Source organism: Rhinoderma darwinii, unplaced genomic scaffold (assembly GCF_050947455.1).
Source record: "Rhinoderma darwinii isolate aRhiDar2 unplaced genomic scaffold, aRhiDar2.hap1 Scaffold_4233, whole genome shotgun sequence".
Lineage (NCBI taxonomy): Eukaryota > Metazoa > Chordata > Amphibia > Anura > Rhinodermatidae > Rhinoderma > Rhinoderma darwinii.
The window spans coordinates 1-68812 of NW_027463780.1; the positions used below are offsets into that span (position 1 = coordinate 1).

The 68812-nt window shown below is 40.9% G+C and overlaps 1 protein-coding gene across 2 annotated transcripts; it reads left to right on the forward strand.

The window, feature by feature from the left end:
• The first annotated feature begins 10204 nt into the window (after positions 1-10204).
• LOC142710333 (M-phase inducer phosphatase 2-like) lies at positions 10205-46184 on the forward strand. Of its 2 annotated transcripts, XM_075848548.1 has the most exons (17): positions 10205-10317; positions 10862-11031; positions 36143-36240; positions 36367-36418; positions 40177-40218; positions 40576-40609; positions 40915-41025; positions 41140-41241; positions 41363-41506; positions 41614-41688; positions 41806-41991; positions 42128-42223; positions 42371-42433; positions 42518-42616; positions 42705-42838; positions 43734-43845; positions 44094-46184. In XM_075848548.1, exons 2-17 carry the CDS (start codon positions 10862-10864, stop codon positions 44232-44234), a joined length of 1659 nt encoding a protein of 552 aa, XP_075704663.1. In that variant the 5' UTR covers positions 10205-10317; the 3' UTR covers positions 44235-46184. The 2 variants fall into 2 exon arrangements, with proteins under 2 accessions (XP_075704663.1, XP_075704662.1); XM_075848547.1 differs by lacking the exon at positions 10205-10317 and having other exon boundaries at positions 10856-11031.
• Positions 46185-68812: the final 22628 nt, after the last annotated feature.

Below are 68812 nucleotides of genomic sequence, written 5' to 3' on the forward strand. Positions count from 1 at the left end.
GTTGGGACAGGAACGTGCTTCCACAATTGTGATTGAGCGGATCCACAGGGCACTCCGCCCTATACCGAGAGCGGCGGGACCACCAAGAGATGTGATATGTGGTTTACTGAGCTTTGTGGATGCCTCGGCCATTTTACAGGCAAACAGAACACGGGCAGACGTGGTGCTAGATGGCGCGAAAATCCAGCTCTATCAAGACATCGCAGCATCTACACTAGCAAAACGCAGAATGATGCGACCTCTTCTTCTAAAATTGCAGGACATGCGACTCACATATAATTGGATGTACCCCTTTGGCTTAGCCATTCTGAAAAATGGTAAGCGACTCATCATTCACACGCCAGAGGACTTACAAGAAGCCTGGGACAAGCTGGGAATTGCTCCTATAGAGATACCTTCCTGGATGCCGGCACACACGGACCTTCATTTGCCGAACCTACCACAGATAACACCGTGGGCAACAGCCGGAAAGACGAGATCACCCAGACCTAAGAAGGGGCAAGGGAGAAATGAAGACGGAGACATCGCCTGAATATGGACTTCCATTCCTGCCCTACATGGACCTGATATAAGCTATTTGCTCTCTGTACATTAGGCATGGGAACAGTGAGTATGTCATAACTGGTATATAGAGTTCCCTTCATGTAATGCGATGCGATATATGAGAATATGTATGTTGCTGTAGTGGTCGTGGACCAGGTATCGGTTCAGGATTGATGATTCTCTGTACCCCCGACTCTGGGAAGAGACATGGCACCTCTAATGTAATACAGGATTTGTGTTGCATTATGATACTTGGTGCTATGCCTTCTGTGAGATATGTACAATTGGAGGCCCCAGGGCCTAAGGGTCAGGTATTCCCCATAGGGGGATTGACCCTTGGTCTCTGGCTGCACCCCCTTTCATCGTTGACGAGATGTTTTCCTTGTTTATATGTCCCCTATGTTACTCCTACCTCCACCCCGAACCCTACAGGACAGAGGAAAGGTTACCAAGGTTCACTAGGGTGCCATGCACACTAACACTTCATGGCTGTAACTAACATACTCACCTATAACGTTAGGGGCCTGAACCCCCCTAACAAACGAAATCAGGTCTTGACGCTACTTACAAGGGAGAAAGCTTCTATCGTTTTCTTACAAGAAACCCACTTTAAAGAGGGAAAGATACCGAGATTACCAACACAGTATTTTAATAAGTGGTACCGCTCTGGATCAAATAGCTCAGCAGCAAGAGGGGGGTCTATTGCGTTTCATAAAGACCTTCCATTTACATCAGCAGCACGACACAACACCGCTGATGGCAGAGCGCTGTTCTTAAAGGGATATATATGGAACTCTATGTACACATTTGCAAATTTATACGCTCCGAATAAATCACAGACGGGACGGTATGATAAGATATTAGACACTCTAACTGTTTTTGCGGAGGGACCTATAATTCTAGGTGGGGACCTGAATGTTACTTTAAACCCTCTCCAGGACTCCTCTACTAACAAATCTGCTTTAACGTTCGCGGCACTGGGGAGAATTAAGAGGACATTTCAGGGCCTTCAAGGAACAGTGTCATCACAAATTATTTTTTTATATGTTAAAGATGTTAGTGCTTTATTAAAAACGTTTATATTTATTTGTGTGTTTGTGTTTTACTTTTTCTTATTTTTACACTTTTTCTTCCCTATGGGGGCTGCCATTTTTTGTTCCATTTCTGTATGTGTCGATTAACGACACATACAGACATGGAATACGGCAGCCACAGTCCCATAGGGACTGCGAACGGCTCCCGTCCCATTCACTTGTGTGTACGGCGTCTGTGTGGGAACTGCGCATGCACCGCTCCCACACAGTCCAATTTGAAATTGGCGCCGTCCGGTGCCATTTTCCTGTGGACCGGAAGTCGCGGCCGGACAGTAATATTACTACTTCCGGTCGCGGCTTCCGGACTTGTGCACTTGGACCAGCGGCAGCAGACGGAGCGGACGGGCCGGAGGGAGCCGCGGCGGCAGGAGCAGGTAAGAGATTTCAATGTATGTTCGTGTTTGTGTGTGTTTACTACTGTATGTAAACCTACTACACTGTGTGTTAGCTCAAAAAATGGCGACACACAGTGTAGGAGGTTACACCGTTCAAACCCCTCGTTTATCCCGGCACTAGCCAGGATAAAGGAGGGGGGGATGCTGAGAGCTCACTAGAGCGAGGGCTTTTAACCCATTGTTGCAATGCTGCAATTTTGGGAATAGCTCCATCTAGTGACCAGAAATGGGAAATATTATAAATTAGAATTAATTTATAATATTTCCTGACTCGTGAAAAAAATAAAAAAAATTTGAACAATGTTTAATCACCCACACACTAAATGTTTAATTAAAAAAAAACAAAAAACATGTTTTTCTGGCAACACATTCCCTTTCAGTTGATAGATGCCTGGAGAGCGTTGCACCCCTCGACTCAAGACTTTACATTTTACTCTTTATCGCATAGGTTAGGTCTCACCAGGGACTCGACTATCTTTTCATTCATGAGAGTTTAATTCCAGCTCTAAAATCAGCTCAGATAGGTCCGATGACGGTTTCAGATCACTCACCAGTTAGCATGACCTTGCCTGTAGCGGGTATACCCATTAGAGAATGGTCATGGCGACTAAACGGCACTCTCCTAGATGGAGAAACACATGTATCCTACTTAACAGAACAATTGAAATTTTATTTCGATACTAACACATCTCCGGATGTCAAAGCTACATATATATGGGAAGCTCACAAAGCCTACATGAGGGGTCTCTTAATCTCCATGGGCTCCAGGGTCAAAAAAAGAAAGATCAAAACAAATTAGTTCCTTATTGACCAGAATTGCTGCACTGGAAAAAATTCACAAAAAATCAGCAGCCCAGGGCGCTCAGATGGAATTGCATAACCTGAGAGTGCAACTAAAAGATTTACTCAACCTGAAACTTGCCAAAAACGTAATGCACTATAGACAGAAAATATATGCCCATGGAGACAAAGGAGGTAGACTCATGACGGCTCGCATTAAAAAACGAAAAGAAAAATCTTTTATTACAAAAATGAGGGGAGCAGATGGAGCAATACACACCCCCACGTCCGATACAGCCAGAGAATTTAGGTCCTTCTACTCCTCCCTCTATAATATCAAGGAGGATGGAACTAGACCCCAACCGGATCAACCTGATCAGGAGGGAGCACGAATACTACATTTCATGGGATCTCTGCAGCTACCTACTCTTTCTACTGAAGAGGCCGACACACTCCTACACCCTATTACGGTAGAGGAAGTGAGGAGTGGAATCTCCTCCTTTCCACCAGGCAAAAGTCCGGCTCCGGACGGCTTCCCTCTCATATACTGCAAACAATTTCTAGACCTCTTGCTGCCACACCTAGCTCACATGTGCAACGCACTTTTAGAAGGCACCCCCTTTTCAAGACAATCCTTGGAAGCATTCATAACTATTATACCGAAGGAAGGGAAGGATGTCTCGCTATGTACTAGATACAGGCCGATATCCCTATTGAATGTCGACCTGAAGATATGGGCCAAACTCTTGGCGTTGCGCGTGAGGGCTCTGTTACCCAAACTTGTTAGTCCTGACCAGATGGGGTTTGTGAAGGAAAGAGAGGGAAGACATAATGCAATGAGACTGATAAACTTGATACACTACACCAAACATTCTAAACTGCCGTTGATACTTTTGGGTACTGATGCTGAGAAAGCGTTCGGCAGGGTGGCCTGGGATTTCATGAAACATGTCCTAGCAAAATTCCTATTTCCACCTCAATTCATAACGGCAATTTTCTCACTTTATACAGAACCACATGCAAGGGTACGGGTCAATGGAGTCTTGTCTCCGTCCTTCTCGATCACAAATGGTACTAGACAGGGATGCCCGTTGTCCCCCACTCTCTTTGTCTTGACCTTGGAGACCCTGCTGCAAAAAATTAGATCAGACTCTCTCATAAGAGGGATAAAAATAGGCAACCATACACATTTAGTGGCGGCTTTTGCAGATGACATTCTACTTATGGTCACTAACCCGCCACAAGCGCTGCCACGGCTACAACATATCTTTGCAGAGTATGGGGGGGGGGGTCTCAAATTTCAAGATTAATTACAACAAATCTGAAATACTCAACATTTCCCTTAAACCATCTCTGGCACAAGAACTGCAACGAGACTCACCCTTTCTATGGCCTCCCCACCATATCACATATCTAGGTATCCAAATTCCAAGTCAACTGCAAGATCTATATAAGCTTAACTACCAACCGCTCTTAAAGAAATTATCTACGCAACTCACTGCTTATCACATTCCCTTCCTCTCGTGGATGGGACGGAAAAACCTCTTACAGATGTACATACTCCCCATACTCTTGTATGTAATGACCATGGTACCTATATACTTGCCAAAGTCTTTCTTCACACTAGTAAGGCGTATGTTTTCCTCCTTTCTATGGAACCAACGCAGGCCCCGCTTGTCTTACAAATTATTGTCGGAAAAAAAAAATAGAGGCGGCTTGGGTTTACCGGACGTGGAGGTGTACTATAGGGCAATTCATCTGCAGAGATGGTTAGACCTGGTCTCGCCTGGAGAGATGGTTAGACCTGGTCTCGCCTGGAGAGATGGTTAGACCTGGTCTCGCCTGGAGAGATGGTTAGACCTGGTCTCGCCTGGAGAGATGGTTAGACCTGGTCTCGCCTGGTGAGATGGTTAGACCTGGTCTCGCCTGGAGAGATGGTTAGACCTGGTCTCGCCTGGAGAGATGGTTAGACCTGGTCTCGCCTGGAGAGATGGTTAGACCTGGTCTCGCCTGGAGAGATGGTTAGACCTGGTCTCGCCTGGAGAGATGGTTAGACCTGGTCTCGCCTGGAGAGATGGTTAGACCTGGTCTCGCCTGGAGAGATGGTTAGACCTGGTCTCGCCTGGAGAGATGGTTAGACCTGGTCTCGCCTGGAGAGATGGTTAGACCTGGTCTCGCCTGGAGAGATGGTTAGACCTGGTCTCGCCTGGAGAGATGGTTAGACCTGGTCTCGCCTGGAGAGATGGTTAGACCTGGTCTCGCCTGGAGAGATGGTTAGACCTGGTCTCGCCTGGAGAGATGGTTAGACCTGGTCTCGCCTGGAGAGATGGTTAGACCTGGTCTCGCCTGGAGAGATGGTTAGACCTGGTCTCGCCTGGAGAGATGGTTAGACCTGGTCTCGCCTGGAGAGATGGTTAGACCTGGTCTCGCCTGGAGAGATGGTTAGACCTGGTCTCGCCTGGAGAGATGGTTAGACCTGGTCTCGCCTGGAGAGATGGTTAGACCTGGTCTCGCCTGGAGAGATGGTTAGACCTGGTCTCGCCTGGAGAGATGGTTAGACCTGGTCTCGCCTGGAGAGATGGTTAGACCTGGTCTCGCCTGGAGAGATGGCCTGGTGTGTAGCGCCTGAGACAGCACATTTGGAAAGGGAATCTATGCGGGTGTTGTGGCTAGCGGGTCAGGGGGATTTAAAATCACTTAGTAACCCATTGCTGAAGGGAACACTCTCAGTTTGGAAAACACACAGAACTAGGAGCACACCCCCCTTGACATCCTTGCCGATTATGCCTGCCTCCCTGGTGCCTTACACTATAGAACATGGAGACCCCCCACCAGAGGATATTTGGGGTCTACTACGTGAAATCACCATTTCAGATTTGTTAGAAACCAACACGGTCCCCTCACCGGCTAAAATTAGATCATTGGTATCGCCAAACTCACTCAACTTCCTCCAACTGACCCACATACAACATATTTGCACGAAATTCCTCTCTTCTCACAAAAGCAACAGGGACCTAAGTGACTTAGAGAAACGACTCCTCACTAAGTCAGTGACTAAATGCAAACTATCGAAATTATATCCGATACTGCTGAATATGGACTCACCTGACACCCCCACCTTTATATTGTCCTGGGAAATGGAATTAAACAAGAAATTGACAGATCAGGAGCAGAAATGGATTCTGAGAAACGCGCATGGGTTCTCTAGGTGTGTCAAACTCCAGGAGAACCACTATGAACTGCTAACAAGGTGGTACAGGACGCCGCAACGCTTGTACCATCTAGGCCTATCACCCTCCAGAATGTGCTGGCGATGTCAGGGAGAGATAGGAACACGGTCCCACATTTGGTGGTATTGCCCGTTGGTCACAGAATTCTGGAAAGAAATATCCCTAAAAAAAACGCTGCGGCCGTTCGTGGCGGTTTTTTCCGTCTCTCATTGTCTCCCATGGGGTTTTTGTGGCGGAAAATGCCTCAAGATAGGCCATGACGCTTTTTTTTCCCCGTGAGCATTTTTTTCTGCTCGCAGGAAAAAAACGCCCCCGTCTCCCGTTGAAATCAATAGGAGGCATTTTCGGCCGTTTTTTTGCCCCGTTTTCAATGCGGTTTCCATGTCAAAAAACGAGACAAAAAACCTCTGTGTGAACACGGCCTAAGAATTGAGCTGCCAGAAAGTACAATCCAAAAAGCGGAACCTCCCCCGATCATTGGAGGGGATAAATAATGGCGTTTTATACGGAGCCTTTTCCTCCCCATATAAGAACATTGAACATTATAATAACAGGTGACCCCATTCCACATCCGTGTGAACACCCGTAAGGGGGCGTGGCTTGTTGTCAGCAGGTGTCAGGTATTTCACACCTCGGAGGCTCCGCCCGTCACTAGTCCTCACCGCGGGGGAGGGGCACCTGAAACCATTCATTTCTCCAGCTTTCCCAGAGTCCTGAACAGCAAATCCACCTACAAATGCAATATAATGGGAGACGGATGTTACTGGACAACTGGGAAGATCTACCATTGGGGAACGCAGGGTGACAACTATGACAGCCCCCCCATCACCTGTCACCCATCTTTCCCAGACTCCTGAATGGCAAAGCTACTTAGTCATGTAGTCACAGGTGAACAGCAGAAGTATCACCACATAATGAGGCAGAATTGACATTCAGGGCTCTGAGAAAGCTGGGTGACAACTATGACATGAGAGATGAGGGAGGAGATCACTGGGAGACGGGAATAAGTGTCAATTCTATTCTAAAGGGAATGGGCGACCAGTGCAGTGACTGGCACAGGGTAGGGGCATTGGTGTAGTGACTGGCACAGGGTAGAGGTATTGGTGTAGTGGTTGGCACAGGGTAGAGGCATTGGTGTAGTGACTGGCACAGGGTAGAGGTATTGGTGTAGTGGTTGGCACAGGGTAGGGGCATTAGTGTGGTGGTTGGCATAGGGTAGGGGCGTTGGTGTGGTTGGCACAGGGTAGGGGCATTGGTGCAGTGACTGGCGCAGGGTAGGGGTATTGGTGTAGTGGTTGGCACAGGGTAGGGGCATTGGTGTAGCGGTTGGCACAGGGTAGGGGCATTGGTGTAGTGACTGGCACAGGGTAGGGGCATTGGTGTAGCGGTTGGCACAGGGTAGGGGCATTGGTGTGGTGGTTGGCACAGGGTAGGGGCATTGGTGTGGTGGTTGGCACAGGGTAGGGGCATTGGTGTGGTGGTTGGCACAGGGTAGGGGCATTTGTGTGGTGACTGGCACAGGGTAGATGTATTAGTGTAGTGGTTGGCACAGGGTAGGGGCATTGGTGCAGTGGTTGGCGGCCTGATGATGAGGGTGCAGTTAATCATCCATGTTGGAGAAGACCAGGAGACTGTGCTGGGCGCCATTTTTCGCCCTCTCTTTCCAGTTCCCTTCCCCCGCACAGGACCATTATCAGGGATTGTTTATATTTGGCTCCGTCCTCCTCATACTTTGTGACCAGACAGATTGTCACCTCCTCCGGACTTTATATTAGGAAACTATTCCCTATGTGCCCCCCATAGTGCCCCCTCCCAACACTCTGAGCCCTGGTGAGGGGGCTCTAATCCTGGATGAAAGTAAATGGGACGTGTGAGGACAGATCTGCCCTGTGGTCCTTCCCGGGGGACACTCAGCAGCGAGGTGCAACCATCTGCAGAACACCCAATCCTGACCTGCAGAGCACACGCTCTATTCACTGCGGACTAGCAGAGTTGTAGGCCAGTCATGTCCATTGTGTAGTGCAGCAGTGTGAGCGTGGCAGGTGATCTCAGCTTTCACAGAGGTCGGTCTCGTTACAGTTGCGTTATTCCTACAGGAGTTAGCGCTGCGCGGTGACAAGGTCCCGTATTGTCCCCTCCTGATGTGGCGCTCTGACCTATATTCGTGGGCGCGTGTTCCCCTCGTGACCGCAAACATTAATAATCATCCGACAATTCCAGATGTTTACATTTTAAGCCTCCAAATATAAATAATTAATGATCCCTGTAACTGACAGCAAGCAGAGATCTTGAAATGCAAAGTCTGAAAGTTGTAAATGATGGGGATGTATTTACATAAGACAGGGCCGGCCCTTCAACAATAAAACAAACTGTGACATGAGTGACAACAAACGGGTCAGGTGACGGGGGCTGCGGACCCCATGGGCCTCGCATATCTGTGTCAGCGGGAGGAACCGTAACACTCCATCCATATCAATAGGGGGTCCGGTATCTGCTCAGCCCAAACCGGGGGGCACGGCCATCACTGAACTAAAACACCCCACCTATCCCCTGGGCAGTGTGTGACTGTTACTGTAATGGGGAAACTGTGTGACTGCCACTGTAATGGGGGCACGGTTATGGGGGCACTGTGTGGCTGTCACTGTTATGGGGGCACTGCGTGGCTGTCACTGTTATGGGGCACTGTGTGGCTGTCACTGTTATGGGGGCACTGTGTGGCAGTCACTGTTATGAGGGCACTGTGTGGCTGTCACTGTTATGGGGGCACTGTGTGGCTGTCACTGTTATGGGGCACTGTGGGGCAGTTACTGTTATGAGGGCACTGTGTGGCTGTCACTGTTATGAGGGCACTGTGTGGCTGTCACTGTTATGGGGGCACTGTGTGGCTGTCACTGTAATGGGGGCACGGTTATGGGGGCACTATGTGGCTGTTACTGTTATGGGGGCACTGTGTGGCTGTCACTGTTATGGGGGCACTGTGTGGCTGTCACTGTTATGGGGGCACTGTGTGGTTGTCACTGTTATGGGGACACTGTGTGGCAGTCACTGTTATGGGGGCACTGTGTGGCTGTCACTGTTATGGGGCACTGTGTGGATGTCACTGTTATGGGGGCACTGTGTGGCAGTCACTGTTATGGGGGCACTGTGTGGATGTCACTGTTATGGGGCACTGTGTGGCTGTCACTGTTATGGGGGCACTGTGTGGCTGTCACTGTTATGGGGGCACTGTGTGTCAGTCACTGTTATGAGGGCACTGTGGCTGTCACTGTTATGGGGCCACTGTGTGGCTGTCACTGTTATGGGGGCACTGTGTGGCAGTCACTGTTATGGGGGCACTGTGTGGATGTCACTGTTATGGGGGCACTGTGTGGCTGTCACTGTGTGGCTGTCACTGTTATGGGGGCACTGTGTGGCAGTCACTGTTATGGGGCACTATGTGGCTGTCACTGTTATGGGGGCACTATGTGGCTGTCACTGTTATGGGGGCACTATGTGGCTGTCACTGTTATGGGGGCACTGTGTGGCTGTCACTGTTATGGGGGCACTGTGTGGCTGTCACTGTTATGGGGGAACCATGGCTGTTTGTGTTATGGGGGCACTGTGTGGCTGTTTGTGTTATGGGGCACTGTGTGGCTGTCACTGTTATGGGGGCACTGTGTGGCTGTCACTGTTATGGGGGCACTGTGTGGCTGTCACTGTTATGGGGGCACTGTGTGGCTGTCACTGTTATGGCGGCACTATGTGGCTGTCACTGTTATGGGGGCACTGTGGCTGTCACTGTTATGGGGGCACTGTGGCTGTCACTGTTATGGGGGCACTATGTGGCTGTCACTGTTATGGGGGCACTGTGTGGCTGTCACTGTTATGGGGGAACCATGGCTGTTTGTGTTATGGGGGCACTGTGACTGTTTTTAACACTACTGATATCAATCTAATGTAATATACTATAATGATATTAGACTACAGTATGTTTTATCCCACACTGTAGTTTGACATAACATTATATTATATTACAGCTCATCATATCACACAATATACATATATGAACTTCTATTACACTACAGTAGATAACATGATATTATGTGACAGCCTATGACGTCAGTGCTGTGGTACATACAGTAGATGACCCCGCCCCCTCCTCCGCCCCGGGCCCGGTTATTGGTTGTCTCCCGGCCGCCTGTGTGTGTTATTATTCGAATATAAATATAGAGAGAAGGCGGCGGCGGCGGCAGGAGAAGAAGGAGAAGGAGGCCCGGGCGGCGGAGCAGCACACAGGTCAGCGCCACTGCAGAGCTCCGTGCAACCCCCGGCACCGTCCTGCACCCCCCCGCCGCTAACCAGCACCCTGCCTGCAACCCCCGGCACTATCCTGCACCCTGCCTGCAACCCCCGGCACCATCCTGCACCCTGCCTACAATACCTGGACGCTGTCCTGCACGCTCTGGATGCCATCTGACGCTCTTCTGCACGCTCTGGCCGCTATATGACGCTCTTCTGCATGCTCTGGATGCCATCTGACGCTCTTCTGCACGCTCTGGATGCCATCTGACGCTCTTCTGCATGCTCTGGATGCCATCTGACGCTCTTCTGCACGCTCTGGATGCCATCTGACGCTCTTCTGCACGCTCTGGATGCCATCTGACGCTCTTCTGCACGCTCTGGCCGCTATCTGACGCTCTTGAAGCCATCTCACGCTCTTGCCGCTGTCTGACGCTCTTCTGCATGCTATGGATGCCATCTGACGCTCTTCTGCACGCTCTGGCCGCTATCTGACGCTCTTCTGCACGACTTTTTGTGATTTTTGCTTTGCACAATGGAGATGGAGAAGCTGCTGAGTGAGTTCAGCTCCGGCCTCCCTGCTGCTGTCCTGTCCCGGCCCTCCACCCTGCTGCCCTGCGGCCGGAGCCTGCTGTACCCACACACCGGGGGGGTCCTGTCCCCGGTCACCAGCCTGGCCTTCACCATGAACCGGCTCACCGGCCTGGGGAGGTAAGAACACTGCTACATGTCTGTACAATGTGTATATATACTGGTGTATACTTGTCTATAGTGCTGTGTGTATATACTGGTGTATAGTGCTGTGTATATACTGGTGTATAGTGCTGTGTGTATATACTGGTGTATAGTGCTGTGTATATACTGGTGTATAGTGCTGTGTGTATATACTGGTGTATAGTGCTGTGTGTATATACTGGTGTATAGTGCTGTGTGTATATACTGGTGTATAGTGCTGTGTGTATATACTGGTGTATAGTGCTGTGTGTATATACTGGTGTATAGTGCTGTGTGTATATACTGGTGTATAGTGCTGTGTGTGTATATACTGGTGTATAGTGCTGTGTGTGTATATACTGGTGTATAGTGCTGTGTGTGTATATACTGGTGTATAGTGCTGTGTGTATATACTGGTGTATAGTGCTGTGTGTATATACTGGTGTATAGTGCTGTGTGTATATACTGGTGTATAGTGCTGTGTGTATATACTGGTGTATAGTGCTGTGTATATACTGGTGTATAGTGCTGTGTATATACTGGTGTATAGTGCTGTGTGTATATACTGGTGTATAGTGCTGTGTATATATACTGGTGTATAGTGCTGTGTGTATATACTGGTGTATAGTGCTGTGTGTATACTGGTGTATAGTGCTGTGTGTATATACTGGTGTATAGTGCTGTGTGTGTATATACTGGTGTATAGTGCTGTGTGTGTATATACTGGTGTATAGTGCTGTGTATATATACTGGTGTATAGTGTTGTGTGTGTATACTGGTGTATAGTGCTGTGTGTATATACTGGTGTATAGTGCTGTGTGTATATATATACTGGTGTATAGTGCTGTGTGTATATACTGGTGTATAGTGTTGTGTGTGTATACTGGTGTATAGTGCTGTGTGTATATACTGGTGTATAGTGCTGTGTATATACTGGTGTATAGTGTTGTGTGTGTATACTGGTGTATAGTGCTGTGTGTATATACTGGTGTATAGTGCTGTGTGTATATACTGGTGTATAGTGCTGTGTGTATATACTGGTGTATAGTGCTGTGTGTATATACTGGTGTATAGTGCTGTGTGTGTATATACTGGTGTATAGTGCTGTGTGTATATACTGGTGTATAGTGCTGTGTGTATATACTGGTGTATAGTGCTGTGTGTATATACTGGTGTATAGTGCTGTGTGTATATACTGGTGTATAGTGCTGTGTGTATATACTGGTGTATAGTGCTGTGTGTATATACTGGTGTATAGTGCTGTGTATATACTGGTGTATAGTGCTGTGTGTATATACTGGTGTATAGTGCTGTGTGTATATACTGGTGTATAGTGCTGTGTGTATATACTGGTGTATAGTGCTGTGTATATACTGGTGTATAGTGCTGTGTGTATATACTGGTGTATAGTGCTGTGTATATACTGGTGTATAGTGTTGTGTGTGTATATACTGGTGTATAGTGCTGTGTGTGTATATACTGGTGTATAGTGCTGTGTGTATATACTGGTGTATAGTGCTGTGTATATACTGGTGTATAGTGCTGTGTGTGTATATACTGGTGTATAGTGCTGTGTGTATATACTGGTGTATAGTGCTGTGTGTATATACTGGTGTATAGTGCTGTGTGTGTATATACTGGTGTATAGTGCTGTGTGTGTATATACTGGTGTATAGTGCTGTGTATATACTGGTGTATAGTGCTGTGTGTATATACTGGTGTATAGTGCTGTGTGTATATACTGGTGTATAGTGCTGTGTGTGTATATACTGGTGTATAGTGCTGTGTGTATATACTGGTGTATAGTGCTGTGTGTATATATACTGGTGTATAGTGCTGTGTGTATATACTGGTGTATAGTTCTGTGTGTATACTGGTGTATAGTGTTCTGTGTGTATACTGGTGTATAGTGCTGTGTGTATATACTGGTGTATAGTGCTGTGTATATACTGGTGTATAGTGCTGTGTGTGTATACTGGTGTATAGTGCTGTGTGTATATACTGGTGTATAGTGCTGTGTGTGTATACTGGTGTATAGTGCTGTGTGTGTATATACTGGTGTATAGTGCTGTGTGTATATACTGGTGTATAGTGCTGTGTGTATATACTGGTGTATAGTGCTGTGTATATACTGGTGTATAGTGCTGTGTATATACTGATGTATAGTGCTGTGTGTATATACTGGTGTATAGTGCTGTGTGTATATACTGGTGTATAGTGCTGTGTGTATATACTGGTGTATAGTGCTGTGTATATACTGGTGTATAGTGCTGTGTGTATATACTGGTGTATAGTGCTGTGTGTATATACTGGTGTATAGTGCTGTGTGTATATACTGGTGTATAGTGCTGTGTGTATATACTGGTGTATAGTTCTGTGTGTGTATATACTGGTGTATAGTGCTGTGTGTATACTGGTGTATAGTGCTGTGTGTGTATATACTGGTGTATAGTTCTGTGTGTATATACTGGTGTATAGTGCTGTGTGTATATACTGGTGTATAGTGCTGTGTGTATATACTGGTGTATAGTGCTGTGTGTATACTGGTGTATAGTGCTGTGTGTGTATATACTGGTGTATAGTTCTGTGTGTATATACTGGTGTATAGTGCTGTGTGTATATACTGGTGTATAGTGCTGTGTGTGTATATACTGGTGTATAGTGCTGTGTGTATATACTGGTGTATAGTGTTGTGTGTGTATACTGGTGTATAGTGCTGTGTGTATATACTGGTGTATAGTGCTGTGTGTGTATATACTGATGTATAGTGCTGTGTGTGTATATACTGGTGTATAGTGCTGTGTGTATATACTGGTGTATAGTGCTGTGTGTGTATATACTGGTGTATAGTGCTGTGTGTATATACTGGTGTATAGTGCTGTGTGTATATACTGGTGTATAGTGCTGTGTATATACTGGTGTATAGTGTTGTGTGTGTATACTGGTGTATAGTGCTGTGTGTGTATAGTGCTGTGTATATACTGGTGTATAGTGCTGTGTGTATACTGGTGTATAGTGCTGTGTGTATATACTGGTGTATAGTGCTGTGTGTATATACTGGTGTATAGTGCTGTGTGTATATACTGGTGTATAGTGCTGTGTGTATATACTGGTGTATAGTGCTGTGTGTATATACTGGTGTATAGTGCTGTGTGTATACTGGTGTATAGTGCTGTGTGTGTATATACTGGTGTATAGTGCTGTGTGTATATACTGGTGTATAGTGCTGTGTATATACTGATGTATAGTGCTGTGTGTATATACTGGTGTATAGTGCTGTGTGTATATACTGGTGTATAGTGCTGTGTGTATATACTGGTGTATAGTGCTGTGTGTATATACTGGTGTATAGTGCTGTGTGTGTATACTGGTGTATAGTGCTGTGTGTATACTGGTGTATAGTGCTGTGTATATACTGGTGTATAGTGCTGTGTATATACTGGTGTATAGTGCTGTGTATATACTGGTGTATAGTGCTGTGTATATACTGGTGTATAGTGCTGTGTATATACTGGTGTATAGTGCTGTGTGTGTATATACTGGTGTATAGTGCTGTGTATATACTGGTGTATAGTGCTGTGTGTGTATACTGGTGTATAGTGCTGTGTGTATATACTGATGTATAGTGCTGTGTGTATATACTGGTGTATAGTGCTGTGTGTATATACTGGTGTATAGTGCTGTGTGTATATACTGGTGTATAGTGCTGTGTGTATATACTGGTGTATAGTGCTGTGTGTGTATATACTGGTGTATAGTGCTGTGTGTATACTGGTGTATAGTGCTGTGTGTGTATATACTGGTGTATAGTGCTGTGTGTATATACTGATGTATAGTGCTGTGTGTATATACTGGTGTATAGTGCTGTGTGTATATACTGGTGTATAGTGCTGTGTGTATATACTGGTGTATAGTGCTGTGTGTGTATACTGGTGTATAGTGCTGTGTGTATATACTGGTGTATAGTGCTGTGTGTATATACTGGTGTATAGTGCTGTGTGTATATACTGGTGTATAGTGCTGTGTGTGTATATACTGGTGTATAGTGCTGTGTGTGTATATACTGGTGTATAGTGCTGTGTATATACTGGTGTATAGTGCTGTGTGTGTATATACTGGTGTATAGTGCTGTGTGTATATACTGGTGTATAGTGCTGTGTATATACTGGTGTATAGTGCTGTGTGTATATACTGGTGTATAGTGCTGTGTGTATATACTGGTGTATAGTGCTGTGTATATACTGGTGTATAGTGCTGTGTATATACTGGTGTATAGTGCTGTGTGTGTATATACTGGTGTATAGTGCTGTGTGTATATACTGGTGTATAGTGCTGTGTATATATACTGGTGTATAGTGCTGTGTGTGTATATACTGGTGTATAGTGCTGTGTGTGTATATACTGGTGTATAGTGCTGTGTGTGTATATACTGGTGTATAGTGCTGTGTGTATATACTGGTGTATAGTGCTGTGTGTATATACTGGTGTATAGTGCTGTGTGTATATACTGGTGTATAGTGCTGTGTGTGTATATACTGGTGTATAGTGCTGTGTGTGTATATACTGGTGTATAGTGCTGTGTGTGTATATACTGGTGTATAGTGCTGTGTGTATATACTGGTGTATAGTGCTGTGTGTGTATATACTGGTGTATAGTGCTGTGTGTATATACTGGTGTATAGTGCTGTGTATATACTGGTGTATAGTGCTGTGTGTGTATACTGGTGTATAGTGCTGTGTGTATATACTGGTGTATAGTGCTGTGTATATACTGGTGTATAGTGCTGTGTGTGTATATACTGGTGTATAGTGCTGTGTGTATATACTGGTGTATAGTGCTGTGTGTATATACTGGTGTATAGTGCTGTGTGTATATACTGGTGTATAGTGCTGTGTATATACTGGTGTATAGTGTTGTGTGTGTATACTGGTGTATAGTGCTGTGTGTATATACTGGTGTATAGTGCTGTGTGTGTATATACTGGTGTATAGTGCTGTGTGTATATACTGGTGTATAGTGCTGTGTGTATATACTGGTGTATAGTGCTGTGTGTGTATACTGGTGTATAGTGCTGTGTGTATATACTGGTGTATAGTGCTGTGTGTGTATATACTGGTGTATAGTGCTGTGTGTATATACTGGTGTATAGTGCTGTGTGTATATACTGGTGTATAGTGCTGTGTGTATACTGGTGTATAGTGCTGTGTGTGTATATACTGGTGTATAGTGCTGTGTGTATATACTGGTGTATAGTGCTGTGTGTGTATATACTGGTGTATAGTGCTGTGTGTATATACTGGTGTATAGTGCTGTGTGTATATACTGGTGTATAGTGCTGTGTGTATATACTGGTGTATAGTGCTGTGTGTATATACTGGTGTATAGTGCTGTGTGTGTATACTGGTGTATAGTGCTGTGTGTATATACTGGTGTATAGTGCTGTGTGTATATACTGGTGTATAGTGCTGTGTGTGTATATACTGATGTATAGTGCTGTGTGTGTATATACTGGTGTATAGTGCTGTGTGTATATACTGGTGTATAGTGCTGTGTATATACTGGTGTATAGTGCTGTGTGTGTATATACTGGTGTATAGTGCTGTGTATATACTGGTGTATAGTGCTGTGTGTATATACTGGTGTATAGTGCTGTGTGTATATATACTGGTGTATAGTGCTGTGTGTATATACTGGTGTATAGTGCTGTGTATATACTGGTGTATAGTGCTGTGTGTATATACTGGTGTATAGTGCTGTGTATATACTGGTGTATAGTGCTGTGTGTGTATACTGGTGTATAGTGCTGTGTGTATACTGGTGTATAGTGCTGTGTATATACTGGTGTATAGTGCTGTGTGTATATACTGGTGTATAGTGCTGTGTGTGTATACTGGTGTATAGTGCTGTGTGTATATACTGGTGTATAGTGCTGTGTATATATACTGGTGTATAGTGCTGTGTGTATATACTGGTGTATAGTGCTGTGTGTATATACTGGTGTATAGTGCTGTGTGTATATACTGGTGTATAGTGCTGTGTATATATACTGGTGTATAGTGTTGTGTGTATATACTGGTGTATAGTGCTGTGTATATACTGGTGTATAGTGCTGTGTGTATATACTGGTGTATAGTGCTGTGTATATACTGGTGTATAGTGCTGTGTGTATATACTGGTGTATAGTGCTGTGTGTGTATATACTGGTGTATAGTGCTGTGTATACTGGTGTATAGTGCTGTGTGTGTATATACTGGTGTATAGTGCTGTGTGTATATACTGGTGTATAGTGCTGTGTGTGTATATACTGGTGTATAGTGCTGTGTGTGTATATACTGGTGTATAGTGCTGTGTGTATACTGGTGTATAGTGCTGTGTGTGTATATACTGGTGTATAGTGCTGTGTGTGTATATACTGGTGTATAGTGCTGTGTGTATATACTGGTGTATAGTGCTGTGTGTATATACTGGTGTATAGTGCTGTGTGTGTATATACTGGTGTATAGTGCTGTGTGTGTATATACTGGTGTATAGTGCTGTGTATATACTGGTGTATAGTGCTGTGTGTGTATATACTGGTGTATAGTGCTGTGTGTATATACTGGTGTATAGTGCTGTGTGTATATACTGGTGTATAGTGCTGTGTGTATATACTGGTGTATAGTGCTGTGTGTATATACTGGTGTATAGTGCTGTGTGTATATACTGGTGTATAGTGCTGTGTGTATATACTGGTGTATAGTGCTGTGTGTATATACTGGTGTATAGTGCTGTGTGTGTATACTGGTGTATAGTGCTGTGTATATACTGGTGTATAGTGCTGTGTGTATATACTGGTGTATAGTGCTGTGTGTATATACTGGTGTATAGTGCTGTGTGTGTATATACTGGTGTATAGTGCTGTGTGTATATACTGGTGTATAGTGCTGTGTGTATATACTGGTGTATAGTGCTGTGTGTATATACTGGTGTATAGTGCTGTGTATATACTGGTGTATAGTGCTGTGTGTATATACTGGTGTATAGTGCTGTGTGTATATACTGGTGTATAGTGCTGTGTGTATATACTGGTGTATAGTGCTGTGTGTATATACTGGTGTATAGTGCTGTGTGTATATACTGGTGTATAGTGCTGTGTGTGTATACTGGTGTATAGTGCTGTGTATATACTGGTGTATAGTGCTGTGTACAGTATATACTGGTGTATAGTGCTGTGTATATACTGGTGTATAGTGCTGTGTGTATATACTGGTGTATAGTGCTGTGTGTATATACTGGTGTATAGTGCTGTGTGTATATACTGGTGTATAGTGCTGTGTGTATATACTGGTGTATAGTGCTGTGTGTGTATATACTGGTGTATAGTGCTGTGTGTATATACTGGTGTATAGTGCTGTGTGTGTATATACTGGTGTATAGTGCTGTGTATATACTGGTGTATAGTGCTGTGTATATACTGGTGTATAGTGCTGTGTATATACTGGTGTATAGTGCTGTGTGTGTATATACTGGTGTATAGTGCTGTGTGTATATACTGGTGTATAGTGCTGTGTATATACTGGTGTATAGTGCTGTGTACAGTATATACTGGTGTATAGTGCTGTGTATATACTGGTGTATAGTGGTGTGTGTATATACTGGTGTATAGTGCTGTGTGTGTATATACTGATGTATAGTGCTGTGTGTGTATATACTGGTGTATAGTGCTGTGTGTGTATATACTGGTGTATAGTGCTGTGTGTGTATATACTGGTGTATAGTGCTGTGTGTATATACTGGTGTATAGTGCTGTGTGTGTATATACTGGTGTATAGTGCTGTGTGTGTATACTGGTGTATAGTGCTGTGTATATACTGGTGTATAGTGCTGTGTGTGTATACTGGTGTATAGTGCTGTGTATATACTGGTGTATAGTGCTGTGTGTATATACTGGGTATAGTGCTGTGTATATACTGGTGTATAGTGCTGTGTGTATATACTGGTGTATAAGTGCTGTGTGTGTATATACTGGTGTATAGTGCTGTGTGTATACTGGTGTATAGTGCTGTGTATATACTGGTGTATAGTGCTGTGTGTATACTGGTGTATAGTGCTGTGTATATATACTGGTGTATAGTGCTGTGTGTATATACTGGTGTATAGTGCTGTGTGTATATACTGGTGTATAGTGCTGTGTGTATATACTGGTGTATAGTGCTGTGTGTATATACTGGTGTATAGTGCTGTGTGTGTATATACTGGTGTATAGTGCTGTGTGTGTATATACTGGTGTATAGTGCTGTGTATATACTGGTGTATAGTGCTGTGTGTGTATATACTGGTGTATAGTGCTGTGTGTATATACTGGTGTATAGTGCTGTGTATATACTGGTGTATAGTGCTGTGTGTGTATATACTGGTGTATAGTGCTGTGTATATATACTGGTGTATAGTGCTGTGTGTGTATATACTGGTGTATAGTGCTGTGTGTATATACTGGTGTATAGTGCTGTGTGTATATACTGGTGTATAGTGCTGTGTGTATATACTGGTGTATAGTGCTGTGTATATACTGGTGTATAGTGCTGTGTGTATATACTGGTGTATAGTGCTGTGTGTATATACTGGTGTATAGTGCTGTGTGTATATACTGGTGTATAGTGCTGTGTGTATATACTGGTGTATAGTGCTGTGTGTGTATACTGGTGTATAGTGCTGTGTGTGTATACTGGTGTATAGTGCTGTGTGTATATACTGGTGTATAGTGCTGTGTGTATATACTGGTGTATAGTGCTGTGTGTGTATATACTGGTGTATAGTGCTGTGTGTGTATATACTGGTGTATAGTGCTGTGTGTATATACTGGTGTATAGTGCTGTGTGTATATACTGGTGTATAGTGCTGTGTGTATATACTGGTGTATAGTGCTGTGTGTATATACTGGTGTATAGTGCTGTGTGTATATACTGGTGTATAGTGCTGTGTGTATATACTGGTGTATAGTGCTGTGTGTATACTGGTGTATAGTGCTGTGTGTATATACTGATGTATAGTGCTGTGTGTGTGTATACTGGTGTATAGTGCTGTGTGTGTATATACTGGTGTATAGTGCTGTGTGTATATACTGGTGTATAGCGCTGTGTGTATATACTGGTGTATAGTGCTGTGTGTATATACTGGTGTATAGTGCTGTGTGTATATACTGGTGTATAGTGCTGTGTGTATATACTGGTGTATAGTGCTGTGTGTATATACTGGTGTATAGTGCTGTGTGTGTATACTGGTGTATAGTGCTGTGTGTATATACTGGTGTATAGTGCTGTGTGTGTATACTGGTGTATAGTGCTGTGTATATACTGGTGTATAGTGCTGTGTACAGTATATACTGGTGTATAGTGCTGTGTATATACTGGTGTATAGTGGTGTGTGTATATACTGGTGTATAGTGCTGTGTGTATATACTGGTGTATAGTGCTGTGTATATACTGGTGTATAGTGCTGTGTGTGTATACTGGTGTATAGTGCTGTGTGTGTATATACTGGTGTATAGTGCTGTGTATATACTGGTGTATAGTGCTGTGTACAGTATATACTGGTGTATAGTGCTGTGTATATACTGGTGTATAGTGGTGTGTGTATATATATACTGGTGTATAGTGCTGTGTGTATATATATACTGGTGTATAGTGCTGTGTGTATATACTGGTGTATAGTGCTGTGTGTATATACTGGTGTATAGTGCTGTGTGTATATACTGGTGTATAGTGCTGTGTGTATATACTGGTGTATAGTGCTGTGTGTATATACTGGTGTATAGTGCTGTGTGTATATACTGGTGTATAGTGCTGTGTGTATATACTGGTGTATAGTGCTGTGTGTGTATACTGGTGTATAGTGCTGTGTATATACTGGTGTATAGTGCTGTGTACAGTATATACTGGTGTATAGTGCTGTGTATATACTGGTGTATAGTGCTGTGTGTATATACTGGTGTATAGTGCTGTGTATATACTGGTGTATAGTGCTGTGTGTATATACTGGTGTATAGTGCTGTGTGTATATACTGGTGTATAGTGCTGTGTGTATATACTGGTGTATAGTGCTGTGTGTATATACTGGTGTATAGTGCTGTGTGTATATACTGGTGTATAGTGCTGTGTATATACTGGTGTATAGTGCTGTGTGTATATACTGGTGTATAGTGCTGTGTGTATATACTGGTGTATAGTGCTGTGTGTATATACTGGTGTATAGTGCTGTGTGTATATACTGGTGTATAGTGCTGTGTGTATATACTGGTGTATAGTGCTGTGTGTATATACTGGTGTATAGTGCTGTGTGTGTATACTGGTGTATAGTGCTGTGTGTGTATATACTGGTGTATAGTGCTGTGTATATACTGGTGTATAGTGCTGTGTGTATATACTGGTGTATAGTGCTGTGTGTATACTGGTGTATAGTGCTGTGTGTATATACTGGTGTATAGTGGTGTGTGTATATACTGGTGTATAGTGCTGTGTGTGTATATACTGATGTATAGTGCTGTGTGTGTATATACTGGTGTATAGTGCTGTGTGTATATACTGGTGTATAGTGCTGTGTGTATATACTGGTGTATAGTGCTGTGTATATATACTGGTGTATAGTGCTGTGTGTGTATATACTGGTGTATAGTGCTGTGTGTATATACTGGTGTATAGTGCTGTGTGTATATACTGGTGTATAGTGCTGTGTGTGTATATACTGGTGTATAGTGCTGTGTGTATATACTGGTGTATAGTGCTGTGTGTATATACTGGTGTATAGTGCTGTGTGTATATACTGGTGTATAGTGCTGTGTATATATACTGGTGTATAGTGTTGTGTGTGTATACTGGTGTATAGTGCTGTGTGTATATACTGGTGTATAGTGCTGTGTGTGTATATACTGGTGTATAGTGCTGTGTGTATATACTGGTGTATAGTGCTGTGTGTATATACTGGTGTATAGTGCTGTGTGTGTATATACTGGTGTATAGTGCTGTGTGTGTATATACTGGTGTATAGTGCTGTGTGTATACTGGTGTATAGTGCTGTGTATATATACTGGTGTATAGTGTTGTGTGTGTATACTGGTGTATAGTGCTGTGTGTATATACTGGTGTATAGTGCTGTGTGTGTATATACTGGTGTATAGTGCTGTGTGTATATACTGGTGTATAGTGCTGTGTGTATATACTGGTGTATAGTTCTGTGTGTATACTGGTGTATAGTGCTGTGTGTATATACTGGTGTATAGTGCTGTGTGTATATACTGGTGTATAGTGCTGTGTGTGTATATACTGGTGTATAGTGCTGTGTGTATACTGGTGTATAGTGCTGTGTGTATATACTGGTGTATAGTGCTGTGTATATACTGGTGTATAGTGCTGTGTGTATATACTGGTGTATAGTGCTGTGTGTGTATATACTGGTGTATAGTGCTGTGTGTATATACTGGTGTATAGTGCTGTGTATATACTGGTGTATAGTGCTGTGTGTATATACTGGTGTATAGTGCTGTGTGTATATACTGGTGTATAGTGCTGTGTGTGTATATACTGATGTATAGTGCTGTGTGTGTATATACTGGTGTATAGTGCTGTGTGTGTATATACTGGTGTATAGTGCTGTGTGTGTATATACTGGTGTATAGTGCTGTGTATATACTGGTGTATAGTGCTGTGTGTATATACTGGTGTATAGTGCTGTGTGTGTATACTGGTGTATAGTGCTGTGTGTATATACTGGTGTATAGTGCTGTGTGTATATACTGGTGTATAGTGCTGTGTATATACTGGTGTATAGTGCTGTGTATATATACTGGTGTATAGTGCTGTGTGTATATACTGGTGTATAGTGCTGTGTATATACTGGTGTATAGTGCTGTGTACAGTATATACTGGTGTATAGTGCTGTGTATATACTGGTGTATAGCGCTGTGTATATACTGGTGTATAGTGCTGTGTATATATACTGGTGTATAGTGCTGTGTATATACTGGTGTATAGTGCTGTGTGTATATATACTGGTGTATAGTGCTGTGTGTGTATATACTGGTGTATAGTGCTGTGTGTATATACTGGTGTATAGTGCTGTGTGTGTATATACTGGTGTATAGTGCTGTGTGTATATACTGGTGTATAGTGCTGTGTGTATATACTGGTGTATAGTGCTGTGTGTATATACTGGTGTATAGTGCTGTGTGTATATACTGGTGTATAGTGCTGTGTGTATATACTGGTGTATAGTGCTGTGTGTATATACTGGTGTATAGTGCTGTGTGTATACTGGTGTATAGTGCTGTGTGTATATACTGGTGTATAGTGCTGTGTGTGTATACTGGTGTATAGTGCTGTGTGTATATACTGGTGTATAGTGCTATGTGTGTATATACTGGTGTATAGTGCTGTGTGTATATACTGGTGTATAGTGCTGTGTGTGTATATACTGGTGTATAGTGCTGTGTGTATATACTGGTGTATAGTGCTGTGTGTATATACTGATGTATAGTGCTGTGTGTGTATATACTGGTGTATAGTGCTGTGTGTGTATATACTGGTGTATAGTGCTGTGTGTGTATATACTGGTGTATAGTGCTGTGTATATACTGGTGTATAGTGCTGTGTATATACTGGTGTATAGTGCTGTGTGTATATACTGGTGTATAGTGCTGTGTGTATATACTGGTGTATAGTGCTGTGTGTATATACTGGTGTATAGTGATGTGTATATACTGGTGTATAGTGCTGTGTGTATATACTGGTGTATAGTGCTGTGTGTATATACTGGTGTATAGTGCTGTGTGTATATACTGGTGTATAGTGCTGTGTGTGTATATACTGGTGTATAGTGCTGTGTGTATATACTGGTGTATAGTGCTGTGTGTATATACTGGTGTATAGTGCTGTGTGTATATACTGGTGTATAGTGCTGTGTGTATATACTGGTGTATAGTGCTGTGTGTATACTGGTGTATAGTGCTGTGTGTATATACTGGTGTATAGTGCTGTGTGTATATACTGGTGTATAGTGCTGTGTGTATATACTGGTGTATAGTGCTGTGTGTGTATATACTGGTGTATAGTGCTGTGTGTATATACTGGTGTATAGTGCTGTGTGTATATACTGGTGTATAGTGCTGTGTGTATATACTGGTGTATAGTGCTGTGTATATATACTGGTGTATAGTGCTGTGTATATACTGGTGTATAGTGCTGTGTGTATATACTGGTGTATAGTGCTGTGTGTATATACTGGTGTATAGTGCTGTGTGTGTATATACTGGTGTATAGTGCTGTGTGTGTATATACTGGTGTATAGTGCTGTGTGTGTATATACTGGTGTATAGTGCTGTGTGTATATACTGGTGTATAGTGCTGTGTGTATATACTGGTGTATAGTGCTGTGTGTATATACTGGTGTATAGTGCTGTGTGTATATACTGGTGTATAGTGCTGTGTGTATATACTGGTGTATAGTGCTGTGTGTATATACTGGTGTATAGTGCTGTGTGTATATACTGGTGTATAGTGCTGTGTGTATATACTGGTGTATAGTGCTGTGTGTATATACTGGTGTATAGTGCTGTGTGTATATACTGGTGTATAGTGCTGTGTGTGTATATACTGGTGTATAGTGCTGTGTGTGTATATACTGGTGTATAGTGCTGTGTGTGTATATACTGGTGTATAGTGCTGTGTATATACTGGTGTATAGTGCTGTGTGTATATACTGGTGTATAGTGCTGTGTGTATATACTGGTGTATAGTGCTGTGTGTGTATATACTGGTGTATAGTGTTGTGTGTGTATACTGGTGTATAGTGCTGTGTATATACTGGTGTATAGTGCTGTGTGTATATACTGGTGTATAGTGCTGTGTGTGTATATACTGGTGTATAGTGCTGTGTGTGTATATACTGGTGTATAGTGCTGTGTGTATATACTGGTGTATAGTGCTGTGTGTATATACTGGTGTATAGTGCTGTGTATATACTGGTGTATAGTGCTGTGTGTATATACTGGTGTATAGTGCTGTGTGTGTATATACTGGTGTATAGTGCTGTGTATATACTGGTGTATAGTGCTGTGTGTGTATATACTGGTGTATAGTGCTGTGTGTGTATATACTGGTGTATAGTGCTGTGTGTATATACTGGTGTATAGTGCTGTGTATATACTGGTGTATAGTGCTGTGTGTATATACTGGTGTATAGTGCTGTGTGTATATACTGGTGTATAGTGCTGTGTGTATATACTGGTGTATAGTGCTGTGTGTATATACTGGTGTATAGTGCTGTGTGTATATACTGGTGTATAGTGCTGTGTATATACTGGTGTATAGTGCTGTGTATATACTGGTGTATAGTGCTGTGTATATACTGGTGTATAGTGCTGTGTATATACTGGTGTATAGTGCTGTGTGTGTATACTGGTGTATAGTGCTGTGTGTATACTGGTGTATAGTGCTGTGTGTATATACTGGTGTATAGTGCTGTGTGTATATACTGGTGTATAGTGCTGTGTGTATATACTGGTGTATAGTGCTGTGTATATACTGGTGTATAGTGCTGTGTGTATACTGGTGTATAGTGCTGTGTATATACTGGTGTATAGTGCTGTGTGTATATACTGGTGTATAGTGCTGTGTGTATATATACTGGTGTATAGTGCTGTGTGTGTATATACTGGTGTATAGTGCTGTGTATATACTGGTGTATAGTGCTGTGTGTATATACTGGTGTATAGTGCTGTGTGTATATACTGGTGTATAGTGCTGTGTGTATATACTGGTGTATAGTGCTGTGTGTATATACTGGTGTATAGTGCTGTGTATATACTGGTGTATAGTGCTGTGTGTATATACTGGTGTATAGTGCTGTGTGTATATACTGGTGTATAGTGCTGTGTGTATATACTGGTGTATAGTGCTGTGTGTATATACTGGTGTATAGTGCTGTGTATATACTGGTGTATAGTGCTGTGTATATACTGGTGTATAGTGCTGTGTGTATATACTGGTGTATAGTGCTGTGTGTGTATATACTGGTGTATAGTGCTGTGTGTATATACTGGTGTATAGTGCTGTGTGTATATACTGGTGTATAGTGCTGTGTATATATACTGGTGTATAGTGCTGTGTATATATACTGGTGTATAGTGCTGTGTGTATATACTGGTGTATAGTGCTGTGTGTATATATACTGGTGTATAGTGCTGTGTGTATATACTGGTGTATAGTTCTGTGTGTATATACTGGTGTATAGTGCTGTGTGTATACTGGTGTATAGTGCTGTGTGTATATACTGGTGTATAGTGCTGTGTGTATATACTGGTGTATAGTGCTGTGTGTATATACTGGTGTATAGTGCTGTGTGTATATACTGGTGTATAGTGCTGTGTGTGTATATACTGGTGTATAGTGCTGTGTGTATATACTGGTGTATAGTGCTGTGTGTATATACTGGTGTATAGTGCTGTGTGTATATACTGGTGTATAGTTCTGTGTGTATATACTGGTGTATAGTGCTGTGTGTATACTGGTGTATAGTGCTGTGTGTATATACTGGTGTATAGTGCTGTGTGTATATACTGGTGTATAGTGCTGTGTGTATATACTGGTGTATAGTGCTGTGTGTATATACTGGTGTATAGTGCTGTGTGTGTATATACTGGTGTATAGTGCTGTGTGTATATACTGGTGTATAGTGCTGTGTGTATATACTGGTGTATAGTGCTGTGTGTATATACTGGTGTATAGTGCTGTGTATATACTGGTGTATAGTGCTGTGTGTATATACTGGTGTATAGTGCTGTGTGTATATACTGGTGTATAGTGCTGTGTGTATATACTGGTGTATAGTGCTGTGTATATACTGGTGTATAGTGCTGTGTGTATATACTGGTGTATAGTGCTGTGTATATACTGGTGTATAGTGCTGTGTGTATATACTGGTGTATAGTGCTGTGTGTGTATATACTGGTGTATAGTGCTGTGTGTATATACTGGTGTATAGTGCTGTGTGTATATACTGGTGTATAGTGCTGTGTATATACTGGTGTATAGTGCTGTGTGTATATACTGGTGTATAGTGCTGTGTGTATATACTGGTGTATAGTGCTGTGTGTATATACTGGTGTATAGTTCTGTGTGTATATACTGGTGTATAGTGCTGTGTGTATACTGGTGTATAGTGCTGTGTGTATATACTGGTGTATAGTGCTGTGTGTATATACTGGTGTATAGTGCTGTGTGTATATACTGGTGTATAGTGCTGTGTGTATATACTGGTGTATAGTGCTGTGTGTGTATATACTGGTGTATAGTGCTGTGTGTATATACTGGTGTATAGTGCTGTGTGTATATACTGGTGTATAGTGCTGTGTGTATATACTGGTGTATAGTGCTGTGTATATACTGGTGTATAGTGCTGTGTGTATATACTGGTGTATAGTGCTGTGTGTATATACTGGTGTATAGTGCTGTGTGTATATACTGGTGTATAGTGCTGTGTATATACTGGTGTATAGTGCTGTGTGTATATACTGGTGTATAGTGCTGTGTATATACTGGTGTATAGTGCTGTGTGTATATACTGGTGTATAGTGCTGTGTGTGTATATACTGGTGTATAGTGCTGTGTGTATATACTGGTGTATAGTGCTGTGTGTATATACTGGTGTATAGTGCTGTGTATATATACTGGTGTATAGTGCTGTGTGTGTATATACTGGTGTATAGTGCTGTGTGTATATACTGGTGTATAGTGCTGTGTGTATATACTGGTGTATAGTGCTGTGTGTATATACTGGTGTATAGTGCTGTGTGTATATACTGGTGTATAGTGCTGTGTGTATATACTGGTGTATAGTGCTGTGTATATACTGGTGTATAGTGCTGTGTGTGTATATACTGGTGTATAGTGCTGTGTATATACTGGTGTATAGTGCTGTGTATATACTGGTGTATAGTGCTGTGTGTATATACTGGTGTATAGTGCTGTGTATATACTGGTGTATAGTGCTGTGTGTATATACTGGTGTATAGTGCTGTGTGTATATACTGGTGTATAGTGCTGTGTGTATATACTGGTGTATAGTGCTGTGTGTATATACTGGTGTATAGTGCTGTGTGTATATACTGGTGTATAGTGCTGTGTGTATATACTGGTGTATAGTGCTGTGTGTATATACTGGTGTATAGTGCTGTGTATATACTGGTGTATAGTGCTGTGTGTGTATATACTGGTGTATAGTGCTGTGTGTATATACTGGTGTATAGTGCTGTGTGTATATACTGGTGTATAGTGCTGTGTGTATATACTGGTGTATAGTGCTGTGTATATACTGGTGTATAGTGCTGTGTATATATACTGGTGTATAGTGCTGTGTGTATATACTGGTGTATAGTGCTGTGTGTATATACTGGTGTATAGTGCTGTGTATATACTGGTGTATAGTGCTGTGTATATACTGGTGTATAGTGCTGTGTATATACTGGTGTATAGTGCTGTGTGTATATACTGGTGTATAGTGCTGTGTATATACTGGTGTATAGTGCTGTGTGTATATACTGGTGTATAGTGCTGTGTGTATATACTGGTGTATAGCGCTGTGTATATACTGGTGTATAGTGCTGTGTGTATATACTGGTGTATAGTGCTGTGTATATACTGGTGTATAGTGCTGTGTGTATATACTGGTGTATAGTGCTGTGTGTATATACTGGTGTATAGTGCTGTGTATATATACTGGTGTATAGTGCTGTGTGTATATACTGGTGTATAGTGCTGTGTGTGTATATACTGGTGTATAGTGCTGTGTGTATATACTGGTGTATAGTGCTGTGTGTATATACTGGTGTATAGTGCTGTGTGTATATACTGGTGTATAGTGCTGTGTATATATACTGGTGTATAGTGCTGTGTGTATATACTGGTGTATAGTGCTGTGTGTATATACTGGTGTATAGTGCTGTGTGTATATACTGGTGTATAGTGCTGTGTATATACTGGTGTATAGTGCTGTGTGTATATACTGGTGTATAGTGCTGTGTATATACTGGTGTATAGTGCTGTGTATATATACTGGTGTATAGTGCTGTGTGTATATACTGGTGTATAGTGCTGTGTGTATATACTGGTGTATAGTGCTGTGTATATACTGGTGTATAGTGCTGTGTATATACTGGTGTATAGTGCTGTGTATATACTGGTGTATAGTGCTGTGTGTATATACTGGTGTATAGTGCTGTGTATATACTGGTGTATAGTGCTGTGTGTATATACTGGTGTATAGTGCTGTGTGTATATACTGGTGTATAGCGCTGTGTATATACTGGTGTATAGTGCTGTGTGTATATACTGGTGTATAGTGCTGTGTATATACTGGTGTATAGTGCTGTGTGTATATACTGGTGTATAGTGCTGTGTGTATATACTGGTGTATAGTGCTGTGTATATATACTGGTGTATAGTGCTGTGTGTGTATACTGGTGTATAGTGCTGTGTGTATATACTGGTGTATAGTGCTGTGTGTATATACTGGTGTATAGTGCTGTGTGTGTATATACTGGTGTATAGTGCTGTGTGTATATACTGGTGTATAGTGCTGTGTGTATATACTGGTGTATAGTGCTGTGTGTATATACTGGTGTATAGCGCTGTGTGTGTATATACTGGTGTATAGTGCTGTGTGTATATACTGGTGTATAGTGCTGTGTGTATATACTGGTGTATAGTGCTGTGTGTATATACTGGTGTATAGTGCTGTGTATATACTGGTGTATAGTGCTGTGTGTATATACTGGTGTATAGTGCTGTGTGTGTGTATACTGGTGTATAGTGCTGTGTGTATATACTGGTGTATAGTGCTGTGTGTATATATACTGGTGTATAGTGCTGTGTGTATATACTGGTGTATAGTGCTGTGTGTATATACTGGTGTATAGTGCTGTGTATATACTGGTGTATAGTGCTGTGTGTATATACTGGTGTATAGTGCTGTGTGTATATACTGGTGTATAGTGCTGTGTGTATATACTGGTGTATAGTGCTGTGTGTATATACTGGTGTATAGTGCTGTGTGTATATACTGGTGTATAGTGCTGTGTGTATATACTGGTGTATAGTGCTGTGTGTATATACTGGTGTATAGTGCTGTGTGTATATACTGGTGTATAGTGCTGTGTGTATATACTGGTGTATAGTGCTGTGTGTATATACTGGTGTATAGTGCTGTGTGTATATACTGGTGTATAGTGCTGTGTGTATATACTGGTGTATAGTGCTGTGTGTATATACTGGTGTATAGTGGTGTGTGTATATACTGGTGTATAGTGCTGTGTGTGTATATACTGATGTATAGTGCTGTGTGTATATATACTGGTGTATAGTGCTGTGTGTGTATATACTGGTGTATAGTGCTGTGTGTATATACTGGTGTATAGTGCTGTGTGTATATATACTGGTGTATAGTGCTGTGTGTGTATATACTGGTGTATAGTGCTGTGTGTATATACTGGTGTATAGTGCTGTGTGTATATACTGGTGTATAGTGCTGTGTGTATATACTGGTGTATAGTGCTGTGTGTGTATATACTGGTGTATAGTGCTGTGTGTATATACTGGTGTATAGTGCTGTGTGTGTATACTGGTGTATAGTGCTGTGTGTATATACTGGTGTATAGTGCTGTGTATATACTGGTGTATAGTGCTGTGTGTATATACTGGTGTATAGTGCTGTGTGTGTATATACTGGTCTATAGTGCTGTGTGTATATACTGGTGTATAGTGCTGTGTGTATATACTGGTCTATAGTGCTGTGTGTATATACTGGTGTATAGTGCTGTGTGTGTATATACTGGTGTATAGTGCTGTGTGTATATACTGGTGTATAGTGCTGTGTGTATATACTGGTGTATAGTGCTGTGTGTATATACTGGTGTATAGTGCTGTGTGTATATACTGGTGTATAGTGCTGTGTGTATATACTGGTGTATAGTGCTGTGTGTATATACTGGTGTATAGTGCTGTGTGTATATACTGGTGTATAGTGCTGTGTGTATATACTGGTCTATAGTGCTGTGTGTATATACTGGTGTATAGTGCTGTGTGTATATACTGGTGTATAGTGCTGTGTATATACTGGTGTATAGTGCTGTGTGTGTATACTGGTGTATAGTGCTGTGTATATACTGGTGTATAGTGCTGTGTATATATACTGGTGTATAGTGCTGTGTGTATATACTGGTCTATAGTGCTGTGTGTATATACTGGTGTATAGTGCTGTGTGTATATACTGGTGTATAGTGCTGTGTGTGTATATACTGGTGTATAGTGCTGTGTATATATACTGGTGTATAGTGCTGTGTGTATATACTGGTGTATAGTGCTGTGTGTATATACTGGTGTATAGTGCTGTGTGTGTATATACTGGTGTATAGTGCTGTGTGTGTATATACTGGTGTATAGTGCTGTGTGTATATACTGGTGTATAGTGCTGTGTGTATATACTGGTGTATAGTGCTGTGTGTATATACTGGTGTATAGTGCTGTGTGTGTATATACTGGTGTATAGTGCTGTGTATATATACTGGTGTATAGTGCTGTGTGTATATACTGGTGTATAGTGCTGTGTGTATATACTGGTGTATAGTGCTGTGTGTGTATATACTGGTGTATAGTGCTGTGTGTGTATATACTGGTGTATAGTGCTGTGTGTATATACTGGTGTATAGTGCTGTGTGTATATACTGGTGTATAGTGCTGTGTGTATATACTGGTGTATAGTGCTGTGTGTATATACTGGTGTATAGTGCTGTGTGTATATACTGGTGTATATACTGGTGTATAGTGCTGTGTGTATATACTGGTGTATAGTGCTGTGTATATACTGGTGTATAGTGCTGTGTGTATACTGGTGTATAGTGCTGTGTGTGTATATACTGGTGTATAGTGCTGTGTGTGTATATACTAGTGTATAGTGCTGTGTATATACTGGTGTATAGTGCTGTGTGTGTATATACTGGTGTATAGTGCTGTGTGTATATACTGGTGTATAGTGCTGTGTGTATATACTGGTGTATAGTGCTGTGTGTATATACTGGTGTATAGTGCTGTGTGTGTGTATACTGGTGTATAGTGCTGTGTGTATACTGGTGTATAGTGCTGTGTGTGTATATACTGGTGTATAGTGCTGTGTGTGTGTATACTGGTGTATAGTGCTGTGTGTATATACTGGTGTATAGTGCTGTGTGTATATACTGGTGTATAGTGCTGTGTGTATATACTGGTGTATAGTGCGGTGTGTGTATATACTGGTGTATAGTGCTGTGTGTATATACTGGTGTATAGTGCTGTGTGTATATACTGGTGTATAGTGCTGTGTATATACTGGTGTATAGTGCTGTGTGTATATACTGGTGTATAGTGCTGTGTGTATATACTGGTGTATAGTGCTGTGTGTATATACTGGTGTATAGTGCTGTGTATATACTGGTGTATAGTGCTGTGTGTGTATATACTGGTGTATAGTGCTGTGTGTATATACTGGTGTATAGTGCTGTGTGTATATACTGGTGTATAGTGCTGTGTGTATATACTGGTGTATAGTGCTGTGTGTATATACTGGTGTATAGTGCTGTGTATATACTGGTGTATAGTGCTGTGTGTATACTGGTGTATAGTGCTGTGTGTATATACTGGTGTATAGTGCTGTGTATATACTGGTGTATAGTGCTGTGTGTATATACTGGTGTATAGTGCTGTGTGTGTATATACTGGTGTATAGTGCTGTGTGTATACTGGTGTATAGTGCTGTGTGTATATACTGGTGTATAGTGCTGTGTGTATATACTGGTGTATAGTTCTGTGTGTATACTGGTGTATAGTGCTGTGTGTATATACTGGTGTATAGTGCTGTGTATATACTGGTGTATAGTGCTGTGTGTATATACTGGTGTATAGTGCTGTGTGTATATACTGGTGTATAGTGCGGTGTGTATATACTGGTGTATAGTGCTGTGTGTATATACTGGTGTATAGTGCTGTGTGTATATACTGGTGTATAGTGCTGTGTATATACTGGTGTATAGTGCTGTGTGTATATACTGGTGTATAGTGCTGTGTGTATATACTGGTGTATAGTGCTGTGTGTATACTGGTGTATAGTGCTGTGTGTATATACTGGTGTATAGTGCTGTGTGTATATACTGGTGTATAGTGCTGTGTGTATATACTGGTGTATAGTGCTGTGTATATACTGGTGTATAGTGCTGTGTGTGTATATACTGGTGTATAGTGCTGTGTGTATATACTGGTGTATAGTGCTGTGTGTATATACTGGTGTATAGTGCTGTGTGTATATACTGGTGTATAGTGCTGTGTGTATATACTGGTGTATAGTGCTGTGTGTATATACTGGTGTATAGTGCTGTGTATATATACTGGTGTATAGTGCTGTGTGTATATACTGGTGTATAGTGCTGTGTGTATATACTGGTGTATAGTGCTGTGTGTGTATATACTGGTGTATAGTGCTGTGTGTATATACTGGTGTATAGTGCTGTGTATATACTGGTGTATAGTGTTGTGTGTGTATACTGGTGTATAGTGCTGTGTGTATATACTGGTGTATAGTGCTGTGTATATACTGGTGTATAGTGTTGTGTGTGTATACTGGTGTATAGTGCTGTGTGTATATACTGGTGTATAGTGCTGTGTGTATATACTGGTGTATAGTGCTGTGTGTATACTGGTGTATAGTGCTGTGTGTATATACTGGTGTATAGTGCTGTGTATATATACTGGTGTATAGTGTTGTGTGTGTATACTGGTGTATAGTGCTGTGTGTATATACTGGTGTATAGTGCTGTGTGTGTATATACTGGTGTATAGTGCTGTGTGTATATACTGGTGTATAGTGCTGTGTGTATATACTGGTGTATAGTGCTGTGTGTATATACTGGTGTATAGTGCTGTGTGTATATACTGGTGTATAGTGCTGTGTGTATATACTGGTGTATAGTGCTGTGTGTATATACTGGTGTATAGTGCTGTGTGTATATACTGGTGTATAGTGCTGTGTGTGTATATACTGGTGTATAGTGCTGTGTGTATATACTGGTGTATAGTGCTGTGTGTGTATATACTGGTGTATAGTGCTGTGTGTGTATATACTGGTGTATAGTGCTGTGTGTGTATATACTGGTGTATAGTGCTGTGTGTATACTGGTGTATAGTGCTGTGTGTATATACTGGTGTATAGTGCTGTGTGTATATACTGGTGTATAGTTCTGTGTGTATACTGGTGTATAGTGCTGTGTGTATATACTGGTGTATAGTGCTGTGTATATACTGGTGTATAGTGCTGTGTGTATATACTGGTGTATAGTGCTGTGTGTATATACTGGTGTATAGTGCTGTGTGTATATACTGGTGTATAGTGCTGTGTGTATATACTGGTGTATAGTGCTGTGTGTATATACTGGTGTATAGTGCTGTGTGTATATACTGGTGTATAGTGCTGTGTGTATATACTGGTGTATAGTTCTGTGTGTGTATATACTGGTGTATAGTGCTGTGTGTATATACTGGTGTATAGTTCTGTGTGTATACTGGTGTATAGTGCTGTGTGTGTATACTGGTGTATAGTGCTGTGTATATACTGGTGTATAGTGCTGTGTGTGTGTATATACTGGTGTATATTGGTCTGTGCTGTGTGTACCACTCCCAGTATAACATGGCCCCCGCTCCGTGTACTACTCCCAGTTTAACATGACCCCCGCTCCACTACTCCCAGTATAACATGGCCCCCGCTACACTACTCCCAGTATAACATGGCCCCCGCTACACTACTCCCAGTATAACATGACCCCCGCTCCGTGTACTACTCCCAGTATAACATGGCCCCCGCTCCACTACTCCCAGTATAACATGACCCCTGCTCCACTACTCCCAGTATAACATGACCCCCGCTCCACTACTCCCAGTATAACATGGCCCCCGCTCCGTGTACTACTCCCAGTTTAACATGACCCCCGCTCCACTACTCCCAGTATAACATGGCCCCCGCTACACTACTCCCAGTATAACATGACCCCCGCTCCGTGTACTACTCCCAGTATAACATGGCCCCCGCTCCACTACTCCCAGTATAACATGACCCCTGCTCCACTACTCCCAGTATAACATGACCCCCGCTCCACTACTCCCAGTATAACATGACCCCTGCTCCACTACTCCCAGTATAACATGACCCCCGCTCCACTACTCCCAGTATAACATGACCCCCGCTCCACTACTCCCAGTATAACATGACCCCCGCTCCACTACTCCCAGTATAACATGGCCCCCGCTCCGTGTACTACTCCCAGTATAACATGGCCCCCGCTCCGTGTACTACTCCCAGTATAACATGACCCCCGCTCCGTGTACTACTCCCAGTATAACATGACCCCCGCTCCGTGTACTACTCCCAGTATAACATGACCCCCGCTCCACTACTCCCAGTATAACATGGCCCCCGATCCACTACTCCCAGTATAACATGGCCCCCGATGCACATCCATCTGTAGCCATCCGTATTTACGGTAGCTCCCATAGACTTCTATGGGAGAGTCCGTGCCGTAATTACTTACAGGAATAGGACGGGTTCTATCATTTTTGCCTCACGGACGCCCATCCGTAAAGATACTGAAAGGCGTCCGTGGCCAATAGAAATGAATGGCTCCGTAATTACTGATGAAAAATGTTGTGTGCAGGGGCCTTTAAATTTTCTCTTGCTGAACTCTCTGATGTTCGTACTGGGGGTGGGGCTGTGACAACCACACCTTCCCTTTTATGGACAAGTGGGTGTGGCTTCTGTGCACTAAGTGTGATCACAATGTAACACGGCAGATATAACAATTATCACAGATGTATAAAAACCTGTATATTTCATATAAAGGGCAATGAAAGAGCGCCTCTAGTGGCCAAAGCATTACAAACAATGAAAGTACTTTTTTTATGGACATACTGACCATTCATCTCTACGCTGTGACTTGTAGTTCCACCACGCTCATCGCCTTTCCTTCTTGACGATTGTTCCGCAACTTTATCATCTTCTCACTTCCAGCCAGAGCGAAACCCCGAAGAGAAAACGGGAGAGGTCGTCGTACTCCAGCCAGATTTCGTCCCTGATCCGCACCGCGTCCTCTGACTCGTCTGATTCTGGTAGGTTTTACCATGACCGGGGTTTAATAATAACGATCACGTGAATTCATAATAATGGGGGATGGGCCGATATGTGAAATATTATTACATGGATCTGAGCTATAAATCCCATCATTGTCTCCCCAGGATTATGTTTGGATTACCCCAGCCCTGTGGAACCGGACGCACCCCCAGAAACGTAAGTCTCCTGTTATCTTGTGCCGGCGCTGCCACGTGACCGCTCCGCAGCTGCCAGGCCACGCATTTTGCCCTCGCGCCTGGTGCCGTGTTGATGGCGGCATCGGGATTTTGCTTGTTTTGTACTACCAGAAAGTGTTTTTACCTGTGCCCTTTTGGGTATGTTCACACAGAGTGTTTTCAGCCGTTTTTCAGGCCGTAAATGTCCCGAAAAACTGCTCAAAAATCGGAAGCAGAACGCCTCCAAACATCTGCCTGTTGATTTCAATGGGAAAAACGGCGTTCTGTTACGACGGGGGGGGGGCGTTTTTTACGCGGCCGTTTTTCAAATGCATGTCACTTCTTCAGCCGTATTTGGAGCCGTTTTTCTCTATAGAAAAACAGCTTAAAAAACGCGGCGAAAAACGCGACTTTGATTAAAAACCGTATGAAAATTAGGAGCTGTTTTCCCCTGAAAACAGCTCCGTATTTTGAGAATTTTTTTTATTTTGTGTGCACATAACCTTAGGCCCTGTTCACACTGTTTTTTTGGGAGGCGGGGAAGTTTTTTTCCCGCTAGCGGAAAGACCGGCTCGCGGGAAAGAGAAGGGACATGCCATATCTTCGGGCGTTTACGCCTCTGACCTCCCATTGACATCAATGGGAGGCAGAGAAAGCGTATTTCGCTCCATTTTTTGCCCGTGGCGCTCAACGATTACGGGCGAAAAACGCTGCGAAAATTGGCGTGCAGGGGGAGGAAAACTGAATTTTGAGGCAGATTTTTCTCCTGCAAAAAACTCAGTGTGAACCCGGCCTTATAGTAGCGGCAGGTGGAGGAGTAAATTGTCCCTGTTTGTATTCATTGACTTTCTAATCTACTTGTTCACATTTTCAAGATCTCTGCTTGCTGTTTGAGGGTTTGTATTTCGTCTGAGCAATGCTCTGCGCCGCACAAATCTTTCATCATTCAGCGGGATATATAATCTGAGGCCTTGTTCACATTTTGAGTCCACGTTTATCTTATGTGTTTAATGCATCGGCTGCAAATGTACGCCATCCTAATGCTTCCGTTTACCGTTTTTAACGTATAGGTGAAACGCGTGGGCGTGCGTTTGCATCTATTTGTGTAGCCATTTATAGTTCTACCAAAAAGGGTTTTTAAACGTATGCGTCAGCCATTGACCGTAAAGTGAAAAAAAACGTATGCGTCGAGAACTTGAGAGGACAGAATAGCGCGGTCCTAGCTTATGCCGACGTAAAGGCGGTCATATGTAGTCAAAAAATATTATCTTTTTGACTATATTTGTCCCGTTACCGTCAATGGGTGCGCCGAGGACCACGTTTAAATACGATTTTAATTCAAGGGTATACGCTTTACGGAACATATAAACGTGATTTGAACGGGGCCTGTTACGTTACAGGTGTGACCCGCGCATCGTACCCCTCGCGACATAGTCATAGAGCAGACCGCACAGGAATGTGCGACGACATCTGGCGGACCACGCGGCTCAGCGCATATAATCCTGTATCGTGTATTGCCCCGTCTCATCTTACGAGCTGCATATAAAAAAAACTGCCTCCAACCATCACAGGAAGGAAAGAAACCGCAAAAAGAGCAGTGGGCGTTCATACAAGTGCCGTTTCCAGTTTCGTTCTTTGTAACATAGACGGGAGCTTTGTTCTCCTGCCCTGGGAGGCTCGTGGAATGCGGCCTGTAAATTCCTAAACCCCGTGGGACGGGCCGCGCCGCCGAGATATAAGTCCTGTACTATAAATTTCATTTATTTAGCAGGGAAAGGGTTAAAGTTTAAAAAAAAACACAATGTCAATAAAGTTTATTGACGAGAGGGCAAGAAACCCAGAGTTTGTAATAATTGATAGACTTTGTGTCGATAAAGTTTATTGGGGATGCGGATGTTTTCACTTTCTCAGGCTTATAATTACACTGGAGCCGTTACCCATAGCAACCAATCAAATCACCAGTTTCATTTCTAACCTGCACTGAAGTTAAAAATAGAATTTGATTGGTTGATATTGTGTGCATATTTTTTTTTTACAACTAACTTTATTGTTTGATTTGTGATCAACAATGTATTGGGCCCCCCCATGCACCCGACCGTGAAATTTACCCGTAATTGCAGACCGTAATTACGGTCTACAATCACGGACCAATTCACTTCTATTGACCACGGACACCGTATATTTACGGGAGGGCGTCTGGGCCGTAGAAAGCCCCCGCAAAAGATAGGACGTGTCCTTCTATTTCACTGGCCCCTCACACGGTCTGTTAAAACAACGGGCGTGCGAATAACCCAATAAAAATACATGCAGCCATGTGACGGCCGTTACAAAAAAATGGCCGTCACGTGGCCGGTTTATACGCTCATCAGAATAAAGCGTAATTCTGTGGGGAAACACCGGCGGAAGGCGCTTAATTTATGGCTTTACTACTAGTGACGGGTGCAATTTGCGGGTTTTTTGAGCCGTTTTCAACTTTCTATGCCAGAATACGAATGTAGAAAATTTAGTAACCCCCCCCCCCTCTGTGTTGACAAGGTCGCCATTTATGATAGAAAAAAAAAAGTTACCACAACATGTGCCCCCCACCGTCGCCATTTGGGTATAATGAGCACTCTAATTGGGGTCATTCGGGGCTGCTAGGCTGCCGGGCACCTGTCGCCACTTTTCATGAACTTCGTTTATATAAACTTCACACAAAAGGAAGGGAGATTGGGGGTGGGGGTCATGCTGCCCCCTACCCCAATAAAGAACAGCTGCTCCACCCCAGCTGCTTCACCCCCCCCCCAGACAATCTATCCCACTCCTTATGATGTACGGTGGCCTCTCCTTGCACGTTGCCCCCTCCGCTCCCCTGTAACGCCCGGACAAGGAGGATAATGGGTTACACAAATGGCACAAAAGATGGACATTTTAATGGCATTTCCTCTGCCCGTCTGAAGTGCCGGGTATTTCAAGGGCCTGCAAAATAGTAACTGCGAGGGGATCATTTATATTCTAAAACTTCACAATGCTGGCGGGAATAAAATGTAAAGCATGGGGGATGGAGGGGGACACAATAGGAGTCTAGAGTAATCTCATGCTGTAAGGTAATTGGATGGTGAGTGGCCGCAGCTGCCGGGGTCTGCTCCATCTGTATGTCCCGCACACGTGCTGCGGCCGCAGGCCCGCTCTTCTGTAATGAATGAGCTGAATAGAAGCTTTTCAGATGTCACACTTATCAGACGGCTGCTGGGCCCCGGCGTGACGCCTGCACACGGCATATGGCTCAGAGCCGGGACAACAAAAGGCGGACATTTACATACAGGTGGAGGGAGCTGACCCTGCCATACAAATGTAGGGGGATGGGGGGGGGGGGCTGTGTCTGCGCATACGGCTAGTTAGCGGCGGCCGGACAAAAACGCCTTTGTTCTGGGATTTTCTGTGTAATGTTTAATCCTTTTTGCTTTTTTTTTTCCTTTGCATAAAATAAAATAGTCCCCTGATGGGTCATGTGATCTCTTTGTGATCTCTTTGTGATCTCTTTGTGATCTTTGTGTATTACCTGTCTGTACATATATAATAGATCTCGGATACATGTGTCGTATTCTCTATAAAAATACAGAAGAAGCTGCGCAGAGAGAAGTAAAAAAAAAAAAGATGTTCCGCAGCGCCTCACCCATACAACTCCATCTAATGTACTTTCTTTGCTTGTGCTTTTGGGGATGGGGTAAATACACAGGATGGGAGATTGCGCCTAATTGTTTCCTTCCGTTTTTTCAGCTTTGAGAAGTCTATTTTAGACAGCGGACTCCGAAACAATGGGTGAGTATGACCCGTGTATGTGATTGTTGTAGATCGGGGATAAGATGGAGGTCGTCCGGTCGTGTGGCGCTGACGCCTCTCCCCCGCCCCCTTTACTCGTTCTATTAATACCATTCACTGCCATCTGAAGTGAATGTTGACGTTAACCCTTTGCAGGGGTAGTGGAGACTTTTCAGAAACGTATTCAGTTCTAGCACATACACACAGACGTAGCGATATTCCTTTAACCCCCTCGTCGTATGATGCGAAATGCACAATAAAATTAAACTCTGAAAATTTGAGATCACGACCCTATGATAGTTTTGACGCGCCTCTGTAATCGTGGATCTGACTTGTTTCCTTGTCTCGTTCTTACAGCTTTAAACCACCAATCAGAAGACAGTCGTTGCCGGTAAGTGCCCTCATTGTATTGTGGACCCCGTTAACATGATTCATCCTTCCCCATCCGTCAGTTCATGTACAATGTGGACCCCTGCGGATGGGATGACCTGTCAGTAAAATACCTGGGATAGTTTTTGCAGCCCGCAGGAGATCAGAAGCCGCAATCATCTGACTCCATGTTTACATTGTAAATCTGAAGATAATCCCGTTCCCCTCGTGTTGTTCGCGCCCTTCCTGTGACGGGCCATGACTTGTATGCGTCACTACAGGCGCGTGGCCATCATCACCGTTACCATCGGTCCCTTTGTTTTATAGGTGGCGCTCCTCCGTGGAAACTCGTTCCCGAGAAGACTCTCCAGCACATCAGACCTGGATGTCACCGGTCCTACTGAAGGCCCCTCGACAGCCAAAGACAACAAGGAAAATGTAAGTCCGAGCCTCCTAGTCCATGGAATACATGACCTTGTGTGACCTCTGGAAGGGCCGACAATCGTTTTGCCCCATGATTATAGGTAACACCTTTTGTGTGCTCCTTTGTAGGAAGTCTTCTTCAAAAGGCCGTTCTTGTGTCCGATTTCAAGAAGCAGGTTACGTAACCACGAGACCTTCAAGTCAAGGCCGAACTCTGCCCCCGCTCTCATGGTAAGCCTCAATACTATCTCAGGCTGTTCTGTGGGGTGGTGGCAAATAATGGATGACTAGATCAACCTGGTGCGGGGCGCCATTACCTCCGGCTCACATAGTGTTATCCCTCCCGTTGCAGTTCTCTCCTGAGAGGGTCGAGTATGACTTGGATTCTGAAAGCCCCGTCCGGTTACGCAAGTCTTCCCTGACGTTCTCTTTGAATGATGATGAAGATGACGACGACGATGGCTTCATGGAGATCATGGAGGACGATGATGTGAAGGTGCGTACGCCATCTTGTCGTTGTAGTGAGTTGGAGGCTTCTTCACTTTACATCAGGCCTATCAGCCATCTCCATTTTACTGACCTGCTTAATTGACTCATTTTCAGGGCGAACCAAACCTTCCAACTGGAATGGAGAACCTGCTGACCGCCCCCTTGAAGAAAGACGAGAAACTCGGCGCGGTAAGTTTCATGTCCGGTTGCGGAGCATTTCATTGTTGGGGTGCCCAAGTGTAGGATCCTCGTCATCGGTCGGGTCTGACTCAGTCGGTGACTTCTTGTTCCCCTTCATCTTAATAGGATCTGATTATAAGGAGCAAATGCCGCCGACTCTTCCGCTCGCCATCTATGCCGAGCAGCGTCATCCGACCAATCCTGAAACGCTTAGACAGACCAGACGACGATGACACGCCCGTTAAAACGAAGCGACATAAAAATGTGGTGCCGGCCTGTCTGGACAAGGTGGAGCCTGAACACAACGAGCCTGTAAGTTCAGGGGAGACGCGTTCTGCGCCATTTTCTTTGAAACGAACGTGAGATTTGTACTGTATTATGAGCTCATTATGACTTCACGCCTCTCGATGATTCATCCCTTGACGTTTCTTCGCTCTTTTCATACCAGAAAATGAAGTTGGGTCGTTCCAAGTCCCTTTGTGTTGAAACCGTTGAGAAGATTCTGGACAACGACCAAAAGGATTTGATTGGTGACTCCTCCAAGGTAAGAAAGAAGAAAGAATTCCCATAATAAATATATAAAAATAAATATTTTTTTTGCAATGTTCACGGTGGGGCCGAGTATTATATAATATATCGGATTAGAAAACGTCCAGGTCTTTTATCGTCTTCTGTGTGTTGTGTTTTATAGAAATACTTATTGAGGACGGTTGAGGGTCAGCACCAGGATCTGAAGTACATTACCCCAGAAATGGTGAGGACGGGTCCCGTGTCCACCATCTTGTCCCATATCACGTAAACACTTCAGAGTATAATGTCTCCGTATTTCTCCTATCAGATGAATGACGTGCTGAAAGGAAATTACGTGGATCACATTGACCGCTGCGTGGTGGTGGACTGCCGCTACCCATACGAATACGATGGCGGGCACATCAGGGTAAGGGCCGACATATCTTCATATTGGCGGATAAATGATGCCTGTCATCTGCGACCGTGCTTACTGCAATGTGTCCTCCTTCCTGTAGGGGGCAGTAAATCTACCAATGGAAAACGACGTGGAAGAGTTCCTCCTTAAGAAACCGTTTGCGCCGAGCAGCGAGGAGAAAAGAGTCATCATCATCTTCCATTGTGAATTCTCCTCCGAGAGAGGACCCCGCATGTACGTCTCCTTCCCCCGCACACATAAACGCCTATTACTTTATTCATCTGTAGATTCATTTGAGCATTAACAGGATTTTTCCGGTTTTTTGTAAACAACAATGTTTTCATTCACTGAAAGCAAACAGAAATCTTGCTAATGGTGAGAAATTGAAACAGAAAGATTTATCAAAACTGGTGGAAAGGAAAAGTGAAGTAGTTGCCCATGGCAACCAATCAGATTCCATCTCTCATTTTTCAAAGGCCCTTTGGAAAATGAAAGCAGCGACCTGATTGGTTGTCATGGGCAACAACTCAGCTTTTCCGTTGCACCAGTTTTGATAAATCTCCAAAAGTTCTACAACTTCTTATTATAGAGCGATTAAGATTTATTTGCATAAAATCGGAAAAGAACCTTTAAATTCTAGCCGCTGAGCTCCGTCTCCTCGGTATTTGCGAATCTGTGCGGGACCACGACAATTGTCATTTTTAGTATTTTTATTAATAATCAAAATTCCATGAATACATTTTTTATGAAGAAATAAAAATATAATAAATAAAAATAAATTTGATAATTCAATTAGAATTTGATTATTTAATAATAAAAAAATATATTAAAGGGGTTTTCCGCAGAGATGGACGTGATCTCTATCCTCGGTGTCTGATCGATGGGGGTCCGACGCTCGAAACCCCCGCCGATCAGCATCTTAAAGTGGGCGCGGCGCTCGTACACGTGTAGCGGTGGAGCATCGTATTCCAGTCTTCTCCCAATCAAACGGTCCGGGGCGCTGAGAGTTGGACCCCCACCGATCACATATTGATAACCCCCCTTTCATTTCTAGTTTTTAAATTGGTTTTAATAAAAAAAATAAACCTTTTATTTCTTCGTTAATGTAAATCTTTTCTTCGCTCGGCAGGTGCCGTTTTGTCAGGAAACGGGACAGGAACAGCAATGAATACCCGAAACTTCATTACCCCGAACTGTATGTGCTGAAAGGAGGCTACAAAGACTTCTACCCCAGCTACCAGGTAAGTGACTCCGCTGCCGGCCCCTAGGGGCCCAATCACCGCATAGAGAAAGCATTTAGAGTGCATGTGGCGTGAAAATAACGTGAAAAACAGCCATTTTTCTGGCATATAGTGGGTTAAAGTGAATCATTCCTGTCAGACCGGATGTATAGGAATCTGTATCACATGGTAGAAGTGCGGACCGGTACATAGGACCTGCTGCCCGCTGTATTATATGTAACATTGACCTTCCCGTTTCGCTGTTGCAGACGCGTTGCGAGCCTCAGTCCTACCGCTCCATGAATGACAAAGACTTTAAGGAACACCTGAAGCTCTTCCGAGCCAAGAGCAGGACCTGGGGGGGCGACAGGAGCAAGCGGGAGATCTACCGGCAACAGATGAAGATATAACGCAGCCCGGGATTCGCCCACAAGAAGGTGCTCCGAGGCTTATAAGGAGTCCGAGGGCCGGGCCCGCGGGCGGAGTACACAGAAATACGACTGGACGCTCGACTCCGGCTTCATTAGAAGGGTCACTTGTTACCTGTTCTGGGAAATATCACCAGACCTGGATTATCTTCATGTTAAACCGAGAATGGACCCCGCAGGCTGAAGGTCCGCGACGGATCCACCATCTCCCGCCATCTGCGAAGATGAAGAAAACGTCTCCACCGTCACCGCAAGGACGTCTTACGCCGCCGGTTGTCTGTATTTGCGTCTCGTATGTTTTATATGTTGTTGCACTTGCACTTTTATTCAATATTTGAAGATGGCGGCACGATCAATCAAGCGTCGCCACCGCCTGAGCGCAGGACCCGCCCACAAGCCGTCACTCTGCCCCTGAACGAGGGTGACGGGCGGCGCGCGTGTCACTGTTTATTTCTTTTTGTGAATCTTTTCTATCTCCTGCTTTACTTGCTTGTTCACTTTGTTTTATAGAATATGGGGGGGGGGGGTTGTGTTTATTTTGACATATCTTTAATATATGAATATTAACCACATCGACCGTTTCTGAGATTTTATACGGGAATATGTTCCGATCTGTTAATTCCGTTTTTTGTTTTTTTGCTAAATCAATCGGAGGAAAAGCCTAAAGTACACGTATGTCAGACGAGCCCGCTCATCTCAACGGGGCCGGCCGACCATCTAACGTGTATGACGGTATCCCGACCCTCGGCAGATCTCAGGGGAGAGACGGGTCGGACATGTTGAATTTGCCCGATCCTTTTGTTTGTTAGTAGAGAAGTCTGGAGGCGGCGTTCTCCCTATTATAAACACAAGCCGCACGCTGGGCTGGTATGGGGGAGTCTGGAGGAATAATGGGGTGGCCCGGCTGACCCCCATCTGGTGTGTGGCGAGCTGTAGACGCTTCATCAGATCATTTCTTATACTCGTACTTTCCACTCCCGTTTCCTTCAGCTGTAAGCGGCCATTTTGTATCCTAATCTTTGTTGCTTCGGCCTAGCAGTTCACTGGAGACCAGGGTAGAGTGAGACATCGCGCTGATGTAACGCCGGTTTCCAGCCATATAGTCGGTCGTTTTTCACAATGTCGGACTCCGTAGAGGAAGGTCCACTTTATTATTGTATGGGATGACTGATCCTACTCACAAAATGGCCGCCGCCGTATATCAGCCGAAACAACACGTTAATGGAACGGAGACTTTTCTTTACAACATTTCAATATTCAGTTTCAAGTAAAAAAAATTCTATTTCAATTGGGCAATAACAAAAAAAAACTAAAAATAGATATTTTAGATTTTTTTGTTTTTTTTTTAGTATTTTTTACTTTTTTTAATTGCCCAATTGAATTTTTTGTCTTTCGCTATTATTTACCGTGATATAATCTATAACGGAGAACGTTTTTATATAGAAATTAGTATAAAAAGCACTTCTAATTTTTTATTTTTTTTTACTAATTTCTATAATTGCTTTTCATTTGAAATATTTCGTGTTTTTTTACCAATCCTCGTCTGAATGTGTCATTGTGTATCCTCTGTCAGCGATAGTGCGGTGTGTTACATTACTCACGTTTATATACGCATTTTCTTATAAAGAATGATGGCGATCCGCCGTTCCCATGGGTTGTGCCTGTAACAATCGTGGCTTGGCGCGGCGGCGGCGGCCATCTTTAAATCCTCTGTATTAGAATTTATGCTTCTCGTATTTATGTGGTTTGCACATGTATCATTTTTTTTTTTTTGCTAAAATAATGCAATTTCCTTGGAGTAGCCGGTGGACTATTGCGAGGACTGTGATAACGGATGATTATTAGACGCTATATCTCGCCGCTCCCACCACGCTGTATGTTATATACGTTATATGTGTAAGATTCAGGGATATTAAAATTCTGATTGTTAAACGGTGACTGTCAGTGTTATTATTTCCCGCGTGATATTACCGGGGAGTCTTACATTGGAAACCGCCATGTCATCTGTCGGAAGGGGGGGGGGGGTCCTACCTAACCACAAAGCATCAGCGCTGCTCCGGGGGTCATGTTCTCTGACTTATCCCGGACTCAGCCCTGTTTGGGCATCTTGTAATTGCCCTCATTTATAGGGGTGTCCGCTGACGGGTTTCCTTTAAGGGAAATAATGGTGATGAAATGTTGTTTTTTCCAGAATTCTGATTCACGTGTCGCAGGCGTTTTGGGGATGTGTTGAAATTTTTGGTTTCCTTTGTGGGTTTTCTTTTGTCTGAGAGAATTTTCGCTCCTTAATACTTCGTGACGGGCGGAGATTTCTCCCCATTCTTGTAATAAATATATCATGTATGATCGACTCCGCTATGGCGCGCGGTGATTACATTTAACAGGGCTATGTTCACGGGAAATCCGTCCGAACTGGGGAAGAATGGGAGGTCACTAAATCTGGTTGCTAGGGATTCACTGCCAAACAACCTGCATTTCCCTCTCAGGTTATCATAGCAACCACTTTGAGGTTATCATAGCAACCACTTTGAGGTTATCATAGCAACCACTTAGGGTATGTTCACACGGCTTATTTAGGGACGTAATTCGGGCGTTTTCCACCTCAATTTACGTCCGAAAATGTGGCTCGATAGCGTTGGCAAACATCTGCCCATTCATTTGAATGGGTCTTACGATGTTCTGTTCCGACGGTCATTTTTTTTTTACGCCCTGCTGTCAAAAGGCGGGGCGTAAAAAGACCCCCGCGTCAAAGAAGTGCCTGTCACTTCTTCAGACGTTAAATGGAGCCGTTTTCCATTGACTCCATGGAAAAACAGCTCCAATTACGTCTGTAATTGACGCAGCGAAAAAGCGCCTGCACATGCCATTACGGCTGAAATTACGGAGCTGTTTTCTCCTGAAAACAGCCCCGTCATTTCAGCCGTACCGGACGCTGCCGTGTGAACATACCCTTAGAGGTTATCATAGCAACCACTTTGTCATGATTGCTCAGGCGCTGGTGACACAAAACCTCGGCAGTACTTAATCCGCGCGTGTCGCTGTCCCTTGCTGCCTTATTAATCAGATTATTAATTTTTTTGCTTCAATTCTTTGTACGGAGAAGCCTCCTGATCTATCTGCGGTGTATATGGAGCTGGAGGCTTCTCGTCTTACGTACCGCCAGTTTTCCGGTGACCGCCTCTCATGCGTTGTCCGCGCTCCGCCCTTTGTGAATCTTGATTGGCAAAGTCAATATTTTTCAGGCAGCAGCTTGTAGGGGCTTCCGCCCTCGTACTGCAGACGCCATTTCTTGGTTTCGCTCCAGCGCATACTTGAAAATTTTGAGAATGAGAATCCGGTGGATTCTGAAAAGTGGCGTTTGAAGCGGCGTGCACTTTTTTATTTCCTGTATGCCCCGCCCAATTATATAAGACCATAATAGTCCCACATGGATACCTTCATCGCACCCCAAAATAAAAAGACCTCCGAAACTTGTGATCTCCATACTGCGGCTCTCCAGCAAACTACAACTCCCAGCCTTCGGCTTTCAAGGCACGCGTGGATCTGCCGTTTCGGAAACGTTGGAGAGCCCAAGGTTGGCGATCACTGATGTAAATACCAGACAGTTACTCGCCTCTCCCCGTTCCTGCAGTCCAGGAACGGGGACTATGTTATCGAGAGGATACGGGGAACGCTTGGAGATCACTTCAGTCCATGGCGGAAAGGTTCAGTTTCAAACGGAATTCCCTCCATCGTCTCCAGTGAATCAGGCCGTGATGATCACATAATTACTGAGGATTGGTTTTGTTTTTTTACAGGACAACCTGAGCAATGCTGAAGGGTCGCTGCTGGGACCGGCTTCATTAAATCAAATGCTCCACTCCCTTCACCCCATACATGTCTTTTGTGGAATCTGTAATACCCCTTTAACAAAGATCTGTCGCCTCCGCTGACGCGTCTGTTTTAGTAAATTCTAGTATTGTCCATGAAATAACATTCTGGGACATATTTTCTTCGAACTCCTCATGGTGCCGTTCCTCTATTATTCCTATTAGAAATTGACAACTGGGTGTTAGCATCTCCCTTGTCAAATGGGCGTGTCCCTACACAGCCTGAGATTGTGAGCGCTGATTGGACAGTGTCAGTCGGTGTAGGGACACGCCCCCAAATGGTAACACCTAGTTGTCAATTTATTCATACACTTCTAGGAGGAATAACAGAGGAACAGCACAGCCTAGAGTTCTAATAAAATATGTTCCAGAAAAGTTATTTCATGGGGAATACAATTATTGACTAAAACAGACGTCAGGAGAGGCGGCCGGTCGTCTGTACGGATATAATATATAAGTTACACTAGTCATGTCAATGCTCCGCAGCTGCTGCAGCTTCTTACAACATCCCATTGTGTCTAGTAAACAGATGGAGATCCAGCGGATATATATATATATATATAGATCCTGCATGTAGAGAGATCCAGCGGATATATAGATCCTGCATGTACAGAGATCCAGCGGATATATAGATCCTGCATGTAGAGATCCAGCTGATATATAGATCCTGCATGTACAGAGATCCAGCTGATATATAGATCCTGCATGTAGAGATCCAGCGGATATATAGATCCTGCATGTACAGAGATCCAGTGGATATATAGATCCTGCATGTAGAGATCCAGCGGATATATAGATCCTGCATGTACAGAGATCCAGTGGATATATAGATCCTGCATGTAGAGATCCAGCTGATATATAGATCCTGCATGTACAGAGATCCAGTGGATATATAGATCCTGCATGTAGAGAGCCAGCTGATATATAGATCCTGCATGTACAGAGATCCAGCTGATATATATAGATCCTGCATGTACAGAGATCCAGCTGATATATATAGATCCTGCATGTACAGAGATCCAGCTGATATATATAGATCCTGCATGTACAGAGATCCAGCTGATATATATAGATCCTGCATGTAGAGATCCAGCGGATATATAGATCCTGCATGTAGAGATCCAGCGGATATATAGATCCTGCATGTACAGAGATCCAACTGATATATAGATCCTGCATGTACAGAGATCCAGCTGATATATAGATCCTGCATGTAAAGATCCAGCTGATATATAGATCCTGCATGTACAGAGATCCAGTGGATATATATATATCCTGCATGTAGAGATCCAGCTGATATATAGATCCTGCATGTACAGAGATCCAGCTGATATATAGCTCCTGCATGTACAGAGATCCAGCGGATATATAGATACTGCATGTACATAGATCCTGCATGTCGAGATCCAGCTGATATATAGATCCTGCATGTACAGAGATCCAGTGGATATATAGATCCTGCATGTACAGAGATCCAGCTGATATATAGATCCTGCATGTACAGAGATCCAGTGGATATATAGATCCTGCATGTAGAGAGCCAGCTGATATATAGATCCTGCATGTACAGAGATCCAGAGGATATATATATCCTGCATGTAGAGATCCAGCTGATATATAGATCCTGCATATACAGAGATCCAGCTGATATATAGATCCTGCATGTACAGAGATCCAGCGGATATATAGATCCTGCATGTACAGAGATCCAGCTGATATATAGATCCTGCATGTAGAGATCCAGCTGATATATAGATCCTGCATGTACAGAGATCCAGCGGATATATAGATCCTGCATGTACAGAGATCCAGCTGATATATAGATCCTGCATGTACAGAGATCCAGCGGATATATAGATCCTGCATGTACAGAGATCCAGTGGATATATAGATCCTGCATGTACAGAGATCCAGCTGATATATAGATCCTGCATGTACAGAGATCCAGCTGATATATAGATCCTGCATGTACAGAGATCCAGCTGATATATAGATCCTGCATGTAGAGATCCAGCTGATATATAGATCCTGCATGTACAGAGATCCAGCGGATATATAGATCCTGCATGTACAGAGATCCAGCTGATATATAGATCCTGCATGTACAGAGATCCAGCTGATATATATAGATCCTGCATGTACAGAGATCCAGCTGATATATATAGATCCTGCATGTACAGAGATCCAACTGATATATAGATCCTGCATGTACAGAGATCCAGCTGATATATAGATCCTGCATGTACAGAGATCCAGCTGATATATAGATCCTGCATGTAGAGATCCAGCTGATATATAGATCCTGCATGTACAGAGATCCAGCTGATATATAGATCCTGCATGTACAGAGATCCAGCGGATATATAGATCCTGCATGTACAGAGATCCAGCTGATATATAGATCCTGCATGTACAGAGATCCAGCTGATATATAGATCCTGCATGTACAGAGATCCAGCTGATATATAGATACTGCATGTAGAGATCCAGCTGATATATAGATCCTGCATGTACAGAGATCCAGCTGATATATAGATCCTGCATGTACAGAGATCCAGCGGATATATAGATTCTGCATGTACAGAGATCCAGCTGATATATAGATCCTGCATGTAGAGATCCAGCTGATATATAGATCCTGCATGTACAGAGATCCAGCTGATATATAGATCCTGCATGTACAGAGATCCAGCTGATATATAGATCCTGCATGTAGAGATCCAGCTGATATATAGATCCTGCATGTACAGAGATCCAGCGGATATATAGATCCTGCATGTACAGAGATCCAGCTGATATATAGATCCTGCATGTACAGAGATCCAGCTGATATATATAGATCCTGCATGTACAGAGATCCAGCTGATATATATAGATCCTGCATGTACAGAGATCCAGCTGATATATAGATCCTGCATGTACAGAGATCCAGCTGATATATAGATCCTGCATGTACAGAGATCCAGCTGATATATAGATCCTGCATGTAGAGATCCAGCTGATATATAGATCCTGCATGTACAGAGATCCAGCTGATATATAGATCCTGCATGTACAGAGATCCAGCGGATATATAGATCCTGCATGTACAGAGATCCAGCTGATATATAGATCCTGCATGTACAGAGATCCAGCTGATATATAGATCCTGCATGTACAGAGATCCAGCTGATATATAGATCCTGCATGTAGAGATCCAGCTGATATATAGATCCTGCATGTACAGAGATCCAGCTGATATATAGATCCTGCATGTACAGAGATCCAGCTGATATATAGATCCTGCATGTACAGAGATCCAGCTGATATATAGATCCTGCATGTAGAGATCCAGCTGATATATAGATCTTGCATGTACAGAGATCCAGCTGATATATAGATCCTGCATGTACAGAGATCCAGCTGATATATAGATCCTGCATGTAGAGATCCAGCTGATATATAGATCCTGCATGTACAGAGATCCAGCTGATATATATTAGTCCTTCTCAATTAATTAGAAGATCATCAAAAAGTTCATTTATTTCAGTAATTCAATTCAAAGTCTCTCTCATATATTCTATAGATTCATCACACAGAGGGATCTATTTCCAGCAGTTTCTTCTTTTAATGTTGATGATTATGGGAACAGTTACTGAAAACCCAACATTTAGTGTCTCGGAAAATGAGAATATTGGGTGTTAGTTGCAGATTGTGGACTCGTGGTGTGACCCTCTAATCAGCCAATCAACAAAAAACACCCGCAAAGGTTTCCTAAGTCTTTACAATGACGGGTCTGCTGCTCGGTGTCCACAGTCCTGTTCTCAGATGACAGTAAATTTGGCATTATATTTGGAAGGTCCCGGAGTCTGGAGGAGAGTGGAGAGGAGTCAGTCCAAGTGTCCTGCGGTCCAGTGTGAAGTGTCCGCAGTCAGTGATGGTTTGGGGGCCGTGTCATCTGCTGGTGCCGGTCACTGTGTTATATCAAGTCTGGAGTCAGCGCAGCGTCTAGCAGGACATTCCCAGCACTTCATGCTTCCCTCTGCTGACAAGCTTTATGGAGACGCGGATTTCATTTTCTAGCAGGACTTGGCACCTGCCCACACTGCCAAAAGTACCAACACCAGGTGTAATAACCACAGTATCCCTGCACCTGATTGGCCAGCAAACTCGCCAACCTAAACCCCATGAAAAATCTATAGGATATTGTCAAGAGGAAGATGAGACCCCAGACCCAACAATGCAGACGAGCTGAAGGCCGATATCAAAGCAACCTGGGCCTCCATAACACCTCAGCAGTGCCACAGGCTGATCGCCCCCATGCCACGCTGCATTGATAACACCTCAGCAGTGCCACAGGCTGATCGCCCCCATGCCACGCCGCATTGATAACACCTCAGCAGTGACACAGGCTGATCGCCTCCATGCCACGTCGCATTGATAACACCTCAGCAGTGCCACAGACTGATCGCCTCCATGCCACGCCGCATTGATAACACCTCAGCAGTGCCACAGACTGATCGCCCCCATGCCATGCCGCATTGATAACACCTCAGCAGTAACACAGGCTGATCGCCTCCATGCCACGCCGCATTGATAACACCTCAGCAGTAACACAGGCTGATCGCCTCCATGCCACGCCGCATTGATAACACCTCAGCAGTGCCACAGGCTGATCGCCTCCATGCCACGCCGCATTGATAACACCTCAGCAGTGCCACAGACTGATCGCCCCCCATGCCATGCCGCATTGATAACACCTCAGCAGTAACACAGGCTGATCGCCTCCATGCCACGCCGCATTGATAACACCTCAGCAGTGCCACAGGCTGATCGCCTCCATGCCACGTCGCATTGATAACACCTCAGCAGTGACACAGGCTGATCACCTCCATGCCATGCCGCATTGATAACACCTCAGCAGTGCCACAGGCTGATCGCCTCCATGCCACGTCGCATTGATAACACCTCAGCAGTGCCACAGGCTGATCGACTCCATGCCACGCTGCATTGATAACACCTCAGCAGTAACACAGGCTGATCACCTCCATGTCACGCCGCATTGATAACACCTCAGCAGTGCCACAGGCTGATCGTCTCCATGCCACGCCGCATTGATAACCTCAGCAGGTGCCACAGGCTGATCGCCTTCATGCCACGCCACATTGATAACCTCAGCAGTGCCACAGGCTGATCGCCTCCATACCACGCCGCATTGATAACACCTCAGCAGTGCCACAGGCTGATCGCCTTCATGCCACGCCACATTGATAACCTCAGCAGTGCCACAGGCTGATCACCTCCATGCCACACCGCATTGATTCAGTAATTTATGCAGAGTCGGAGCCCCGACCAAGTATTGAGGGCAGATACTGGACAGACTTGACACTAAATTTGGGGTTTTCAGTAACTGTTCCCATAATCATCAACATTAGAAGAAAAAAATGCTGGAAATAGATCCCTCTGTGTGATGAATCTATAGAATATACGAGACACTTTTCGAATTGAATTACTGAAATAAATGAACTTTTTGATGATCTTCTAATTCATTGAGAAGGACTAGTAGATCCAGCATGCTTATAGATCCTCTCACAAGTGACAGGTTTAGATACAGCAGCTCAGCAGACAGTATCACACATGATAAGCCTAGATACAGTGGCTTATCAGAAAGTATCACACATAATAGGATTAGATACACAGCACAGCAGCATACTGTCTACATGTTAATATTATTATATAATGTCAGTTACTGTGAAATGACATTTGCCTTCAATTAGGTTCGGGTCACAAATTGTCATTATTTTCAAGTATTTCTGGTCACGCTTCATTTACACAATGTGTGAAAAATCTACAAGATAATTGAGATGCTAACAATGTTTTTCTTCTGTGTTTTCACCCACAACAAAGGAACTGAAATTTCTCCACCCAAAGCAAATATTCAAAGCCACAGGCCGGATACATGAGAAACAACAGAAATCCTCTTATTCAAATACTACCCTCTATATACAAGAATATAACTACTATAATACTGCTCCCTATATACAAGAATATAACTACTATAATACTGCTCCCTATATACAAGAATATAACTACTATAATACTGCCCCCCTATATACAAGAATATAACTACTATAATACTGCTCCTATATACAAGATTATAACTACTATAATACTGCTCCTATATACAAGAATATAACTACTATACTACTGCTCCTATATACAAGAATATAACTACTATAATACTGCCTCTATATACAAGAATATAACTATTATAATACTGCTCCTATATACAAGAATATAACTACTATAATACTGTTCCTGTATACAAGAATATAACTACTATAATACTGCCTCCTATGTACAAGAATATAACTACTATAATACTGCTCCCTATATACAAGAATATAACTACTATAATACTGCCCCTATATACAAGAATATAACTACTATAATACTGCCCCTATATACAAGAATATAACTACTATAATACTGCTCCCTATATACAAGAATATAACTACTATAATACTGCCCCTATATACAAGAATATACATGTTCCTGTATACAAGAATATAACTACTATAATACTGCCTCCTATGTACAAGAATATAACTACTATAATACTGCTCCCTATATACAAGAATATAACTACTATAATACTGCTCCCTATATACAAGAATATAACTACTATAATACTGCCCCTATATACAAGAATATAACTACTATAATACTGCCCCTATATACAAGAATATAACTACTATAATACTGCTCCCTATATACAAGAATATAACTACTATAATACTGCCTCCTATATACAAGAATATAACTACTATAATACTGCCCCTATATACAATATAACTACTATAATACTGCCCCCTATATACAAGAATATAACTACTATAATACTGCTCCTATATACAAGAATATAACTACTATAATACTGCCCCTATATACAAGAATATAACTACTATAATACTGCTCCCTATATACAAGAATATAACTACTATAATACTGCCTCCTATATACAAGAATATAACTACTATAATACTGCCCCTATATACAATATAACTACTATAATACTGCCCCCTATATACAAGAATATAACTACTATAATACTGCTCCTATATACAAGAATATAACTATTATAATACTGCTCCTATATACAAGAATATAACTACTATAATACTGTTCCTGTATACAAGAATATAACTACTATAATACTGCCTCCTATGTACAAGAATATAACTACTATAATACTGCTCCCTATATACAAGAATATAACTACTATAATACTGCCCCTATATACAAGAATATAACTACTATAATACTGCCCCTATATACAAGAATATAACTACTATAATACTGCTCCCTATATACAAGAATATAACTACTATAATACTGCCCCTATATACAAGAATATACATGTTCCTGTATACAAGAATATAACTACTATAATACTGCCTCCTATGTACAAGAATATAACTACTATAATACTGCTCCCTATATACAAGAATATAACTACTATAATACTGCTCCCTATATACAAGAATATAACTACTATAATACTGCCCCTATATACAAGAATATAACTACTATAATACTGCCCCTATATACAAGAATATAACTACTATAATACTGCTCCCTATATACAAGAATATAACTACTATAATACTGCCCCTATATACAAGAATATAACTACTATAATACTGCTCACTATATACAAGAATATAACTACTATAATACTGCCGCCTATATACAAGAATATAACTACTATAATACTGCTCCCTATATACAAGAATATAACTACTATAATACTGCTCTTATATACAAGAATATAACTACTATAATACTGCTACTGTATACAAGAATATAACTACTATAATACTGCTCCCTATATACAAGAATATAACTACTATAATACTGCCCCCCTATATACAAGAATATAACTACTATAATACTGCTCCTATATACAAGATTATAACTACTATAATACTGCTCCTATATACAAGAATATAACTACTATACTACTGCTCCTATATACAAGAATATAACTACTATAATACTGCCTCTATATACAAGAATATAACTATTATAATACTGCTCCTATATACAAGAATATAACTACTATAATACTGTTCCTGTATACAAGAATATAACTACTATAATACTGCCTCCTATGTACAAGAATATAACTACTATAATACTGCTCCCTATATACAAGAATATAACTACTATAATACTGCCCCTATATACAAGAATATAACTACTATAATACTGCCCCTATATACAAGAATATAACTACTATAATACTGCTCCCTATATACAAGAATATAACTACTATAATACTGCCCCTATATACAAGAATATACATGTTCCTGTATACAAGAATATAACTACTATAATACTGCCTCCTATGTACAAGAATATAACTACTATAATACTGCTCCCTATATACAAGAATATAACTACTATAATACTGCTCCCTATATACAAGAATATAACTACTATAATACTGCCCCTATATACAAGAATATAACTACTATAATACTGCCCCTATATACAAGAATATAACTACTATAATACTGCTCCCTATATACAAGAATATAACTACTATAATACTGCCCCTATATACAAGAATATAACTACTATAATACTGCTCACTATATACAAGAATATAACTACTATAATACTGCCGCCTATATACAAGAATATAACTACTATAATACTGCTCCCTATATACAAGAATATAACTACTATAATACTGCTCTTATATACAAGAATATAACTACTATAATACTGCTACTGTATACAAGAATATAACTACTATAATACTGCTCCCTATATACAAGAATATAACTACTATAATACTGCCCCTATATACAAGAATATAACTACTATAATACTGCCCCCTATATACAAGAATATAACTACTATAATACTGCTCCCTATATACAAGAATATAACTACTATAATACTGCTCCTGTATACAAGAATATAACTACTATAATACTGCTCCCTATATACAAGAATATAACTACTATAATACTGCCCCTATATACAAGAATATAACTACTATAATACTGCCCCCTATATACAAGAATATAACTACTATAATACTGCTCCTATATACAAGAATATAACTACTATAATACTGCTCCTATATACAAGAATATAACTTCTGTAATACTGCCCCTATATACAAGAATATAACCACTATAATACTGCCCCTATATACAAGAATATAACTACTATAATACTGCCCCCCTATATACAAGAATATAACTACTATAATACTGCCCCTATATACAAGAATATAACTACTATAATACTGCCCTCTATATACAAGAATATAACTACTATAATACTGCTCCCTATATACAAGAATATAACTACTATAATACTGCCCCTAGATACAAGAATATAACTACTATAATACTGCCCCCTATATACAAGAATATAACTACTATAATACTGCCCCCTATATACAAAAATATAACTACTATAATACTGCCCCCTATATACAAGAATATAACTACTATAATACTGCCCCTATATACAAGAATATAACTACTATAATACTGCTCCCTATATAAAAGAATATAACTACTATAATACTGCCCCTATATACAAGAATATAACTACTATAATACTGCTCCTATATACAAGAATATAACTACTATAATACTGCCCTCTATATACAAGAATATAACTACTATAATACTGCTCCCTATATACAAGAATATAACTACTATAATACTGCCCCTATATACAAGAATATAACTACTATAATACTGCCCTCTATATACAAGAATATAACTACTATAAGGGCATGACCACACATGGCGGAATTCCTCCGCAACTGTCCGCATCAATGCCGCACCTAATCCGGGTTGCGGATTACGGCTGCGGATCTGCACAAAATGTGCTGAAAATTGATGCGGACTAGCTGCTGCGGACTGCGGGAAAAGTGCTTCCCTTCTCCCTATCAGTGCAGGATAGAGAGAAGGGACAGCACTTTCCCTAGTGAAAGTAAAAGAAATTCATACTTACCGCCCGTTGTCTTTATGACGCGTCCCTCCTTCGGCATCCAGCCCGACCTCCCTGGATGACGCGCCAGTCCATGTGACCGCTGCAGCCTGTGCTTGGCCTGTGATTGGCTGCAGCCGTCACTTAGACTGAAACGTCATCCTGGGAGGCCGGACTGGAGACAGAAACAGGGAGTTCTCGGTAAGTACGAACTTCATTTTTTTTTACAGATACATGTATATTGGGATCGGTAGTCACTGTCCCGGGTGCAGAAACAGTTACTGCCGATCGCTTAACTCTTTCAGCACCCTGGACAGTGACTATTTACTGACGTCTCCTAGCAACGCTCCCGTCATTACGGGAGCCCCATTGACTTCCTCAGTCTGGCTGTAGACCTAGAAATACATAGGTCCAGCCAGAATGAAGAAATGTCAAGTTAAAAAAGCAAGACGCATCCGCAGCACACATGACATGTGCATGACAGCTGCGGACTTCATTGCGGAACTTTGAATCTCCATTGAAGTCAATGGAGAAATTCCGCCATGAGTCCGCCACTGCTCCGCAACAGACAGAGCATGCTGCGGACACCAAATTCCGCTCCGCAGCCTATGCTCCGCAGCGGAATTGTACGCATCGTGTAAACGAACACTGCTAAATTAAAGTGAAAGTCAATGGAGAAACGGCTCCGCTGCGGATTAACGCTGCGGAGTGTCCGCAGCGGAATTTAAGTGAAATTCCGCTATGTGTGAACCCGCCCTAATACTGCTCCCTATATACAAGAATATAACTACTATAATACTGCCCCTATATACAAGAATATAACTACTATAATACTGCCCCTATATACAAGAATATAACTACTATAATACTGCTCCTATATACAAGAATATAACTACTATAATACTGCCCTCTATATACAAGAATATAACTACTATAATACTGCTCCCTATATACAAGAATATAACTACTATAATACTGCCCCTATATACAAGAATATAACTACTATAATACTGCCCCCTATATACAAGAATATAACTACTATAATACTGCCCCCTATATACAAAAATATAACTACTATAATACTGCCCCCTATATACAAGAATATAACTACTATAATACTGCCCCTATATACAAGAATATAACTACTATAATACTGCTCCCTATATACAAGAATATAACTACTATAATACTGCCCCTATATACAAGAATATAACTACTATAATACTGCTCCTATATACAAGAATATAACTACTATAATACTGCCCTCTATATACAAGAATATAACTACTATAATACTGCTCCCTATATACAAGAATATAACTACTATAATACTGCTCACTATATACAAGAATATAACTACTATAATACTGCCCCTATATACAAGAATATAACTACTATAATACTGCCCCCTATATACAAGAATATAACTACTATAATACTGCCTCTATATACAAGAATATAACTACTATAATACTGCCCCTATATACAAGAATATAACTACTATAATACTGCTCCTATATACAAGACTATAACCACTATAATACTGCCCCTATATACAAGAATATAACTACTATAATACTGCCCCTATATACAAGAATATAACTACTATAATACTGCCCCTATATACAAGAATATAACTACTATAATACTGCTCCTATATACAAGAATATAACTACTATAATACTGCCCTCTATATACAAGAATATAACTACTATAATACTGCTCCCTATATACAAGAATATAACTACTATAATACTGCCCCTATATACAAGAATATAACTACTATAATACTGCCCCCTATATACAAGAATATAACTACTATAATACTGCCCCCTATATACAGGAATATAACTACTATAATACTGCCTCCTATATACAAGAATATAACTACTATAATACTGCCTCTATATACAAGAATATAACTACTATAATACTGCCCCCTATATACAAGAATATAACTACTATGATACTGCTCCCTATATACAAGAATATAACTACTATAATACTGCCCCCTATATACAGGAATATAACTACTATAATACTGCCTCCTATATACAAGAATATAACTACTATAATACTGCCTCTATATACAAGAATATAACTACTATAATACTGCCCCCTATATACAAGAATATAACTACTATAATACTGCTCCCTATATACAAGAATATAACTACTATAATACTGCTCCCTATATACAAGACTATAACCACTATAATACTGCCCCTATATACAAGAATATAACTACTATAATACTGCTCCCTATATACAATACTATAACCACTATAATACTGCCCCTATATACAAGATTATACCTACTATAATACTGCCCCTATATACAAGAATATAACTACTATAATACTGCTCCTATATACAAGAATATAACTACTATAATACTGCTCCTATATACAAGAATATAACTACTATAATACTGCTCCCTATATACAAGAATATAACTACTATAATACTGCCCCCTATATGCAAGAATATAACTACTATAATACTCACCCTATATACAAGAATATAATTACTATAATACTGCCCCTATATACAAGAATATAACTACTATAATACTACCCCCTATATACAAGAATATAACTACTCTAATACTGCCCCCTATATACAAGAATATAACTGCTATAATACTGCCTCCTATATCCAAGAATATAACCACTATAATACTGCTCCTATATACAAGACTATAACCACTATAATACTGCCCCTATATACAAGAATATAACTACTATAATACTGCCACTATATACAAGAATATAACTACTATAATACTGCCCTTATATACAAGAATATAACTACTATAATACTGCCCCCTATATACAAGAATATAACTACTATAATACTGCCTCCTATATACAAGAATATAACTACTATAAGGGCATGACCACACATGGCGGAATTCCTCCGCAACTGTCCGCATCAATGGCGCACAGAATCTGCGTTGCAGATTCTGCAGCGGATCTGCACAAAATGTGCAGAAAATTGATGCGGACTGGCCGCTGCGGACTGCAGGAAAAGTGCTTCTCTTCTCCCTATTCAGTGCAGGATAGAGAGAAGGGACAGCACTTTCCCTAGTGAAAGTCAAAGAAATTCATACTTACCGCCCGTTGTCTTGGTGACGCGTCCCTCTTTCGGCATCCGGCCCGACCTCCCTGGATGACGCTCCAGTCCATGTGACCGCTGCAGCCTGTGCTTGGCCTGTGATTGGCTGCAGCCGTCACTTACACTGAAACGTCATCCTGGGAGGCCGGACTGGAGACAGACGCAGGGAGTTCTCGGTAAGTATGAACTTATATTTTTTTTTACAGATACATGTATATTGAGATCGGTAGTCACTGTCCCGGGTGCAGAAACAGTTACTGCCGATCGCGTAACTCTTTCAGCACCCTGGACAGTGACTATTTACAGACGTCTCCTAGCAACGCTCCCGTCATTACGGGAGCCCCATTGACTTCCTCAGTCTGGCTGTAGACCTAGAAATACATAGGTCCAGCCAGAATGAAGAAATGTCATGGTAGTAAAAACAATACGCTCCGCAGCACACATAAGATCTGCGGACTTCATTGCGGAATTTTGACTCTCCATTGAAGTCAATGGAGAAATTCCGCCATGAGTCCGCAACCAGTCCGCCACTGCTCCGCAACAGACAGAGCATGCTGCGGACACCAAATTCCGCTCCGCAGCCTATGCTCCGCAGCGGAATTGTACGCATCGTGTAAACGAACACTGCTAAATTAAAGTGAAAGTCAATGGAGAAACGGCTCCGCAGCGGAATTTAAGTGAAATTCCGCCATGTGTGAACCCGCCCTAATACTGCTCCTATATACAAGAATATAACTACTATAATACTGCCTCCTATATACAAGAATATAACTACTATAATACTGCCCCTATATACAAGAATATAACTACTATAATACTGCCCCCTATATACAAGAATATAACTACTATAATACTGCCCCCTATATACAAGAATATAACTACTATAATACTGCTCCCTATATACAAGAATATAACTACTATAATACTGCTCCTATATACAAGAATATAACTACTATAATACTGCCCCCTATATACAAGAATATAACTACTATAATACTGCTCCTATATACAAGAATATAACTACTATAATACTGCTCCTATATACAAGAATATAACTACTATAATACTGCTCCTATATACAAGAATATAACTACTATAATACTACTCCTATATACAAGAATATAACTACTATAATACTGCTCCTATATACAAGAATATAACTACTATAATAAAGCCCCTATGTACAAGAATATAACTACTATAATACTGCCCCCCTATATACAAGAATATAACTACTATAATACTGCCCCTATATACAAGATTATACCTACTATAATACTGCCCCTATATACAAGAATATAACTACTATAATACTGCTCCTATATACAAGAATATAACTACTATAATACTGCTCCTATATACAAGAATATAACTACTATAATACTGCCTCTATATACAAGAATATAACTACTATAATACTGCCCCTATATACAAGAATATAACTACTATAATACTGCTCCTATATACAAGACTATAACCACTATAATACTGCCCCTATATACAAGAATATAACTACTATAATACTGCCCCTATATACAAGAATATAACTACTATAATACTGCCCCCTATATACAAGAATATAACTACTATAATACTGGCTCCTATATACAAGAATATAACTACTATAATACTGCTCCTATATACAAGAATATAACTACTATAATACTGCCTCCTATATACAAGAATATAACTACTATAATACTGCCCCTATATACAAGAATATAACTACTATAATACTGCCCCCTATATACAAGAATATAACTACTATAATACTGCCCCTATATACAAGAATATAACTACTATAATACTGCCCCTATGTACAAGAATATAACTACTATAATACTGCCCCTATGTACAAGAATATAACTACTATAATACTGCCCCTATATACAAGAATATAACTACTATAATACTGCTCCTATATACAAGAATATAACTACTATAATACTGCCCCCCTATATACAAGAATATAACTACTATAATACTGCCCCTATATACAAGATTATACCTACTATAATACTGCCCCTATATACAAGAATATAACTACTATAATACTGCTCCTATATACAAGAATATAACTACTATAATACTGCTCCTATATACAAGAATAGAACTACTATAATACTGCCTCTATATACAAGAATATAACTACTATAATACTGCCCCTATATACAAGAATATAACTACTATAATACTGCCCCTATATACAAGAATATAAGTACTATAATACTGCCCCTATATACAAGATTATAACTACTATAATACTGCCCCTATATACAAAAATATAACTACTATAATACTGCTCATATATACAAGAATATAACTACTATAATACTGCCCCTATATACAAAAATATAACTACTATAATACTGCTCATATATACAAGACTATAACCACTATAATACTGCCCCTATATACAAGAATATAACTACTATAATACTGCTCCCTATATACAATACTATAACCACTATAATACTGCCCCTATATACAAGAATATAACTACTATAATACTGCTCCCTATATACAAGACTATAACCACTATAATACTGCCCCTATATACAAGAATATAACTACTATAATACTGCTCCTATATACAATAATATAACTACTATAATACTGCCCCCCTATATACAAGAATCTAACTACTATAATACTGCCCCTATATACAAGATTATACCTACTATAATACTGCCCCTATATACAAGAATATAACTACTATAATATTGCTCCTATATACAAGAATATAACTACTATAATACTGCTCCTATATACAAGAATATAACTACTATAATACTGCCTCTATATACAAGAATATAACTACTATAATACTGCCCCTATATACAAGAATATAACTACTATAATACTGCTCCTATATACAAGACTATAACCACTATAATACTGCCCCTATATACAAGAATATAACTACTATAATACTGCCCCTATATACAAGAATATAACTACTATAATACTGCCCCCTATATACAAGAATATAACTACTATAATACTGCTTCCTATATACAAGAATATAACTACTATAATACTGCTCCTATATACCAGAATATAACTACTATAATACTGCCTCCTATATACAAGAATATAACTACTATAATACTGCCCCTATATACAAGAATATAACTACTATAATACTGCCCCCTATATACAAGAATATAACTACTATAATACTGCCCCTATATACAAGAATATAACTACTATAATACTGCCCCTATATACAAGAATATAACTACTATAATACTGCCCCTATGTACAAGAATATAACTACTATAATACTGCCCCTATATACAAGAATATAACTACTATAATACTGCTCCTATATACAAGAATATAACTACTATAATACTGCCCCCCTATATACAAGAATATAACTACTATAATACTGCCCCTATATACAAGATTATACCTACTATAATACTGCCCCTATATACAAGAATATAACTACTATAATACTGCTCCTATATACAAGAATATAACTACTATAGTACTGCTCCTATATACAAGAATATAACTACTATAATACTGCCTCTATCTACAAGAATATAACTACTATAATACTGCCCCTATATACAAGAATATAACTACTATAATACTGCCCCTATATACAAGAATATAAGTACTATAATACTGCCCCTATATACAAGAATATAACTACTATAATACTGCCCCTATATACAAAAATATAACTACTATAATACTGCTCATATATACAAGACTATAACCACTATAATACTGCCCCTATATACAAGAATATAACTACTATAATACTGCTCCCTATATACAATACTATAACCACTATAATACTGCCCCTATATACAAGAATATAACTACTATAATACTGCTCCCTATATACAATACTATAACTACTATAATACTGCCCCTATATACAAGATTATACCTACTATAATACTGCCCCTATATACAAGAATATAACTACCATAATACTGCTCCTATATACAAGAATATAACTACTATAATACTGCTCCTATATACAAGAATATAACTACTATAATACTGCCTCTATATACAAGAATATAACTACTATAATACTGCCCCTATATACAAGAATATAACTACTATAATACTGCCGCTATATACAAGAATATAAGTACTATAATACTGCCCCTATATACAAGAATATAACTACTATAATACTGCCCCTATATACAAAAATATAACTACTATAATACTGCTCATATATACAAGACTATAACCACAATAATACTGCCCCTATATACAAGAATATAACTACTATAATACTGCTCCCTATATACAATACTATAACCACAATAATACTGCCCCTATATACAAGAATATAACTACTATAATACTGCTCCCTATATACAATACTATAACCACTATAATACTGCCCCTATATACAAGAATATAACGACTATAATACTGCCCCTATATACAAGAATATAACTACTATAATACTGCCCCTATATACAAGAATATAAGTACTATAATACTGCCCCTATATACAAGAATATAACTACTATAATACTGCCCCTATATACAAAAATATAACTACTATAATACTGCTCATATATACAAGACTATAACCACTATAATACTGCCCCTATATACAAGAACATAACTACTATAATACTGCTCCTATATACAAGAATATAACTACTATAATACTGCTCCTATATACAATATAACTACTATAATACTGCCCCTATATACAAGAATATAACTACTATAATACTGCCTCTATATACAAGAATATAACTACTATAATACTTCCCCTTATATACAAGAATATAACTACTATAATACTGCTCCTATATACAAGAATATAACTACTATAATACTGCCTCTATATACAAGAATATAACTACTATAATACTGCCCCTATATACAAGAATATAACTACTATAATACTGCCCCTATATACAAGAATATAAGTACTATAATACTGCCCCTATATACAAGAATATAACTACTATAATACTGCCCCTATATACAAAAATATAACTACTATAATACTGCTCATATATACAAGAATATAACTACTATAATACTGCCCCTATATACAAAAATATAACTACTATAATACTGCTCATATATACAAGACTATAACCACTATAATACTGCCCCTATATACAAAAATATAACTACTATAATACTGCTCCCTATATACAAGAATATAACTACTATAATACTGCCCCCTATATGCAAGAATATAACTACTATAATACTACCCCCTATATACAAGAATATAACTACTATAATACTGCCCCCTATATACAAGAATATAACTACTATAATACTGCTCCTATATACAAGAATATAACTACTATAATACAGCTCCTATATACAATAATATAACTACTATAATACTGCTCCTATATACAAGAATATAACTACTATAATACTGCCCCTATATACAAGAATATAACTACTATAATACTGCCCCCTATATACAAGAATATAACTACTATAATACTGCCCCCTATATACAAGAATATAACTACTATAATACTGCCCCTATATACAAGAATATAACTACTATAATACTGCCCCTATGTACAAGAATATAACTACTATAATACTGCCCCTATATACAAGAATATAACTACTATAATACTGCCCCTATATACAAGATTATACCTACTATAATACTGCCCCTATATACAAGAATATAACTACTATAATACTGCTCCTATATACAAGAATATAACTACTATAATACTGCTCCTATATACAAGAATATAACTACTATAATACTGCCTCTATCTACAAGAATATAACTACTATAATACTGCCCCTATATACAAGAATATAACTACTATAATACTGCCCCTATATACAAGAATATAAGTACTATAATACTGCCCCTATATACAAGAATATAACTACTATAATACTGCCCCTATATACAAAAATATAACTACTATAATACTGCTCATATATACAAGACTATAACCACTATAATACTGCCCCTATATACAAGAATATAACTACTATAATACTGCTCCCTATATACAATACTATAACCACTATAATACTGCCCCTATATACAAGAATATAACTACTATAATACTGCTCCCTATATACAATACTATAACTACTATAATACTGCCCCTATATACAAGATTATACCTACTATAATACTGCCCCTATATACAAGAATATAACTACTATAATACTGCTCCTATATACAAGAATATAACTACTATAATACTGCTCCTATATACAAGAATATAACTACTATAATACTGCCTCTATATACAAGAATATAACTACTATAACTACTGCTCCTATATACAAGAATATAACTACTACAACACTGCTCCTATATACAAGAATATAACTACTATAATACTGCTCCTATATACAAGAATATAACTACTATAATACTGCTCCTATATACAAGAATATAACGACTATAATACTGCCTCCTATATACAAGAGTATAACTACTATAATACTGCTCCCTATATACAAGAATATAACTACTATAATACTGCCCCCTATATACAAGACTATAACCACTATAATACTGCTCCTATATACAAGAATATAACTACTATAATACTGCTCCCTATATATACAAGGATATAACTACTATAATAGTGCCCCCTATATACAAGAATATAACTACTATAATACTGCCCCCTATATACAATAATATAACTACTATAATACTGCTCCTATATACAAGAATATAACTACTATAATACTGCCTCCTGTATACAAGAATATAACTACTATAATACTGCCCCCTATATACAAGAATATAACTACTATAATACTGCTCCTATATACAAGAATATAACTACTATAATACTGCTCCTATATACAAGAATATAACTACTATAATGCTGCTCCTATATACAAGAATATAACTACTATAATACTGCCCCCTATATACAAGAATATAACTACTATAATACTGCTCCTATATACAAGAATATAACTACTGTAATACTATGATAAAGTTTGTAGGAGAATTTCATCTGCCTGAGTTCCTCTATATACTAATATATGATAAATTGTGATTATTATAATTTTCATATTTAGAAAACTTCTTAATGTTAAGCAGGTGTCACTTATTCCCGGCAGATGCGTTTGTTTTCCCCTCCATTCCTCCTGTATCCATATTTATATTTGCAGTTTAGGTTTAATGTGCTCTTAAATATTTATTAGATGTCAGTTCGGGTTCCGTCTCCTCAAACACAGTCATGCAGATTGGTGATACAGCAGGTAGCAGCGCAGCCCACGGCTCAGCCTTCTAGGGGTCACCTTCAGAAAGAATTAATTGGTGACTGCTTTCTCATTATATAAATACATAGATTTATTATGGGCGCTCGGGTCGCACGTTCCAGGTCCAGCAGGATAGGCCAGTATGTAAAATATTAAGTCTAGAGACATAAATTTTCTCCAGCCATAAACGCTAACAATTTCTGGGATATGGAGGACGGAAGACCCTGAGGTCTCCTTGGTCCGAAGTCGCCACGGAGGAACCTTCAACTTGTGCTTCTCGGTTTCCATCATCATCTTGATTTAGTATTATTACTACAGAGCAGCAACATATTCTGTGGCGTTGTA

Bases quoted from the DNA above. Each gene is read 5' to 3' on its own strand.
- LOC142710333 (XM_075848547.1), top strand. From the start codon at position 10,856: ATGGAGATGGAGAAGCTGCTGAGTGAGTTCAGCTCCGGCCTCCCTGCT. The intron at 42,224-42,370 runs GTAAGAAAGAAG...TGTGTTTTATAG, and splicing joins TGATTGGTGACTCCTCCAAG to AAATACTTATTGAGGACGGT. The intron at 43,846-44,093 runs GTAAGTGACTCC...TCGCTGTTGCAG, and splicing joins ACTTCTACCCCAGCTACCAG to ACGCGTTGCGAGCCTCAGTC.